Source organism: Triticum aestivum, chromosome 4D, assembly GCF_018294505.1.
Source record: "Triticum aestivum cultivar Chinese Spring chromosome 4D, IWGSC CS RefSeq v2.1, whole genome shotgun sequence".
Lineage (NCBI taxonomy): Eukaryota > Viridiplantae > Streptophyta > Magnoliopsida > Poales > Poaceae > Triticum > Triticum aestivum.
Genome location: NC_057805.1, coordinates 494,002,914 through 494,075,002, shown reverse-complemented (window position 1 = coordinate 494,075,002; position 72,089 = coordinate 494,002,914). Strand labels below are relative to the sequence as shown.

General features: G+C 46.4%; 1 protein-coding gene and 1 pseudogene across 1 annotated transcript; both read right to left on the bottom strand.

Annotated features, from left to right (window-relative positions):
* Positions 1–40,998: 40,998 nt before the first annotated feature.
* LOC123098958 (sugar transporter ERD6-like 4) lies at positions 40,999–48,332 on the bottom strand (annotated as a pseudogene).
* Positions 48,333–68,563: 20,231 nt separating this feature from the next.
* On the bottom strand, positions 68,564–71,526 carry LOC123098957 (60S ribosomal protein L23). The gene is made up of 3 exons (XM_044521048.1): positions 71,415–71,526; positions 71,032–71,316; positions 68,564–68,928 (listed from the first exon to the last, which is right to left on the bottom strand). The coding sequence occupies exons 1-3, from the start codon at positions 71,425–71,427 to the stop codon at positions 68,804–68,806; spliced, it is 423 nt and encodes a 140-aa protein (XP_044376983.1). The 5' UTR covers positions 71,428–71,526; the 3' UTR covers positions 68,564–68,803.
* Between the last annotated feature and the right edge of the window lie 563 nt (positions 71,527–72,089).

Genomic DNA, 72,089 nt, shown 5'->3' with positions numbered 1-72,089 from the left:
ACTAGGCGACGACATCGCTCCCATCGGGTATTTGATGCTTAGAACTTTTTGTCAAATCAATGATTTTTTTGTCAAATTCATGAATTTTTTAATTTGAATAAAACTTTATGAATTTGAAAAAAAGTTAACGAATTGGAAAAAGTTCATTAATATGAAATAAAAGTTCATGAAATTGAAAAGGTTTGTGAAACTAAAAAACATTCATTAATTTGAAAAAAAGTTCAAGGATTTTAAAAAAGTTAGCGAATTTAAGAAAATATTCATGGTTTAAAAAATAGTTTGTGAACTAGAAAAATTCCATGAATTTGAGAAAATGGAAAAGAAAGAGAAAATAAAAATAAAATAAATCCAAAGAAAAAATTCTAAACAAAACCTAAAAAGGGAGGAAAACCAGAGAGGGGAGGTGCACAACAAGAAGAAAAAAGAAAGTAACTACGCATACCTAGTGGGCTATTCTAGTTGGTTATAGCGTGTTGAAGTAAACCCAGAGGTTGTGAGTACGGCGTATACATTTCGGCGGGCGACCGACCATACGTACGAAAATGAGTACGATTTGCCAAAGGTGCATATTGCGATTTATACGTTTAGTGAGGGGGATTGTACCGAAGCAGGGCACTTACCTTTTCCCATTAAAACAAAGCAGCAAGCAAAAGCTTGCTCGAAATAAGTTTCACATGCAGTAGAATCAGTAGAACTAAGAGGTAAGAGCCCCGTGGGGGTCATGATGTTTTTGAAGACCTTTCAATTTCTGGCAAGGCATATAGTCTAGAAAATTGCAATAGCAACCATATTATATGATCTTCATTTCACCTATTCAAACTCCACACGAGGTGAAAGTGTCAACCGGTTAATCAGCCCAACTCAGTTGAGTGCCAACTGCCAAGCAAATTCAAAATTGTCTGGGTCTGGTTGCAGCGGATAAAAAAGTGTGAGGTGGTCTCACTTTCAACGCAGCAGAAAAGGCACAAGTCGTGGTCCTAGGTTTACTAGCAACCAAGTACGCAGTTCCCCTTTTTGGGAGCATAGCCATTCCAAATGGAGCGACTGGCCAGTTCCCGCATTCCTGCCTGGTTTGTAAAATCTTGATTCTCAACTGATGAAAACTTGCCTACAAGGTACAAACCCTCGGTGCTCTAATACATTTGTGGAAGTAGGCAGCCCTCGGTGCTCCTCCAATATAGAGAACCGGCAACACCTCTTCTTTGCTTCCAGTGCGAATCTCCGGGTCTGGTTAGCTATTCTCATTAGGGTGTCAAGCACTCGATTCGACGACATTTTGAAGACCGCGTGGGCCACAGCGCGGTACTCGGCTTTAGCAAACGAGCGGGAGACCGTAACCTGCCTTTTTGAAGACCAAGAAACCAAATTGTTACCAAGAAAAACACAAAATCCGGATGTGGACCGACGAGTATCTGGACAACCAGCCCAATCTGCATCAGAGTAAGCTGTCAAGGAGGTGGGAGAGGATTTGTTGATATGAAGACCTAAGTCTAGTGTGCCTTTGAGATATCGAAGAATACGTTTGACATGATTGTAGTGTGGAATACAAGGATCAAGCATGTATAAACAAGCTTGTTGGACAGCAAAAGAAATTTCAGGACGAGTGAGAGTAAGATACTGAAGTGCACCGGTAAGACTACGATAAAGAGAAGGATCAGAGAAAGGATCACCGTCGGCAGAGAGTTTGGAACCTGTATCAACAGGGGCACGAGAAGTTTGACAATCAAGCATACCAGCATGAGAAAGAAGATCCAGAGTGTACTGACGTTGAGACAAGAAAAGACCAGAGGAGTCATGGATAACAGCAATACCTAAGAAGTGGTGAAGAAGACCTAAATCTGTCATAGAGAATTCATGGCGAAGAAGAGAGATAATATGATCTAAAAATTATTGTGAGGAAGCTGTGAGGATAATATCATCAACATATAAAAGAAGGTAAGCAGTGTTGTTGTTGTGATGAAAGGTGAAGAGTGAAGTGTCAGAACAGGAAGGGGTAAAACCGATGGTTTGAGCATAAGTAGAAAAACGTTGGAACCAGGCACGTGGTGCTTGTTTAAGACCATAAAGAGATTTTTGAAGAAGACAAACATGATTAGGATAGGAGGAATGTTCGAAGCCAAGAGGTTGTTGACAATAGACTGTTTCTTGAAGACAGCCATGAAGGAAAGCATTTTTGACATCTAGTTGATGAATTGGCCAGGAAGAAGAGACGACGATGCTAAGGACAGTGCGAATAGTGCTGGGCTTGACAACTGAAGAGAAAGTCTCATCATAATCGATGCCGTGTTGCTGAGAGTAATCACGACATACCCATCGAGCCTTATAACGTGCAAGACTCCCATTAGAATTAAATTTATGGCGAAACACCTATTTGTCGGAAACGATAATTGTATTGGAAGGACGAGGAACGAACTGCCACGTGTTATTCTGCAGAAGGGCATCATATTCATCTTTCATAGCTGCGGCCCAATAAGGATCTAGGAGAGCTGATTTGTAAGATGTGGGTAGAGAGGAAGGAGATAAACATGCATGAAGATTGAGACGATCTTTTGCAGGTAAACGAAACCCGGACTTGGCACATGTGCGCATGGTATGATCGCTAGTAGGAGATAGAACGGTAATAGCATGAGCAGGAGGGGTGGGGGAAGATGTGGTGGACGCGTCCGGCTCTGCGGAGGAAGCGGACGCGGGGGATGGTGGTGAAGACTGCGGCTGCAGGAGGTCTGCCGCGTCAGAGTGTAATGTGTTTTCCTCTACCGAGACAGAGGTGATGACACAAGTGGTGGCGGTAGGATCTGCTACTGTGGCTGGTTTCGCTGGATTGGTCGGCGGGTGAAAGAAGGGAAGATGATTGCGACGAGAGGGACTAGTGGACGGCGCGGGTGAGTTGGAATCTAATTGTTGACGCTCGGAAAAGGGAAAAATGTTTTCAGCAAATGTTACATGACGAGACACATGAACACGACCACTAACAAGATCTAGACAATGATAACCCTTGTGCTCGTCAGAAAAACCTAGATGGACACACGGCATAGAGCGTGGGGAGAGTTTGTTAGGAGAAGTGGAGTAGGAGTTTGGAAAACAAAGACAACCTAAGACGCGAATGTCCGAGTAATTTGGATGAGACAGAAATAAAGAGAAGTAAGGAGTAGTTTGTGGGTTAACTTTAGACGGATGAATATTGAGTAAATATGTGGCCATGTGGAGTGCCTCTGCCCAGAACATCGACGACATAGAAGATTGAATAAGCATAGTGCGAATGATGTCATTAAGAGTACGAAGAGAACGCTCGACTTTGCCGTTTTGAGGGGAGGTATAAGGACAGGAGAAACGTAAGAGAGTTCGATATTGTAGAAAGAAATTTTGATTTTTAAAGTTGTCAAATTCACGACCATTATCACATTGTATGAATCTTATAGGGAGGAAAAAGTGGACCGAGACATAGCGCTGAAAGTTAAGGAATATATTATGAATGTCGGATTTGTTTCGTAAAGGAAAAGTCCAAACATAATGAGTAAAATCATCAAGAATCACGAGATAATACTTAAAACCAGATACACTTTCTATTGGTGATGTCCAGAGATCACAATGAAGTAATTCAAAAGGGAAAGTACTAGAGGATTGAGAGGAACAAAAGGGAAGGTGAACATGTTTGCCCAATTGACATGACTGACACATAGAAGAATTATGAGAATCTCTATTACAAGGTATTGAAAATTCACTAAGAAGTGTGGATAACACATTTTTATTGGGATGGCCGAGACGTTGGTGCCACAGATCAACAGAGGCCACCATAGATATTGAAGGAGCAGCGACCGGTGCACCATGGAGAGAATATAAATCACCGGAGCTATTGAATCAAGCGATCTCGGCCTTGGTCGGGTAGTCCTTCACAGACAAACCAAAGGGGTCAAACTCAACAGAAACATGATTATCAGTGGTGATTTGGCGAACAGAAATCAGATTTTTAATAAGAGCAGGAGCTACAAGAACATCACGAAGAAGCAAAGGCTTGGTTGGGGATTGGATTTGAGCCTGACCGACACAGTAAATAGGAATGGAGGATCCATCACCGAGAGTAATGGAGGGAAAAGGCGAAGGTGTGCAAGAAGAAAGCAAATTACTCGATGCAGACATATGACGAGAAGCACCAGAATCGAAAATCCAATCCGTACCTGAGTTCCCTTGTGCAGCAAAGTTGTTCATGGCTTGTAGAAAAGCAGCTTGGTCCCAGCTCGGAGTCGAAGTAGAGGCCGGTGTAGTCATGGGAGCTTGCAGGTGTGGTGGCGTCGGCAGTAGGGCCGACATCGGCGTAAAGAGAGAGGCACCATCATTGTACTGCTGCATGTAGGGGGACGATGGAGCGCCATAGGATGCATAAGGACTGGTGTTGTAGATCAGTGGCGCGTAGGCGGGAGCAGCGTGGTACGCGGACGTCGGCTGTCGAGGCGCGAGGATGGGCGTGCCGGTGTGAGGGTGAGCACCGGGCTGCCAGCCACTGGTATAGGCAGGCGGGGCACCATATGGCATAGGGGCGGACTAGGGCATAGGCCACACCTGGACTAGCCCTGTCCATGGATCAGGAGATGGGCGCCATCCGGGCGGCGGCGGCGGTGCAGTTGATGAAGCCGGGGGCGGTGGTGGTGCAGTTGGTGGAGCCGGGGGCGGAGCAAGAGCGGGCACCGTGCGGAACTGCGGTGGCCTAGGGTTTTTGCCCCAGTAGTTGGGACTTGGACGCCAGCCGGATGGTTGAGGAGGTGCTGTTGGTGGAGGTGGCGGTGGCGGCGTCGACGCAGGCGGGCGAGGAGAAGCAGTGAAGACCTGAGGACGGGAGTACTTCGTAGTTAGGGCACGATCGGCCCATTGGAGCATCGGGAGAACCTCGGCGAAGGAGGGACGCGGACGCATCATAGGGATGAAGGAGGCCTGCTTCTCGAACCGCTCGCTGAGGCCGACGAGGAGGACGTTGATGAGCTGGCGATCGTCGATCGGATCACCAAGTTCGCGGAGTTCATCCGCGATCGCCTTGAGGCGTTGGCAGTAGACGCCGACTGGTGAATCACCTTGCACCGTATTCTGAATCTCGGTGTGGAGATTGTTGGCGCGAGCGTCGACGTTGTCCCGGAAGAGCTGACGAAGGGCCGCCCATAGATCGGCGGCGGAGGCACCATCACAGTGGACGAGATTGAAGATCTCTGTGGAGACTCGCATGTAGATCCATTGAATAATGGCGAGATCATCCTTGACCCATTGCGGATCATGAAGTTGAGGAAGAGAGTCATCGGCAACGTGAGAGCGGAGATTGCATCGCCCAAGGTGGACGTCGAAGAGGTGACGCCAATGGTAGTAGTTGTGAGCAGCAAGGTCTAGGGTTATGGGGATGTAGGGTCTAATATCGGAGATGGTGTCGGTGAAGGAGATGAAAGGGGGTATTGGTGGGAGTAAAACTAGAGTAGAGGTAGAGGCGGAGGAGGCCGTGGCCGCGGCGACCTTGGCAGGGATGTGTTGGGCAACGTAGTAATTTCAAAAAAATTCCTACGCACACGCAAGATCATGGTGATGCATAGCAACGAGAGGGGAGAGTGTTGTCCACGTACCCTCGTAGACCGAAAGCGGAAGCGTTAACACAACGCGGTTGATGTAGTCGTACGTCTTCACGATTCGACCGATCAAGTACCGAACGCACGGCACCTCCGAGTTTAGCACACGTTCAGCTCGATGACGTCCCTCGAACTCCGATCCAGCCGAGTGTTGAGGGAGAGTTTCGTCAGCACGACGGCGTGGTGACGATGATGATGTTCTACCGACGCAGGGCTTCGCCTAAGCACCGCTACGATATTATCGAGGTGTAATATGGTGGAGGGGGGCACCGCACACGGCTAAGAGATCAATGATCAATTGTTGTGTCTATGGGGTGCCCCCTGCCCCCGTATATAAAGGAGCAAGGGGGAGGCGGCCGGCCTAGGAGGAGGGCGCGCCAAGGGGGGAGTCCTACTCCCACCGGGAGTAGGACTCCTCCTTTCCTTGTTGGAGTAGGAAAAGGGAAGGGAGAAGGAGAAAGAAGGAAGGGGGCGCCCCCCTCCCTAGTCCAATTCGGACTAGTCCATGGGGAGGGGTGCGGCCACCCTTTGGGGCCTTTCTCTCCTTTCCCGTATGGCCCATTAAGGCCCAATACGAATTCCCGTAACTCTCCGGTACTCCGAAAAATACCCGAATCACTCGGAACCTTTCCGATGTCCGAATATAGTCGTCCAATATATCGATCTTTACGTCTCGACCATTTCGAGACTCCTCGTCAAGTCCCTGATCTCATCCGGGACTCCGAACTCCTTCGGTACATCAAAACACATAAACTCATAATATAACCGTCATCTAACTTTAAGCGTGCGGACCCTACGGGTTCGAGAACTATGTAGACATGACCGAGACACGTCTCCGGTCAATAACCAATAGCGGAACCTGGATGCTCATATTGGCTCCCACATATTCTACGAAGATCTTTATCGGTCAGACCGCATAACAACATACGTTGTTCCCTTTGTCATCGGTATGTTACTTGCCCGAGATTCGATCGTCGGTATCTTAATACCTAGTTCAATCTCGTTACCGGCAAGTCTCTTTACTCGTTCCGTAATACATCATCCCGCAACTAACTCATTAGTTACAATGCTTGCAAGGCTTATAGTGATGTGCATTACTGAGTGGGCCCAGAGATACCTCTCCGACAATCGGAGTGACAAATCCTAATCTCGAAATACGCCAACCCAACAAGTACCTTTGGAAGCACCTGTAGAGCACCTTTATAATCACCCAGTTACGTTGTGACGTTTGGTAGCACACAAAGTGTTCCTCCGGTAAACGGGAGTTGCATAATCTCATAGTCATAGGAACATGTATAAGTCATGAAGAAAGCAATAGCAACATACTAAACGATCGAGTGCTAAGCTAACGGAATGGGTCAAGTCAATCACATCATTCTCCTAATGATGTGATCCCGTTAATCAAATGACAACTCATGTCTATGGCTAGGAAACATAACCATCTTTGATCAACGAGCTAGTCAAGTAGAGGCATACTAGTGACACTCTGTTTGTCTATGTATTCACACATGTATCAAGTTTCCAGTTAATACAATTCTAGCATGAATAATAAACATTTATCATGATATAAGGAAATAAATAATAACTTTATTATTGCCTCTAGGGCATATTTCCTTCAGTCTCCCACTTGCACTAGAGTCAATAATCTAGTTCACATCGCCATGTGATTTAACATCAATAGTTCACATCACCATGTGATTAACACCCATAGTTCACATCGTCATGTGACCAACACCCAAAGGGTTTACTAGAGTCAGTAATCTAGTTCACATCGCTTATGTGATTAACACCCAAAGAGTACTAAGGTGTGATCATGTTTTGCTTGTGAGATAATTTTAGTCAACGGGTCTGTCACATTCAGATCCGTAAGTATTTTGCAAATTTCTATGTCTACAATGCTCTGCACGGAGCTACTCTAGCTAATTGCTCCCTCTTTCAATATGTATCTAGACCGAGACTTAGAGTCATCTAGATTAGTGTCAAAACTTGCATCGACGTAACCCTTTACGACGAACCTTTTGTCACTTCCATAATCGAGAAACATATCCTTATTCCAGTAAGGATAATTTTGACCGCTGTCCAGTGATCTACTCCTAGATCACTATTGTACTCCCTTGCCAAAATCAGTGTAGGGTATACAATAGATCTGGTACACAGCATGGCATACTTTATAGAACCTATGGCCGAGGCATAGGGAATGACTTTCATTCTTTTTCTATCTTCTGCCGTGGTCGGGCTTTGAGTCTTACTCAATTTCACACCTTGTAACACAGGCAAGAAACTCTTTCTTTGACTGTTCCATTTTGAACTACTTCAAAATCTTGTTAAGGTATGTACTCATTGAAAAAACTTATCAAGCGTCTTGATCTATCTCTATAGATCTTGATGCTCAATATGTAAGCAGCTTCACCGAGGTCTTTCTTTGAAAAACTCCTTTCAAACACTCCTTTATGCTTTGCAGAATAATTCTACATTATTTCCGATCAACAATATGTCATTCACATATACTTATCAGAAATGCTGTAGTGCTCCCACTCACTTTCTTGTAAATACAGGCTTCACCGCAAGTCTGTATAAAACTATATGCTTTGATCAACTTATCAAAGCGTATATTCCAACTCCGAGATGCTTGCACCAGTCCATAGATGGATCGCTGGAGTTTGCATATTTTGTTAGCACCTTTAGGATTGACAAAACCTTCTGGTTGCATCATATACAACTCTTCTTTAATGAATCCATTAAGGAATGCAGTTTTGTTTATCCATTTGCCAGATTTCATAAAATGCGGCAATTGCTAACATGATTCGGACAGACTTAAGCATCGCTGCGAGTGAGAAAATCTCATCGTATTCAACACTTTGAACTTTGTCAAAAACCTTTTTCCGACAAGTCTAGCTTTGTAGATAGTAACACTACTATCAGCGTCCGTCTTCCTCTTGAAGATCCATTTATTTTTATGGCTCGCCGATCATTGGGCAAGTCAATCAAAGTCCATACTTTGTTCTCATACATGGATCCCATCTCAGATTTCATGGCCTCAAGCCATTTTGCGGAATCTGGGCTCACCATCGCTTCTTCATAGTTCGTAGGTTCGTCATGGTCTAGTAACATAACCTCCAGAACAGGATTACCGTACCACTCTGGTGCGGATCTTACTCTGGTTGACCTACGAGGTTCAGTAACAACTTGATCTGAAGTTTCATGATCATCATCATTAACTTCCTCACTAATTGGTGTAGGTGTCACAGGAACCGGTTTCTGTGATGAACTACTTTCCAATAAGCGATGAGGTACAGTTACCTCATCAAGTTCTACTTTCCTCCCACTCACTTCTTTCGAGAGAAACTCCTTCTCTAGAAAGGATCCATTCTTAGCAACGAATGTCTTGCCTTCGGATCTGTGATAGAAGGTGTACCCAACTGTCTCCTTTGGGTATCCTATGAAGACACATTTCTCCGATTTGGGTTTGAGCTTATCAGGATGAAACCTTTTCACATAAGCATCGCAACCCCAAACTTTAAGAAACGACAACTTTGGTTTCTTGCCAAACCACAGTTCATAAGATGTCGTCTCAACGGATTTAGATGGTACCCTATTTAACGTGAATGCAGCTGTCTCTAATGCATAACCCCAAAACGATAGTGGTAGATCGGTAAGAGACATCATATATCGCACCATATCTAATAAAGTACGGTTACGATGTTCGGACACACCATTACACCGTGGTGTTCCAGGTGGCGTGAGTAGTGAAACTATTTCACATTGTTTTAACTGAAGGCCAAACTCGTAACTCAAATACTCTTCTCCACGATCAGATCGTAGAAACTTTATTTTCTTGTTACGATGATTTTCCGCTTCACTCTGAAATTATATGAACTTTTCAAATGTTTCAGACTTCTGTTTCATTAAGTAGATATACCCATATCTGCTCAAATCATCTGTGAAGGTCAGAAAATAATGATACCTGCTACGAGCCTCAATATTCATCGGACCACATACATCTGTATGTATGATTTCCAACAAATCTGTTGCTCTCTCCATAGTTCCGGAGAACGGCGTTTTAGTCATCTTGCCCATGAGGCACGGTTCGCAAGCATCAAGTGATTCATAATCAAGTGATTCCAAAATCCCATCAGTATGGAGTTTCTTCATGCGCTTTACACCAATATGACCTAAACGGCAGTGCCACAAATAAGTTGCACTATCATTATTAACTTTGCATCTTTTGGCTTCATTATTATGAATATGTGTATCACTACGATCGAGATCCAACAAACCATTTTATTGGGTGTATGACCATAGAAGGTTTTATTCATGTAAACAGAACAACAATTATTCTCTAATTTAAATGAATAACCGTATTGCAACAAACATGATCAAATCATATTCATGCTCAACGCAAACACCAAATAACACTTATTTAGTTTCAACACTAATCCCGAAAGTATAGGGAGTGTGCGATGATGATCATATCAATCTTGGAACTACTTCCAACACACATCGTCACCTCGCCTTTTACTAGTCTCTGTTTATTCTGCAACTCCCGTTTCGAGTTACTACTCTTAGCAACTGAACCAGTATCAAATACCGAGGGGTTGCTATAAACACTAGTAAAGTACACATCAATAACATGTATATCCAATATACCTTTGTTCACTTTGCCATCCTTCTTATCCACCAAATAGTTGGGGTAGTTCCGCTTCCAGTGACCAGTCCCTTTGCAGTAGAAGCACTTAGTCTCAGGCTTAGGACCAGACTTAGGCTTCTTCACTTGAGCAGCAACTTGCTTGCCGTTCTTCTTGAAGTTCCCCTTCTTCCCTTTGCCCTTTTCTTGAAACTAGTGGTCTCGTCAACCATCAACACTTGATGTTTTTCTTGATTTCTACCTTCGTCGATTTCAGCATCACGAAGAGCTCGGGAATTACTTTCGTCATCCCTTGCATACTATAGTTCATCACGAAGTTCTACTAACTTGGTGATGGTGACTAGAGAATTCTGTCAATCACTATTTTATCTGGAAGATTAACTCCCACTTGATTCAAGCGATTGTAGTACCCAGACAATCTGAGCACATGCTCACTGCTTGAGCTATTCTCCTCCATCTTTTAGCTATAGAACTTGTTGGAGACTTCATATCTCTCAACTCGGGTATTTTCTTGAAATATTAACTTCAACTCCTGGAACATCTCATATGGTCCATGACGTTCAAAACGTCTTTGAAGTCCCGATTCTAAGCCGTTAAGCATGGTGCACTAAACTATCAAGTAGTCATCATATTGAGCTAGCCAAACGTTCATAACGTCTGCATCTGCTCCTGTAATAGGTCTGTCACCTAGCGGTGCATCAAGGACATAATTCTTCTGTGCAGCAATGAGGATAATCCTCAGATCACGGATCCAATCCGCATCTTTGCTACTAACATCTTTCAACATAATTTTTCTCTAGGAACATATCAAAAATAAACACAGGGAAGCAACAACGCGAGCTATTGATCTACAACATAATTTGCAAAATACTATCAGGACTAAGTTCATGATAAATTTAAGTTCAATTAATCATATTACTTAAGAACTCCCACTTAGATAGACATCCCTCTAATCCTCTAAGTGATCACGTGATCCATATCAACTAAACCATAACCGATCATCACGTGAAATGGAGTAGCTTTCAATGGTGAACATCACTATGTTGATCATATCTACTATATGATTCACGCTCGACCTTTCGGTCTCAGTGTTCCGAGGCCATATCTGCATATGCTAGGCTCGTCAAGTTTAACCTGAGTATTCTGCGTGTGCAAAACTGGCTTGCACCCGTTGTAGATGGAACGTAGAGCTTATCACACCCGATCATCACGTGGTGTCTGGGCACGACGAACTTTGGCAACGGTGCATACTCAGGGAGAACACTTTTATCTTGAAATTTAGTGAGAGATCATCTTATAATGCTACCGTCAATCAAAGCAAGATAAGATGCATAAAAGATAAACATCACATGCAATCAATATAAGTGATATGATATGGCCATCATCATCTTGTGCTTGTGATCTCCATCTCCGAAGCACCGTCATGATCACCATCGTCACCGGCGCGACACCTTGATCTCCATCGTAGCATCGTTGTCGTCTCGCCAACTATTGCTTCTACGACTATCGCTACCGCTTAGTGATAAAGTAAAACAATTACATGGCGATTGCATTGCATACAATAAAGCGACAACCATATGGCTCCTGCCAGTTGCCGATAACTCGGTTACAAAACATGATCATCTCATACAATAAAATTCAGCATCATGTCTTGACCATATCACATCACAACATGCCCTGCAAAAACAAGTTAGACGTCCTCTACTTTGTTGTTGCAAGTTTTACGTGGCTGCTACGGGCTTAGCAAGAACCGTTCTTACCTACGCATCAAAACCACAACGATAGTTTGTCAAGTTGGTGCTGTTTTAACCTTCGCAAGGACCGGGCGTAGCCACACTCGGTTCAACTAAAGTGAGAGAGACAGACACCCGCCAGTCACCTTAAGCAACGAGTGCTCGCAACGGTGAAACCAGTCTCGCGTAAGCGTACGCGTAATGTCGGTCCGGGCCGCTTCATCTCACAATACCGCTGAACCAAAGTATGACATGCTGGTAAGCAGTATGACTTATATCGCCCACAACTCACTTGTGTTCTACTCGTGCATAGCATCAACGCATAAAACCAGGCTCGGATGCCACTGTTGGGGAACGTAGTAATTTCAAAAAAAATTCCTACGCACACGCAAGATCATGGTGATGCATAGCAACGAGAGGGGAGAGTGTTGTCCACGTACCCTCGTAGACCGAAAGCGGAAGCGTTAACACAACGCGGTTGATGTAGTCGTACGTCTTCACGATTCGACCGATCAAGTACCGAACGCACGGCACCTCCGAGTTCAGCACACGTTCAGCTCGATGACGTCCCTCGAACTCCGATCCAGCCGAGTGTTGAGGGAGAGTTTCGTCAGCACGACGGCGTGGTGACGATGATGATGTTCTACCGACGCAGGGCTTCGCCTAAGCACCGCTACGATATTATCGAGGTGTAATATGGTGGAGGGGGGCACCGCACACGGCTAAGAGATCAATGATCAATTGTTGTGTCTATGGGGTGCCCCCTGCCCCCGTATATAAAGGAGCAAGGGGGGAGGCGGCCGGCCTAGGAGGAGGGCGCGCCAAGGGGGGAGTCTTACTCCCACCGGGAGTAGGACTCCTCCTTTCCTTGTTGGAGTAGGAAAAGGGAAGGGAGAAGGAGAAAGAAGGAAGGGGGCGCCCCCCCTCCCTAGTCCAATTTGGACTAGTCCATGGGGAGGGGTGCGGCCACCCTTTGGGGCCTTTCTCTCCTTTCCCGTATGGCCCATTAAGGCCCAATACGAATTCCCGTAACTCTCCGGTACTCCGAAAAATACCCGAATCACTCGGAACCTTTCTGATGTCCGAACATAGTCGTCCAATATATCGATCTTTACGTCTCGACCATTTCGAGACTCCTCGTCAAGTCCCTGATCTCATCCGGGACTCCGAACTCCTTCGGTACATCAAAACACATAAACTCATAATATAACCGTCATCTAACTTTAAGCGTGCGGACCCTACGGGTTCGAGAACTATGTAGACATGACCGAGACACGTCTCCGGTCAATAACCAATAGCGGAACCTGGATGCTCATATTGGCTTCCACATATTCTACGAAGATCTTTATCAGTCAAACCGCATAACAACATACGTTGTTCCCTTTGTCATCAGAATGTTACTTGCCCGAGATTCGATCGTCGGTATCTTAATACCTAGTTCAATCTCGTTACCGGCAAGTCTCTTTACTCGTTCCGTAATACATCATCCCGCAACTAACTTATTAGTTACAATGCTTGCAAGGCTTATAGTGATGTGCATTACTGAGTGGGCCCAGAGATACCTCTCCGACAATCGGAGTGACAAATCCTAATCTTGAAATACGCCAACCCAACAAGTACCTTTGGAAGCACCTGTAGAGCACCTTTATAATCACCCAGTTACGTTGTGATGTTTGGTAGCACACAAAGTGTTCCTTCGGTAAACGGGAGTTGCATAATCTCATAGTCATAGGAACATGTATAAGTCATGAAGAAAGCAATAGCAACATACTAAACGATCGAGTGCTAAGCTAACGGAATGGGTCAAGTCAATCACATCATTCTCCTAATGATGTGATCCCGTTAATCAAATGACAACTCATGTCTATGGCTAGGAAACATAACCATCTTTGATCAACGAGCTAGTCAAGTAGAGGCATACTAGTGACACTCTGTTTGTCTATGTATTCACACATGTATCACGTTTCCAGTTAATACAATTCTAGCATGAATAATAAACATTTATCATGATATAAGGAAATAAATAATAACTTTATTATTGCCTCTAGGGCATATTTCCTTCACGATGATGGCGGCGCGCCGCTCGAAGTAGCTGGGCGGCGGCGGCGGTGGCGGGGCTGGCGGGTTAGCCATACCCTAGGATCGAAAGTCTGATACCATGTAGAATTGTATTGAATAATTGTTTATGCAATATTGTGCCAGTACAAGAGGTATATATAAGAGCCAAGCTGCACCTGACCTAGCCCTATTACAAACTGAGTAGGAGTCCTAATCCTATTACAAGTTGTATTCTAACACCGGTCCCCGGCCCGTGGGCATGATGTACGATACGTCAGACCAGCTCAGGGCGCCGCCCAACAAGGGCGCCGAGGTCGTAGCCGGGTCAAGCTTCCGACGGTGTGGGAGACCTTGAGGAAGGGCGTGTCATCGATGCTGATGTAGCGGACTAGGATTTCGTCGGCGCCGGTGCTGGTACCGAGGAGTAGCCGCGGCGGGTCGCGACTGTGCTCGCAGGTGAGGTTGAAACCCGGGAGGTAGCAGGTCGCGTCCGGGCCTATGCCGAACGGGTAAGGGCGTAAGGCACCTCCACGGCCCCGCAGGAGGTGTCGAAGTTGGGCATTCGGATCTCATAAGCCGCTCCCGACAGTAGCAGCGTCGCTACCACTAGGACTACTAGGACCGCCGCGGACATGGTTATTTCGGCAGCCATTGATGTATGGATCAACTCCGGACAGATCTAGAGATATATCGTCGGTCTTACATGATGGATGGACTGAAGAGATGGATGTATCTAGACGTATTTTAGTTATTGCAGCAAAAATCATACTCCCTCCCTCATCGATAAAAAGTAAATAAAAATGAAGATAACATGAAGAGTGTCCAGTACTAATCTTTAGCCATTTGATAAGTATATATATTCTCTGTAAGTAAACTTTTTTTTTGAACCAAAAGGGGTTTCCCCCCGCCCCAACTTTTTATAAAGCCAAAGCAAAGTCACACAACATAAACTGTTAACAGCGCTCGGCGGCAACCGGAGAGTAGCTGCCACAGAAGAAAGTCAGGTTTAAACTGCCCTATTACACAGTTTTAGGCAGATCTAGACATGATACATAGCCAGGTAGGCAAACATGCCAGCTCACAAATAGAACAAAGCAAAGATGTGCAAACTAGCAGGACACAACCCAGCGATGCTCCGAGGATACATTAGTGCCACGCAATCCTAAGCAACTCCCCTCTTCGGTGGTCCAACAGCCTTAAGCACCGGAGAAGAAGCACACCCTGAGCCTCTGAACACAGTATTTTCCATTGCCTGATCGTTGCACCCAACAGATCCAAAACACAGCGTATACTTCGCCATCTTCGCCCCTAGAAAACAAAATCATTTCGCAAACGCCGTAAGCTCCACAAGGCAGTAGTAACAATGTTCAAAGCTTCAAAATGTTTTCTCCTCTTCCAGAAGGAAGATAGCAAAGCAAAAGAACCGGGCGTAACAACATTAAAACTATCAGCTACCAGATCCCTAACCTGCCTAGCAACAATGCAATTAAAGAGAAGATGTTGGATAGTTTCAGGCTCATTACAGAAGACACAGGACATATCATCTACATGCCTGCGCTTGGCAAGATTATCTCTAGTTAAGCTCTTATTATAGTAGATCAGCCACAGAAAGACATGAATATTGGGTGGAACTTTGATTTTCCAGATATCATCTTTAATCTCAGTAGACCCCCCCCCCCAAAGTTGATGAACTTATAAAAGGATTTGACAGAGTATTTGCTAGAAGATTCCAGCATCCAAATAGGTTGATCTGGAGAATCAGATAATGTCACTAGCTTAACTAGCTTACTGAGTTCATTCCACCTAGCTATAGTCCTTTCTTCAACACATCTCCTGAAAGTAAGGTGAAGTTCACCACTCACCCAGACCTGTGCAAGAGTAGATTCTTGCTGATGACAGTATCATACAGGTCCCAAAATGCAGTTTTAAGAGAGCAATCCCCAGTCCAGATATCATGCCAGAAGGCAATACTCTTGACATCCCCAGGGGCCCATCTATAGAAATTTTTGGAAGCTGCAAGGGCCCAAGATAAGCTTTTCATAATGGGAGACCCCAGGTTAACCCTAGTGTTAAAAAAATTAGGGCTAGTAGTGTTATATTTGTGAGTCAGAATCTTTTTCCAATCACTATGCCTATTATCATAAAATCACTTACCCCAAGAAGCCAAAAGGGCCATGTTAAAATCTCTAAGGTTGGGCACCCCCATACCACCAAACTCTTTCCTCCTGGAGATCAACCCCCAATTAGCAAGGTGAGATTTATGATTATCACCCACATTACCCCAAAAGAAGTGAGACATTTGAGAAGTGATTATATCAATAGCCCATTTGGGAAATTTAATAGTAGACATTAGATAGGCAGGAATGCTAGCAATGCAAGTAGTAAGAAGGATCAATTTGCCCCTATAGGAGAGAAATCTCCCCAACTAGCCAGATATGTTCTTCATAATTCTATCAATGATGGGTTGAAGATCCTCCCTTCTAAGCTTTTTGAAATGAAGAGGGACTCCTAAATATTTAAAGGGGGAATCCCCAAGCTGGCAGCAGAACACCTGAGCAAAATCTTTATATAGCTACTCAGATATACTAATGGCATGCAGATCACTTTTATGAAAATTAATCTTCAATTCAGAAAGATTTTCCAAACAGGAGAGGATCCATTTCAAGTTCTTGGCACACTCTAGAGAGCTATCAAGGAATAATATGGTATCATCAGCATACTGTAAGCTGACCACCCCACCAGGGAAGGCATGAGGCAACGACCCACAAATTAAACCTCTACTAGTAGCCTTATAAAGCATTTTAGAAAAAACATCAGCTACCAAATTAAACAGCAGGGGTGAATGAGGGTCACCCTGCTTCAAGCCTTTTCCCCCAGTAAACTGGGGACCATTGGAATCATTAATTCTAACCTGAAAAGTCCCTTGGTAAATAGTAGACATAACCCACCCTACCCATTTACTGCCGAAGCCTCTAGAAAGAAGCATTTCCTTCAAAAAATCCCAACTAACTCTATCATATGCTTTCTCATAATCAAGTTTAAGAATCAAGCCAGCAGACCCAGACCTATGAACTTCATGAATGACCTCATGAGCCATCACCACACTTTCCAGAATGAATCCGCCCTTAATAAATGCAGTCTGGTTGGAAGAAATAAGCTTGTCGCATAAGAGAGAAACCCTAGTAGTCATAGCTTTAGAAAAAAATTTGACAGCACAATTACTAAGACTGATAGGCCTATAGTTTTTCATATCTCTACCCATAGGAACTTTAGGAATGAGAGTAATAATGGCATAGTTCAGCTTATATATATCAAGGTTACCATTCTCAAAATCTCTAACCCTCCACATAAAGTCTTTTTTAATCAGATCCCAAAAGGTTTGATAAAATAAAAAGGACAGGCCATCAGGCCATCAGGCTAGGGGCACCACTAGCATAGGAGCTCATAATAGCCTGTTTAATTTCCTCTTCAGAAAAAGGTTTCTCTAGTAGTTCTCTCTCCTCATTACTAACCATTTCATCAATAGACCAAAAGTCATCATCCAAATGGATGTCAGGTTTAGGTTCAAAAGGAAACAAATCTTTGTAAAAAGAGGTAGCCACCTCAAGCATCTCCTTGGTCGAAGTGACCACACCATTGGGACTATTTAGTTTAGTAAGATAATTTTTCCTATGCCTGTGGTTAGCAAGGGCCTGGAAGTAGGCATTATTCCTATCTCCCTCTAAAATCTTTCTGTCCCTAGATCTCTGCCATAAAGCAGTTTCCTCTTTCTTCCACACATCATCCAGTTCTTTCTTAATCTCCTTCATTCTGTCATAATCAGAAACACGTAGTTGCTGAGTTTCAGACATGATATCAAGGATGTCAAACTCCAGAAGGAGTGCCTTTTTCTTGTTTTCCAAAGCTGCCTCTTTATCAATACTCCACCCTTTAGTCTTCTTTCTGAGGACCATAGTCTTAATCATCCAGTTATCAGCTGAGGATTTGGATGAGGACACAGAATTCCAGGCTTCTGTGACCATTTGATGGAAACCTGGCCAGGAGAGCCACCATTTCTCAAACCTAAAAGGTTTGGGATTGGATGGGGCTCTAGCACCAGTATCCAGGACTAGAGGAGTATGATCACTCCCCACCCTGGGAAGTGCTGACAAGGTAGAGAAAGGAAAATGTGCATCCCAGTCCACAGAAATGAACACTCTATCGAGAACAGCAAACACAGGGGAAATTTGATTGTTAGACCAAGTAAACACTCTATTAGAGATAGAAATCTCCATCAGGGCCCATCTGTTGATCCAATCATTAAATAAAAAGGTAGTCTGTTGATTAATCAAACCACTACTTTTTTCAGTTTCATTCCTAACCAGATTAAAGTCTCCACAAATCGTAATAAGGTAAGAAGCATTGGTTAAGGTATAATGCAATTCAGCCACAAAATCCATTTTAAATTCAGGATATGCAGATCCATACACTAACACCATCTGCCAGACAAAGTTATCAGACTTATTCTTAACAGTAGCAACAATAGAGAATCTTTGGTTAATAGAACCAACCACCTCAAATATCATTTTCTTAAATCCTAAAAGGATCCCCCCAGCAGTATTATCAGCTGGCAAGAAATGCCACACAAAATTGTCATATCTATCAATAGCTTTGAGGAAACCCTCAGAAATAATTTATTTTTTAGTTTCTTGAAAGCCAATAAAGTCAGGATCAGATTTAGCAATAGTATCACACAGGCACTGAATCTTCCCATGTTGTCCAAGACCCCTAATATTCCAAACAAGACCTACCTGTCTCTGTAAGTAAACTTGTTTTGTGAAACTCTATAAGTAAACTGTATGGTTTATTAAAAAAAGGTAAACACAGTAACCAGTTGGTTAGTCCATGCCCCACCCGGTGTCTGTCCCCTCCGTCGTTCCAGGTAGAGTACACGTCTTAGCAGTGCCCGTGCTTTGTCAGAAGGTCGTGTCCCGACTATCCCGGAGAAGGAAGCTTTGCGGGCGGTTGCCGGTGTCAAAACCGGCGGATCTCGGGTAGGGGGTCCCGAACTGTGCGTCCAAGGTCGATGGTAACAGGAGACGGGGGACACAATGTTTACCCAGGTTCGGGCCCTCTTGATGGAGGTAATACCCTACTTCCTGCTTGATTGATCTTGATGAATATGAGGATTACAAGAGTTGATCTACCACGAGATCATAATGGCTAAACCCTAGATGTCTAGCATGTATGATTGTGATTGCCTCTACGGACTAAACCCTCCGGTTTATATAGACACCGGAGGGGACTAGGGTTGTACAAAGTCGGTTTATATAGGAAGGAATCCACATATCCGAACGCCAAGCTTGCCATCCACGCAAAGGAGAGTACCATCCGGACAAGGGAGGAAGTCTTCTATCTTGTACCTTCATGGCCCATCAGTTCGGCCCACGTCACATAGGCCGGACGCCCGAGGACCCCTTAATCCAGGACTCTCTCACTAGCCCCCGAACCAGGCTTCAATGATGATACGTCTCCAACGTATCTATAATTTTTGATTGTTCGATGCTATTATATTATCTGTTTTGGATGTTTAATGGGCTTTATTATGCACTTTTATATTATTTTTTGCGACAAACCTACTAACCGGAGGCCCAATGCAAATTACTGTTTTTTTGCCTATTTCAGTGTTTCGCAGAAAAGGAATATCAAACGGAGTCCAAACGGAATGAAACCTTTGCGAGGATCATTTTTGGAACAAACGCAATCTAGGAGACTTTGAGTGGACGTCAAGGAAGCAACGAGGCGTCCACGAGATAGGGAGGCGCGCCCAGGGGGTAGACGCACCCCCACCCTCGTGGGCCCCTCGTGGCTCCGCCGACCTACTTCCTTCGCCTATATATATACTCTTATACCCTGAAAACATCCAAGAGCACCACGAAACCCTATTTCCACCGCCGCAACCTTCTGTACCCGTGAGATCCCATCTTGGGGCCTTTTCCGGCGCTCCGCCGGAGGTGGAATCGATCACGGAGGGCTTCTACATTAACACCATAGCCTCTCCGGTGATGTGTGAGTAGTTTACCACAAACCTTCGGGTCCATAGTTATTAGCTAGATGGCTTCTTCTCTCTCTTTGGATCTCAATACAAAGTTCTCCACAATTCTCTTGGAGATCTATTCGATGTAATACTTTTTGCGGTGTGTTTGTCGAGATCCGATGAATTGTGGGTTTATGATCAAGATTATCTATGAACAATATTTGATTATTCTCTGAATTCTTATATGTATGATTTGATATCTTTGCAAGTCTCTTCGAATTATCAGTTTGGTTTGGCCTACTAGATTGATCTTTCTTGCAATGGGAGAAGTGCTTAGCTTTGGGTTCAATCTTGCGGTGTCCTTTCCCAGTGACAGCAGGGGCAGCAAGGCACGTATTGTATTGTATTGTTGCCATCGAGGATAAAAAGATGGGGTTTATATCATATTGCTTGAGTTTATCCCTCTACATCATGTCATCTTGCTTAATGCGTTACTCTGTTCCTATGAACTTAATACTCTAGATGCATGCTGGATAGCGGTCGATGTGTGGAGTAATAGTAGTAGATGCAGAATCGTTTCGGTCTACTTGTCATGGACGTGATGCCTATATACATGATCATGCCTAGATATTCTCATAACTATGCGCTTTTCTATCAATTGCTCGACAGTAATTTGTTCACCCACCGTAGAATTTGCTATCTTGAGAGAAGCCACTAGTGAAACCTATGGCCCCTGGGTCTATTTTCCATCATATAAGTTTCCGATCTATTTTATTTTGCAATCTTTACTTTTCAATCTACACCAAAAATATTTATCTTATTATCTCTATCAGATCTCACTTTTGCAAGTGGACGTGTAGGGATTGACAACCCCTTTATCGCGTTGGTTGCAAGGTTCTTAATTGTTTGTGCAGGTACGAGGGATTTGCGTGTAGTCTCCTGCTGGATTGATACCTTGGTTCTCAAAAACTGAGGGAAATACTTACGCTACTTTGCTGCATCACCCTTTCCTCTTCAAGGGAAAACCAACGCATGCTCAAGAGGTAGCAAGAAGGATTTCTGGGGCCGTTGCCGGGGAGATCTATTCAAAAGTCAAGACATACCAAGTACCCATCACAAACTCTTATCCCTCGCATTACATTATTTGCCATTTGCCTCTCATTTTCCTCTCCCCCACTTCACCCTTGAAGTTTTATTCGCCCTCCTTCTGTTCGATCTTGTGTTACCATGTGCCTTCCTTTTGCTTGCATCTTCGCTTGCTAAAAGTTTATGGATCCTCATCCCCTCGCTAATCTTTTTAAGAGATCCAATTATGATTAACCAATTTCTAGTGATTTGAGTGCACTAGATTATCTTTATGAGGTTTTGCTTGAAATTCGTGAATCTGAAAATTGTGATGAATAAATTTATGAAGAGATTCACGATAGCTCCTTGAATAAAAAGCATGATTGCAATGATTTTACTATAAATTCTCTTGATGTCAATTGTGCTAATAATATGTAAAACCCTAAGCTTGGGGATGCTAGTTTTGCTTTCTCTACTACTTGTTGCAATGATCATGATTGGGGTGATAATGTTTCTTATGATTTCGAAAATTTATTTAAGCCCCATGATGAATATGAGATTGATAATAATGGTTGCAATAATATTGAAAGTGGGTTTGGAAGAGTGTCACCTTTAGATCCCACATATTTGGAGAATGTTCAATCTTATGAAGTTTTTGATAAAAGTGGGTTTGGAGAGGTCATGACTTTAGTTAATGTTAATCCCACTATTTTGGAAGAATGTCAACTTTGCATACATGTGGATCGTGTTAAGAATATGTTTTGTGATAGCTATATTGTTGAATTTTCTTATGATCCTACATGTAATTATTATGAGAGAGGAAAATATGGTTGTAGAAATTTTCATGTTACTAAATTACCTCTCGTTATGTTGAGATTGCTATTGTTTCTTTCCGCTTCCTTGCATATGCTAGTTTTTGCTTGCCTTGATAATTTGTTTGCTTATAAGATGCCTATGCATAGGAAGTATGTTAGACTTAGATGTGTTTGTCACATGTTTTATGATGCTCTCTTTGTGCTTCAATTCTTGTCTTTCATGTGAGCATCATTGAAATCTCTTTGTCTAGCTAGGGGCGTTAAACGATAGCGCTTGTTGGGAGGCAACCCAATTTTATTTTTTATTCCTTGTTTTTTGTTCCTGTTTAGTAATAAATAATTCATCTAGCCTCTGGTTAGATGTGGTTTTATGTTTTAATTAGTGTTTGTGCCAACTAAAACCTATATGATCTTCTTTGATGATAATTATTTGATCTTGCTGAAAAAGGCAGAAACTTTCTGCTCACGAAAACAATTGTTAAAAATCACCAGAAAGCGAGAAAATACTGATTCCAATTGCAGTAGATCAATAATAAAATTATTTAGGTCGTCCTATTTTGGTAGATTTTTCTGACTTACAGAAGTTTTCGTTTGATACAGATTACTACAGACTGTTCTGTTTTTGACAGTTTCTGTTTTTCGTGTGTTGTTTGCTTATTTTGATGAATCTATGGCTAGTATCGGGGGGTATGAACCATATAGAAGTTGGAATACAGTAGGTTTAACACCAATATAAATAAATAATGAGTTCATTACAGTACCTTAAAGTGGTGGTTTGTTTTATTTCGCACACGGAGCTCATGAGATTTTTTGTTGAGTTTTGTGTTGTGAAGTTTTCAAGTTTTTGGGTAAAGATTTGATGGATTTTGGAACAACGAGTGGCAAGAGCCTAAACATGGGGATGCCCAAGGCACCCCAAGGTAAAATTCAAAGACAACCAAAAGCCTTAGCTTGGGGATGCCCCGGAAGGCATCCCCTCTTTCGTCTTCGTTTATCGGTAACTTTACTTGATGCTATATTTTTATTCACCACATGATGTGTGTTTTGCTTGGAGCGTCTTGTATGATTTGAGTCTTTGCTTTTTAGTTTGCCACAGTCATCCTTGCTGTACACACCTTTGGAGAGACACACATGAATCAGAATTTATTAGAATACTCTATGTGCTTCACTTATATCTTTTGAGCTAGATAATTTTGCTATTATGCTTCGCTTATATCTTTTTAGAGCACGGTGGTGGTTTATTTTATAGAAATTATTGATCTCTCATGCTTCACTTATATTATTTTGAGAGTCTTTTAGAACAGCATGGTAATTTTCTTTGGTTAAAATTTTAGTCCTAAAGTGATGAGCATCCAAGACAGGTATAATAAAATCTATCATATAAAGTGCATTGAATACTATGAGAAGTTTGATTCTTTATGATTGTTTTGAGATATGAAGATGGTGATATTAGAGTCATGCTAGTTGAGTAGTTGTGAATTTGAGAAATACTTGTGCTAAAGTTTGTGATTCCCGTAGCATGCACGTATGGTGAACCGTTATGTGATGAAGTCGGAGCATGATTTATTTATTGATTGTCTTCCTTATGAGTGGCGATCGGGGACGAGCGATGGTCTTTTCCTACCAATCTATCCCCCTAGGAGCATGCGCGTCATACTTCGTTTGGATAACTAATAGATTTTTGCAATAAGTATGTGATTTGTTTATGACTAATGTTGAGTCCATGGATTATACGCACTCTCACCCTTCCACCATTGCTAGCCTCTCTAATACCGCGCACCTTTCGCCGGTATCATACACCCACCATATACCTTCCTCAAAACAGCCACCATACCTACCTATTATGGCATTTCCATAGCCATTCTGAGATATATTGCCATGCAACTTTCCACCGTTCTGTTTATTATGACACGCTTCATCATTGTCATATTGCTTTGCATGATCATGTAGTTGACATCGTATTTGTCGCAAAGCCACCATTCATGATTTTCATACATGTCACTCTTGATTCATTGCATATCCCGGTACACCGTCGGAGGCATTCACATAGAGTCATGAGTTGTAAGTAAATAAAAGTGTGATGATCATCATTATTAGAGCATTGTCCCAAGTGAGGAAAGGATGATGGAGACTATGATTCCCCCACAAGTCGGGATGAGACTCCGGACTAAAAAAAGAAAAGAGGCCATAAAAAAAGAGAAAGGCCCAAAAAACAAAAAAAAAGAAAAAAAGAGAGAAAAAGAGAGAAGGGACAATGTTACTATCCCTTTACCACACTTGTGCTTCAAAGTAGCACCATGATCTTCATGATAGAGAGTCTCCTATGTTGTCACTTTCATATACTAGTGGGAATTTTACATTATAGAACTTGGTTGTATATTGCAATGATGGGCTTCCTCAAAATGCCCTAGGTCTTCGTGAGCAAGCGAGTTGGATGCACACCCACTTAGTTTCTTTTGTTGAGCTTTCATACACTTATAGCTCTAGTGCATCTGTTGCATGGCAATCCCTACTCACTCACATTGATATCTATTGATGGGCATCTCCATAGCCCATTGATACGCCTAGTTGATGTGAGACTATCTTCTTCTTTATTTTGTCTTCTCCACAACCACCATTCTATTCCACATATAGTGCTATGTCCATGGCTCACGCTCATGTATTGCGTGAAGATTGAAGAAGTTTGAGAACATCAAAAGTATGAAACTATTGATTGGCTTGTCATCGGGGTTGTGCACGATTTAAATATTTTGTGTGATGAAGATAGAGCATAGCCAGACTGCTATATGATTTTGTAGGGATAATTTTCTTTGGCCATGTTATTTTGAGAAGACATGATTGCTTTATTAGTATGCTTGAAGTATTATTGTTTTTATGTCAATATTAAACTTTTGTCTTGAATCTTTCGGATCTGAACATTCATGCCACAATAAAGAAAATTACATTGAAAATTATGCTAGGTAACATTCCACATAAAAAATTCTGTTTTTATCATTTACCTACTCGAGGACGAGCAGGAATTAAGCTTGGGGATGCTTGATACATCTCCAACGTATCTATAATTTTTGATTGTTCCATGCTATTATATTATCTGTTTTGGATGATTAATGGGCTTTATTATGCACTTTTATATTATTTTTGGGACTAACCTACTAACTAGAGGCCCAGTGCAAATTGCTATTTTTTGCCTATTTCAGTGTTTCGAAGAAAAGGAATATCAAACGGAGTCCAAACAGAATGAAACCTTCGCGAGGATCGTTTTTGGAACAAACGCAGTCCAGGAGACTTGGAGTGGACGTCAAGGAAGCAACAAGGCGTCCACGAGATAGGGAGGCGCGCCCAGGGGGTAGGCGCGCCCCCCATCCTCGTGATCCATCGACCTACTTCCTTCGCCTATATATACTCTTATACCCTGAAAACATCCAAGAGCACCACGAAACCCTATTTCCACCGCCGCAACCTTCTGTACCCGTGAGATCCCATCTTGGGGCCTTTTCCGGTGCACCGCCGGAGGGGGAATCGATCACGGAGGGCTTCTACATCAACACCATAGCCTCTCCGGTGATGTGTGAGTAGTTTACCACAGACCTTCGGGTCCATAGTTATTAGCTAGATGGCTTCTTCTCTCTCTTTGGATCTCAATACAAAGTTCTCCTCGATTCTCTTGGAGATCTATTCGATGTAATACTTTTTGTGGTGTGTTTGTCGAGATCCGATGAATTGTGGGTTTATGATCAAGATTATCTATGAACAATATTTGATTATTCTCTGAATTCTTATATGTATGATTTGATATCTTTGCAAGTCTCTTCGAATTATCAGTTTGGTTTGGCCTACTAGATCTTTCTTGCAATGGGAGAAGTGCTTAGCTTTGGGTTCAATCTTGCGGTGTCCTTTCCCAGTGACGGCAGGGGCAGCAAGGCACGTATTGTATTGTTGCCATCGAGGATAAAAAGATGGGGTTTATATCATATTGCTTGAGTTTATCCCTCTACATCATGTCATCTTGCTTAATGCGTTACTCTGTTCTTATGAACTTAATACTCCAGATGCATGCTGGATAGCGGTCGATGTGTGGAGTAATAGTAGTAGATGCAGAATCGTTTCGGTCTACTTGTCACGGACGTGATGCCTATATACATGATCATGCCTAGATATTCTCATAACTATGCGCTTTTCTATCAATTGCTCGACAGTAATTTGTTCACCCACCGTAGAATTTGCTATCTTGAGAGAAGCCACTAGTGAAACCTATGGCCCCCGGGTCTATTTTCCATCATATAAGTTTCCGATCTATTTTATTTTGCAATCTTTACTTTTCAATCTACACCAAAAATATTTATCTTATTATCTCTATCAGATCTCACTTTTGCAAGTGGCCGTGAAGGGATTGACAACCCCTTTACCGCGTTGGTTGCAAGGTTCTTAATTTGTTGTGCAGGTATACTTACGCTACTTTGCTGCATCACCCTTTCCTCTTCAAGGGAAAACCAACGCATGCTCAAGAGGTAGCAAATGACGATGTGTCCGGCGCGCAGATTGTCTTCGGCATTGCAAGGCGGGTTCCTCCTCCGAACACTTCAAAACGTCTGATCCGAAGAGTTACACTCGGCTTTCCATTTAATGTTGTACCCCTTGGCTTCTGCGCCTCCATTACTTCGGCTTCCACGTGTCGAGCGAACACGAAAGGTCAGAGTATTTTTGCGCATAACACCTTGGCCATGTAAGAAAGGCGTATATTTAAGTAGATTGGATCTCAGATGCCATCTCACACCAGGCGGAAAATCCTTAGAGCTTGCTAGGAGAAACCATTCCAGCATGGATAGCGTTCCCAGTTCTTCCTCCCGCCCTCATGGCTCCAAAAAAGGCGATTGGGAGAAGTGTTCAGTATCCCACGACCAGCTGAGTAAGCTTCAAACGCAGGTCAAACGCAGGGATTCCTCCCCCCCCCCCCCCCGGCGGATCTAGTCCCCGTCCGGGCTGGATTAACCACTTTTACAGGTGAAGCTCTGGTGGAAAATTTCCCCAATCCAACTAGGGGGGAGCGAGTGTGCTTCATATCCTTCTTAATAAGAGGCGTCGGGTTTCCAATCCACCCTTTCCTCTGAGGTCTTCTGGAGTACTACGGCCTCCAACTGCACAACCTTACTCCAGCCTCCATCCTGCATATCGCGGGGTTTGTTGCTCTTTGTGAGCTATTTCTGGGCTGCAAGGCCCACTTTGAGCTATGGAGGAAACTTTTCTGCCTCATCCCTCGTACCCAAAAGGGATCCGTATTCGAGGTGGGTGGCGCCGAGATATGGCGCATAGCCGGGACCGGATACTTGTCCGGCATGCCGAAGAAGGCGTCCGAAGACTGGCCCTCAGAGTGGTTTTACATTGAAGACGTCGCTCTCCCCGACCCAGTCTGAATGGGCCTCCCCGAATTTTCCATCGCTCCGCTGGAGAAACGCCACAGCTGGCGTCCTCGGACCTCGAGGAGGAAGACAGCGCAGAAGTCCGGCAATTGATGGGCAAGATTAGGACCGAGGTGATGGAAACTTCCATAGCGCGAGGTGTTCAGCCGCTCCAATTCAGGGGGATCCCCATGTGGCACTACAATGCGGAAGATGACGCCTCACGCTGCGGATGAAAGGGTCCGGATTCCCTCACCTCCCTGGCCACCATACTGGCCGATCTGTATAAAGGGGAGAAAGAGGAATTCACTCGTCATACGCGCCGAGAGGGATTTTCCATGTACAATCCTCCTAGCTGGGTGAGTTTTAATTCCACCACTTTATTCAATCCTCTCCCCGAGTCATGTTAAACTGACATTGACCCGTCCGTTAATAGGAATGGCGGAGGGTTACCGCGGGGATCCATAGCCCCGCTCCACAGCCGGAGAACCAGAACCGAGATCTCGATCCAGGATTGGAAGAAGATCCGGACATATTTGTAGAACTCAAAGAGGGAGTCTTCTACCAGGCGAGCTATGATGGCACAGAAGTGGCCATCATGGCCGACTATCCTGGCCTCCTTCCTGCCTCACATGTAAGTAATCAGGAGACATCTCCTCCGAAAGAGTTTCCACATTCTGCCTCACCCACCGCACTATCTCGTGCTCCAAAGGGAAGGCGCTCGGCGCGCCATGCTACACCAAAGGTGACTCACAAGAGAGCGGTGCCCGCGCCGGGCAAGCCTTTGAAGAGGAAGGCAAATGAAAACACAGCTGAGCCTTCATCAAAGAGGTATGGCTTTTTAAATACGCCCCTTGGCAGTCACATCGAACTGTGACATTATCCGTTGTGTCTTGTCAGGAAGGGCGTTCGCCGGACTATGTCCTGGGATCTTGCCGGTCGTGCCTCCACCAACCAGGTTCCGGACCCCGCCTTACAGACGGGGGCTGATACATGAGTGACGCCGGACTATCCTCCTACAGAGGATTCGGATGATGTATCCGTCACGAACTCTGAAGTGGAGAGCGCCATGAATCATCGGCGCCGGAGGGCCGCTCTTCGCGATCCTGGCTTTACAAAAGAGGCATTTAATGCCTTCAGCTCGGCTGATGCATACATCCGAGCTGCTCGAGATGGGCTTACCAGAGCCACAGACCAGCATTTGAAAGATATGCGGGTAAGTACGCATTGTACAGATATGATAATCATATACCGGTAGCCCCCGAGACTTGAAGCAGTTGAGACAACTGATTTAAGGATCATTGTATAACCACATGCTCACGGAGAAGAACAACCTGTTGTCTCAAGAGCTGGAACAGTGTCGGACCCAGCTAGCTGCTGCTACCGCCGAACTAGAGAAATCCAAGGAGGCATCGCCTGGTAATGTTCCCCTCCATCGACAAAAATATAATCATATACCAGCAATATTAATACTATTGCGTTTTCGATGACAGGATCAGCAGATCAACTGAAAGGGGAACTGAAAGTCGCGCAGGCGGGTGAACAAGAGGCCAAAAGGCAACTGGCCGCAGGCGAACGTGTGCTGACACGGGTCAGGGATGAAAAGAACAAGCTGCAGGATTCCAACACCCTGCTGGGCGAAGAACTAGAAGATGTGCGAGCCCAGCTAGCTGACGCCTTCAAGGAGAATAGGAGGCTATGAGGCGGCATATTCAATATGCTTTTGAACTTACCTTCATGTAATTCAGCGAAGAAATAATCTAACAGATTTATGTCTGTAGGTATGCTGACTGGTCGTCCCGAAGAGGAAATGTCAGTCTCTCAAGGTGACCTGCGGCAAGAGCTGTCCCAACTGCACGAGCGAGCTCGGCAAGCAATGCGGATGTCGAAGCTTTGTGGCCATCCGCCTGTCCTCCAGGAAGTATGGAGGAGCTTGTGAAGCTATTCCAGGGAGCTCGGCGGCGCTTCCGATTATGGAAGATATCGGCCTGCCGAGAAGGTGCGCGAGAGGCCTGGGCCATGGTAAAAACACGGTACACCAAGCTTGATCCGAATCATATGGCCCGGGTCGGACCTCGACGGTCAGATGGAAAAGAAATTCCAGTTAGTTTGGTATATGACCAAGTAAAGATAGCCGCCAAGTATTCCCAACAGGATTGTAAGCTAGATAGCCTGTTAGATGGCATAGAGGAAGAAGTTTTTGAGTCCAAGTGACTATGTACTTCAATGGACAAATTTATCCCTAGCCGGATTGTAAAACGATTGTCATGGCAGACCTTTTCGCTTCGACCTCTGGACCCGAAGGTGCGGAGTGTTTCCGAATACCAGTGCGGCAATATAGACCGGGGTATGCATGGAAACCAGGCGTAGGGGTCATAGTTGCTTGAACAGACAAGTTGTATCCAGCTAGCTATGTTATATTACATTGTGATTGTAAGAAACATCTTCCAGGGAGAATAGTTCCGTCAAAGGTTCCTTTCCCTGGGTGAACATGCGTTAGTTTGCATGCCCGAACTGTGATTGAAAAATCGCAGTATATGTAACATCTGGGGGTTCATAGTGTAATGAGTGTAAAACGTCTTTAGTCCGCCGACCGAATATTCCCTTAAGAACGCTAGCTTTCGGCTTCACCCAGTCTGAGGTGCATGTCCGGATGACCCGGCTGTAACAATCGCAGAGGTGCTCCCTTTATGCCCTAGCCGAACAACGGGAACGTAGGGCATAGGCACAAGAGCCAGGCAACCCGGCTTGGCCAAAACTTAAGTCATATCGATGCATATAATGGTGAAGAAAAGGTACATATGAGGAAAGACACGTATGTGGTGAGCTTGATGCTCGGTAAATAATAATAAGCTTTTGTACAAGAAGCCCCCAGGTATTATGGGCGTACATATTTAAGGATGTGTACGTCATAGGTGCGCGATTTAGCCGCACAAGAGCTTAAAGCTATATAAAAAATTGAAGAGAGGAGAAAATGGAGACAAAGGGAGAAGAAAACGAACAAAGAGTCCGGCTCTAGGCGTAGAATCTTCGGAGTCTGGCGGTGTTCCACGGGTTCGGCTCTAGGCGATTGTCCGATGCATCGCGCAGGCGGTACACTCCTCCAGTGAGAACTTCATCTATGATGAAGGGACCCTCCCACTTGGGCTTGAGTTTGTCCTTTTTCTTTTCTGGCAAGCGCAGAACGAGTTCACCAACATTATAAGTCTTGGCCCGCACTTCTCTGCTTTGATATCTGCGAGCCTGTTGTTGATAAAATGCAGAACGGGCTTTTGCAACGTCGAGCTCCTCCTCCAGGGCATCTAAGTTGTCCTGCCGATCAAGCTCGACCTCTCTTTCTTCATACATGCGCACTCGAGATGAGTCATGAATAATGTCGCAGGGCAACACGACCTCTGCGCCGTACACCATGAAGAAAGGTGTGTATCCGATAGTGCGATTGGGCGTGGTCCGCAGCCCCCAGAGTACAGAGTCGAGCTCCTCAACCCAGTGCTTGTCTGATTCTTTCAAAGACCGCACTAGTCTAGGATTAATGCCGCTCATAATAAGACCATTAGCTCGTTCGACTTGACCGTTTGTTTGTGGGTGCTAGACGGAGGCGTAATCGAGTTTAATGCCCAGGTTAGCACACCAGGTTTTTACTTCATCGGCTGTAAAATTCAAGCCGTTATCGGTGATGATACTATGTGGGACACCATAACGGTGCACGACACCGGATATAAAATCGATCATTGGTCCGGCTTCCGTCGTTTTAACTGGTTTGGCCTCTATCCACTCGGTGAATTTATCTATCATGACCAGCAGATACTTTTTCTTATGGCTTCCCCCTTTAAGGGATCCGACCATATCGAGCCCCCAGACCGCAAAAGGCCAAGTAATGGGGATTGTTTGTAGAGCGGTGGGCGGCATATGGCTTTGATTGGCGAAAAGCTGGCATCCGACACAGCATTGGACAAGGTCCTGTGCATTTGCTCGGGCCGTCGGCCAAAAGAAGCCTGTACGGAAGGCTTTGCTTACAAGTGCCCGAGCCGCGGCATGGTGACCGTCGAGACCAGCATGGATTTCAGCCAGGAGCTGCCGCCCCTCTTCTTCGGAGATGCATCTTTGAAGGACTCCAGTAGCGCTTTTCTTGTAGAGCTCTCCTTCATGGACCTTGTAGGCTTTCGAGCACCGGACAATGCAGCGAGCCTCATTCTGATCCTCAGGGAGCTCACGCCTATTAAGGTAGGCCAAGAAGGGTTCGGTCCATGGGGCAATTACTGCCATTATAAGATGGGACGATGGTGTTATTTCGGTGGCTGAGCCCCCGATGATATCGGCATTGTGTTCGGAATCTGGGGGTATAATCGGATCCGGACCGGTGTTGCCGCTCTCCCCTTGCCACACCATGGATGGCTTGAAGAGCCTTTCCAGAAAGATGTTAGGTGGGACGGGGTCACGCTTGGCGCCAATGCGAGCAAGGACATCTGCCGCCTGATTACTTTCTCGAGCCACATGATGAAACTCAAGTCCCTCGAACCGAGCTGAAGTTTTAAGTATGGCATTACGATAGGCCGCCATCTTCGGATCTTTGGCGTCGAAGTCTCCATTTATTTGGGATATTGTGAGGTTTGAAACCCCGCGCACCTCCAGGTGTTGTATGCCCATGGAGGCAGCCATCCAAAGACCGTGCAATAAGGCCTCGTATTCGGCTGCATTGTTGGAGTCTGTGTATAATATTTGGAGTACGTACTGGACTGTGTCTCCAGTGGGGGACGTTAAGATAACGCCTGCTCCTAAGCCGGCCAGCATTTTCGAGCCGTCGAAGTGCATGACCCAGTTGGAATATGTGTCGTACTCTTTAGGAAGTTCGGCCTCTGTCCATTCGGCAACGAAGTTGGCCAATACTTGGGATTTAATGGCTCAGTGCGGTTGTTGGAAATATGCCCTAGAGGCAATAATAAAATGGTTATTATTATATTTCCTTGTTCATGATAATTGTCTATTGTTCATGCTATAATTGTGTTATCCGGAAATCGTAATACATGTGTGAATACATAGACCACAACATGTCCCTAGTGAGCCTCTAGTTGACTAGCTCGTTGGTCAACAGATAGTCATGGTTTCCTGACTATGGACATTGGATGTCATTTATAACGGGATCACATCATTAGGAGAATGATGTGATGGACAAGACCCAATCCTAAGCATAGCACAAGATCGTGTAGTTCGTTTGCTAGAGCTTTTCCAAATGTCAAGTATCATTTCCTTAGACCATGAGATTGTGCAACTCCCGAATACCATAGGAGTTCTTTGGGTGTGCCAAACGTCACAACGTAACTGGGTGGCTATAAAGGTGCACTACGGGTATCTCCGAAAGTGTCTGTTGGGTTGGCACGAATCGAGACTGGGATTTGTCACTCCGTATGACGGAGAGGTATCTCTGGGCCCACTCGGTAATGCATCATCATAATGAGCTCAATGTGACCAAGTGTTTGGTCACGGGATCAAGCATTACGGTACGAGTAAAGTGACTTGCCGGTAACGAGATTGAACAAGGTATTGGGATACCGACGATCGAATCTCGGGCAAGTAACGTACCGATTGACAAAGGGAATTGTATACGGGATTGATTGAATCCTCGACATCGTGGTTCATCCGATGAGATCATCGTGGAACATGTGGGAGCCAACATGGGTATCCAGATCCCGCTGTTGGTTATTGACCGGAGAGTCGTCTCGGTCATGTCTGCATGTCTCCCGAACCCGTAGGGTCTACACACTTAAGGTTCGATGACGCTAGGGTTATAGAGATATTAGTATGCGGAAATCCGAAAGTTGTTCGGAGTCCCGGATGAGATCCCGGACGTCACGAGGAGTTCCGGAATGGTCCGGAGGTGAAGAATTGTATATAGGAAGTCCAGTTTCGGCCACCGGGAAAGTTTCGGGGGTCACTGGTATTATACCGGGACCACCGGAAGGGTCCCGGGGGGTCCACCGGGTGGGGCCACCTATCCCGGAGGGCCCCATGGGCTGAAGTGGGATGGGAACCAGCCCCTGTTGGGCTGGTGCGCCCCCCTTGGGCCTCCCCCTGCGCCTAGGGTTGGAAACCCTAGGGGTGGGGGGCGCCCCACTTGGCTTGGGGGGCAAGCCACCCCCTTGGCCGCCGCCCCCCCTTGGAGATTGGATCTCCTAGGGCCGGCGCCCCCCCCCCCAGGGGCCCTATATAAAGAGGGGGGAGGGAGGGCAGCCGCACCCAAGCCCCTGGCGCCTCCCTCTCCCTCCCGTGACACCTCTCCCTCTCGCTGAGCTTGGCGAAGCCCTGCCGAGATCCCCGCTGCTTCCACCACCACGCCGTCGTGCTGCTGGATCTCCATCAACCTCTCCCTCCCCTTGCTGGATCAAGAAGGAGGAGACATCTTCCCCAACCGTACGTGTGTCGAACGCGGAGGTGCCGTCCGTTCGGCGCTCGGTCTTCGGTGATTTGGATCACGACGAGTACGACTCCATCAACCCCGTTCACTTGAACGCTTCCGCTCGCGATCTACAAGGGTATGTAGATGCACTCTTTTCCCTCTCGTTGCTAGAAGACTCCATAGATTGTTCTTGGTGATGCGTAGAAAATTTTAATTTCTGCAACGATCTCCAACAGCGGTTTGTATGTTATGTCGAATGGAAGGGGCTCAATGGTCCACTTAGCAATCCGGCCCGTAGCGTCGCAGTTGTTTATTATGTCATTGAGTGGTACTTCGGAAGCCACCGTAATAGAGCACTCTTGGAAGTAGTGGCGTAGCTTCCGGGATGCCATGAAGACCGCATATGCTATCTTTTGGTAATGGGGGTACCGGGATTTGCATGGTGTGAGGATAGTGGATACGTAGTATACCGGCTTCTCGAGTGGGAATTTGTGTCCGTCCTCCTCTTGTTCAACGACGAGTACTGCGCTCACCACCTGGTGTGTTGTCGAGATGTATAATAACAGGAGTTCGCCGACGTTCAGCGTGGCCAGGATTGGGTTGCTCACTAAAAGAGCTTTTATTTGTTCCAGTCCGGCCGTTGCCGCATCCGTCCACTCAAAGTGGTCGGTGCGTTGGAGAAGGCGATAAAGTGGCAATGCTTTTTCTCCTAGTCTAGAGATAAAGCGGCTTGAAGCTGCCACGCATCCGGGTAGTTTTTGGACCTGTTTAAGATCTGTTGGTATAGCCAATTGTGACAAAGCCCGGATTTTGGCTGGATTTGCCTCAATTCCTCTATTGGAAACAATGAAGCCCAGCAGTTTTTAGCGGGAACGCCGAAAACACACTTTTCCGGATTGAGCTTGATGTCATATGTGCGGAGGTTGTCGAATGTGAGACATAGGTCGTCTATTAATGACTCGACGTGCCTAGTCTTGATGACTACGTCATCCACATATGCTTCAACTGTCTTGCCGATTTGTTTCTCCAGGCATGTTTGAATCATGTGTTGGTAGGTGGCGTCGGCGTTTTTGAGCCCGAAGGGCATAGTGTTGAAGCAGAAAGGCCCGTATGGGGTAATGAATGCCATTGCGGCTTGATCGGACTCCTTCATTTTGATTTGATGGTATCCGGAGTATGCGTTGAGGAAGCACAGTGAATCGTGTCCTGCGGTAGCATCAATAATCTGATCGATGCGAGGGAGGGGGAGGGATCCTTAGGGAAAGCCTTGTTGAGGTCTTTGAAATCGATGCACAGGCGCCAGGATTTATCCTTCTTTGGCACCATCACCAGGTTTGCTAGCCAGTCCGGGTGTTTTGTTTCTCTGATGAATCCGGCATCGGTTAGCTTGGCTAGCTCCTCCCCCATAGCTTGTCATTTGGGTTCCGAAAAGTGCCGCAGTGTTTGCTTGACCGGCTTATATAGCTTCAATATATTGAGGCTGTGTTCGGCCAACCTGTGTGGGATTCCTGGCATATCAGAAGGGTGCCAGGCGAATATGTCCCAGTTCTCGCGCAGGAACTCTCGTAATGCGGCGTCAACCATTGGGTCCAACTGTGCCCCGATGGAAGTTGTCTTCTTGGGGTCCGTAGGGTGGACTTGAAATTTGACTATTTCGTCTGCTGGTTTAAAGGAGGTGGATTTGGGTCGCTTATCCAGGATTACGTCGTCCTATCCATCGTGGAGCGTAGTGCGATTAACTCTTCGGCCGCGAGGGCTTCAGACAGTGCCTCGAGGGCCAGAGTGCTATGTCCGGATCACCGGCGAGAGTGATAATAACATTGGGCCCGGGAATCTTGAGCATCATATACCCGTAATGGGGTATGGTTTGAAAGCGTGTGAATGCATCTCGCCCCAACAGGGCGTGATATCCACTGTTGAAAGGGGCCACCTGGAAGGTTATCTCTTCGAACCGATAGTTCTCCGGCGTGCCGAATACCACGTCGAGCGTGATATTCCCCGCACATCGCGCCTCCCGGCTGGGAATAATCCCTCGGAAGTTCGTATTGCTTTGCTCGATGCGGCTCCTATCTATTTCCATTTTGTTGAGTGTATCCTCGTAGATGAGGTTTAGTCCGCTGCCGCCGTCCATGAGCACTTTAGTGAGCCGAAAGCCGTCCACGGTTGGATGGAGGACCAAGGCGGCTGGTGCCCGGACTGTCCTGAATTTTGGTTCGTCACAGCATTGAAAGTTATGGCCGTGTCATTCCAGGGGTTTATTGCTGCGACTTGGCAGACTTCGGCGAGGTTGCAGAGTGCCCTCTTGCGCCGATTGTTTGAAGCGAAAGTCTAGAAGACCGTCAATACTCTGAGGTCGTTGTCTTCCGGGGGGTGTTGCTCTAGGGTGTTTTTGGTGAGGATATCCTCGCCACTCTTGGCCACCTGCCAGAGTATCCGACATGCTCTAAGGCTATGGGTTGGTACGGTATCCGGTGTCGTGTGTATTTTGCATGGCCTGTCAAGCCATCCCTCCAGAACTGTTCCGCGTCCCGTAATGGGCTTAGTTTTCTTTACTATGGGGTCGGGCGCCCCGCGAGGGTGCATCCTTTTTGCCCGCCCAAGGGGTTGAGTGGAAACCGGTGGTTCCCAGCAATCCGTCTGAGTTTTCCAGGCGCTTTCCATTGCGCAGTAATTCTGTACTATGGTTGCCAAGTCAGCGAAGTGTAATACGCGACGGCAGTTGATGGCATTGAGGATTCTCCATCCGTGCAATTATTGCAGAATACTGAAATCGCGTCCTCGTCGCGGCAATCTTTAATCTTGTTTCTGACAAGGAGGAATCTGGCCCAAAAGTGATGGACTATTTCTTGAGACTGCTGTCGTACGTACATGAGGTCGCATATATCCGGAGGTCCGGAATTGTTTGGCGAATATTGCTTGTGGTGGGTGGGTGGCTTTAAATCCAAACCCTGACCCAATTTGGGGTCCGGAGTCTGAAAAGCTTCCGAGCTTAATGGCTCGGGCTCCGGGATGTCAACTGATTTTTCAGGCCCAACGTCCGATTCTAGGTTCAGAGGACAGGGCGTGTCGTTCCGCAGACAGGTATCCGGCTCTTCGAGCTCAGAAATCCGAACATAGTTCATCCTCAACATCGAGGAAGATTTATTGTTTTGCTCCTCTACTATCGTTATCTGATGGGTGATCGGCGGAGATTTGATTTCTCTCTGATCGGGTTTAAGCCCAATCCGATCGTAGTCTGTAGCGACCCCAATGGTGGCGATGCGATCTGGGAGTTCGTTTAAAGACGACAACTCCGCCGGATCCATCCATTTGGAGTATTCGGAGTCGATACGGAGACAATTTTCGATGACTTGAGAAGTCATCGTCGGCTTGACGGCCGAACGGGCGGTCATGGTAAAGCCGCCCAGCCGGAGGGTTTGGCCTGAGGCCAGGGCTCCTCCGGTGGTGATACTGTCCTTGATGACAAGGCGAGCATCAACCCTATCTTCGACGTCACAGTGGAACTCTCAATGAAAGCACCAATGTCGGTGTCAAAACCGGCGGATCTCGGGTAGGGGGTCCCGAACTATGCGTCCAAGGTCGATGGTAACAGGAGACGGGGGACACGATGTTTACCCAGGTTCGGGCCCTCTTGATGGAGGTAATACCCTACTTCCTGCTTGATTGATCTTGATGAATATGAGGATTACAAGAGTTGATCTACCACGAGATCGTAATGGCTAAACCCTAGATGTCTAGCCTGTATGATTGTGATTGCCTCTACGGACTAAACCCTCCGGTTTATATAGACACCGGAGGGGACTAGGGTTGTACAAAGTCGGTTTACAGAGGAAGGAATCTACATATCCGAACGCCAAGCTTGCCATCCACGCAAAGGAGTGTCCCGTCCGGACAAGGGAGGAAGTCTTCTATCTTGTATCTTCATGGCCCATCAGTCTGGCCCACGTCACATAGGCCGGACGCCCGAGGACCCCTTAATCCAGGACTCCCTCAGCAGTCACTCACGACCATGTGCCAGGTATTTCCCCATCTGATTTTGTTTCGTCTTGTTTTGATTCAATATTTGTGATTCTTGATTTGGCTCCACTAGGGCACTTGAACGATGTAGCCACGGATTGTGGTAATTATCTTCCGAGACGAGAAGGGTCCTTGCCTCGATCAGATTCCAGCCATTTGTGCGAAGGAGTGGTTGGATGGGGCTCTCGCGGCGGCGCGTGCTCGGGTAGCACGAGCAGTTGAACGCCCCGGTGAAAGGATCGCTATGGTCAACTAGAGAGGGGGTAATTCCTATCTGACAAACTAAGCAAGTAACAAGTGTTGAGTATATTGATTATTAGGAAAGACGAGATATATTAGGATTTGTTCTGACTTGTCTTGTCCTTCAAGTTGATCATTGTACTTCTATATATATGCTCACGAGGCTGAAGCAATACAACAAACTATTTCACTAAATCTCTCTCCCCTTCTAACATGGTATCAGCCTAATCGATCCAAACCTAGCCCCCCCCCCCCCGACACTTCCGCTCCGCGCGCCGTCCCAGGGGCAGTCGGCCTTCATTACCGCCGTTGGGGGCCGCGCCGCCCGTACCTAGGGTTCGTCCGCCGGTCATGTTTACCAGCTACCCTAGAGAGTCTTTTTCCCGAGCCCTTGCTCCGGGTTTTCTCTCTCTCTCTCTCTCTCTCTCTCTCTCTCATTGGTCGCTTTGATCGGCGTTTTCTTTTTGGTTTTCTGATCTAAGCTTGATCGGTTTGCGTCATCTGCCGCCGCCGCCGATCCCCGAGCGCATCTACTCCGACACCGGCGCGACCGGCAGACTTCTCCATCGACCCGGCGGCCTCGCGTGATAGGCGCCCCCTCACAGCCGTCGTCCGTGCACCGCTCCCCTTGTCGATCTACGCCAGCCGTCACCACCCTCTTCGACCGGGACACCTGCATTACATCGACCCGGCAGGCCTCGCGCCATGCGGCGGCCCATCATAGCCGTCGTTCGCGCGCCAGCCCGCCCTCCGATCTACGCCGCGCGTGTATGGCCGCCCCGCGGACCATCGTCGCCGGCTTCATCTCGGACTCCGCCTCCACCAAGCGACATCCCCGACCTCACGCGCAATCGGATTGATCACCCGCCCGCCACCGCGATCCGCCTCATCTATGCCGTCCGACTGACCTGGCCCGCTGGTTGTGCGCGCCTTCGCAGGCCCCGTGGAGACCGTCCCGAGTTCAGTGCGCCCCTCCACCGATCGAGCAACGGGCTGCCGCTGCATCGCCCCGTCGGGCCGCAACGCCGCCGCCCCGTGGTTCTTCTACTGGCTGCACCGACCCGCGTCACCCCTTCGGGTCGTAGTGTCGCGTCCCGCGGTCCACCGCCACCTCAAGGCCGACCGCTCTAGGTCGTCCCTGTGACTGCACCGACCCTCGCGCCGCCGCTGCGTCGCCCCATCGCATAGCGAGCGTGGCACATGGTCCATGCCGCCGTCCCGAGACCGTTCCCGCGGTTGCACCGCCCCGGATTCCACCGCTGCGCCGCCCCTTCGGGCCGTCGCTTCGTGGCCCGCGGCCCCCGCAACCGCCCCGAGGTCTTCCGCCGTCGCCCAAACCTGCCTGCCGCCGCTGTGTCGCCCCTTCGGGACGTAGCGCCGTGGCCCGCGGTCCCCTCTGCCGTCACCACGCGTCGACCGCCCATGGTATGCGTCGTGACGTCTTCCTCGGCGCGGGAACGCCATCGTTCGCACCGGTCTTCATCACATTGTCGGGTTCTTCGCCCCCTTCGAGCACCGCCGCCGCGCTCCTAACCTAGTCGCCGCTGCCGTCAGGTCGCCGCTGTCGCTCTTCTTCGGTCGCCGCTGCTGCTACCCCCATAGCCGCCGCCGCTGCCCGTCCACCTCCTTCGTCTTCGTCCAGCACTAGCCCGTCGCCAGCGTCACCGTCATCTACCCCGACCACTTCGTCTACTACGACAACCGCGGGCGACATCGGCCCCGCGTCGATTGGCGCCGCAAACGTCGTCGAGTCCTTCTCTGCTGGCCTCTTTGACTTCTCCGACATGGCGTACAGCTCGTGTAGGTCCCAGTCTATGCATGCCCAGTGCTGGCAACACTGATGCGTGCCTTCATCCACGAGGTGTCCTCGGGCCTGGCAAGCCTAGTCGGCGCTTCATCAACTTCGTCTTCGTTCGTCTATGCATGCCTGGTGCTGGCAATACCGATGCGTGCCTTCGTCCACGATGTGTCCCGGGGCTTGGCAAACCCGCCGCGACGCGTCGTCAACACCGTCTTCCTCCCCGCGCACCACTACTTCGACACCACTGCGTCGATACTAACTCGGCGCCTCCTTGCGCCCGCGGCTCCACGGCGACTCCCTCGACACCGGCTACCCCGATTCGACATCGACCACGGCGTTCTTCACACGGCTACACCACCTACGCTCTCGGCTACTTAGACAAACGGCACAAAGGGCTACCGCCTTGCTTGAGCAATCTTGTTGGTTTCCACTCCAGCCACGACTTCCGCGATGCATCGACCGTTACGACTGTGGGGGGGTGTTTGTGGGCTTGCCTTCGGATTCTTCTCCAGTCTCGCCATCTGCGTCGTTGCCGTTGTGACTGCGGGGGGATGTTGAATATATTGATTATTAGGAAAGACGAGATAGACTAGGATTTGTTCTGGCTTGTCTTGTACTCCAAGTTGATCATTGTACTCCTATATATATGCCCACGAGGCTCAAGCAATACAACAAACTATTCCACCAAATCTCTCTCTCCCTTCTAACAACAAGTGCAAGCAAGAGTAAAACACAATATATAAACTAGCACAAGTAAAGGACCGAAATAATCGCAAGTGGCGTCAATGGAGACAAAGATGTGTTTTCGAAGTTCCCTCCTTTGGGGGAGACACGTCTCCGTTGGAGGGTTGTGGAGGCACAATGCTCCCCAAGCGTCCTAATGACTCACCCTATTCTCCTCACGCCCTCGCACAATGCAAGATGTCGTGAAGGTACTTATCATTGGTTGTAGTCCAAAGCTCCTACTGGTTTGACAAAGATTAAGGTCATCCAATTTGAAGAAAAATCATTGCTTGCTACAAACCCTTAGACTTGGCGGGCAACACCTTGCTAACAGAGAGGAAGCACCAGCTACACAGACACAGAACCCAGATAAATTGAGGTGATACAACCGCATCGGAAGAATGCCCGGCCTCTGCATAGAGAGATGCACACAGCCAACAAGTCCAATAGACCCAAAAATAAACATCGTTTTATGGAACCCAGATAAACATAACAAAGCACAACAATCACATGCCCTCTATACAAAGTCAACTGAAACAATGATGTACAGGAATATACAGACAATAACGTTGTATATGAGCAATCGGACTTGTAAAATGTGGATGATGCCCAACTCAAAGAAAAATTCCAACTTACGATGAAAATCTACCGAGCTCAGCGGAATGACCATTGTATCTCCTCGAGAGTTCTTCCCTTGGTCTCCGGAACCCAGAGGATGATGAACACAAGCGTGAAAGCGCTCACGAGCATGTAGCACACAAAGGTACCTGTTTGAGATCGTAAACAAGCAGAAATGATCTCTGTTAGGTCCATAATCCTACTCGAGGGAAGGGTGGAATATAGTGTGAACCTCCAGCACTCCAGCTGAGCAGCAAGTTTGCTGTCATTGTCATCCCAAAGGAGGTTAGCCAGTTGGCGAGCGTCGCGAAGCTTCCCGCCAGGCTCTTGATGCTAACCGGCAGGATCTACAGACACATAGCAAGTACAGAGGTATGGTTATGTGAATGCTCCTGTGACATGCCTAAACCACATTACTTATGAGCTATGGTGCTATATACAGTATGTGGATTCACTATATTACCTCAGACATTATGACCCATGGAATGGCGCCCATACCGAAGGAGTAGGTGATTACACAAGCCTGAACAAATGTCAGGTTAGTATTTTGGGAGCAACTCATGGATTTGCCATGTAAATATTCAGACCAAACAATCTAGTTTGCGGATCGACATACCAAGATAGCAAACAAGGAGACCATGCTTAATATATAATACATGTCAGAATCTTGTGGAACATTGTCCTGGAAAAAATAAATCATAATAATATAAGAGAAATATTCGGCAGAATAGACCCAGAGATAATATCACCAATCAAAAAATAAAATCCCTGATCCACGTAATAGACTACTATAAGGGTGTGGTGTATGTATTCTATATTTTATTTATGCCGGTACCCTATACTAAATATACCTGAACATACCTTGAGAAAAAATATGACGGCAATTGCAAGAAGACTTACGGTCATTCCGGCAGAAGAGATCTGGAAGTTGAAGTGAGAGCTAAATTATAGTTATAGACAACTACAGTAACAAACTGGTTTCAAAGAGAGGAGGAAGTTACAATAAGTAGGATCCGTCGGCCAGCTCTGTCTAGTAACCAGGTTGTAACTCCAGTGGCAAGAAGCTGGTGATAAATGATGTTAGCACCTTAACGTGAACTACTAAGAGACAAGAAAGATCTATCAAGTTACACACCGCAATAGCTCCAACTCCACATGCGGCCAAATTGCTGTTTGTAAGACCTGAAGAGCTTTTCATGTTGAATATAGAAGCTGAAATCGACTATAATATAACACTATAGTAATGCACTGAAGGAAATCGAATAAGCCAAATTGTACAACTTGCCTGCAGTTTTGAAGATGCTACCTGCATAAAAAAGTATAGCATTGATCCCACTTAGTTGTTGTAGTACAAGCAGGCCAATTCCTAGCTGCCAAGTTGTACCACAATCACGATTACAAAATGTAATTATGAATTTTGGTATGAAATAAACCAGCATGTCAGGGAAGTTACTATCAGGGGCATGCGGAATTTCTTTTGGTTTAACTCTTGGAAACGGATTGCCGTCCTTTTGTTTGCTGATGCTACCGCTGTCTGCATCATGTGCAGAATGTTAAAGCAAACATTGGTGGCTAGCTGAAAGTACGTCACATAGATATATTTGTAGTTAGTCAGTCTTGAAGAAAAAAAAGGGAAGGTGCTTGCCTTTATAACATTCACTTCTGAGGTTATATCGGTCTCAGATCCTCTCAAAACTTGTAGAGAGGCTTCAAAATCATGCATCTTGTTCATCTTTGCCTAGAGATTGATGCACAAGAGTGGTTAATAAAATTTCAGAATGATGCAGCACTTTGTATACATTTGCGTATACAAACCAGCCATCTTGGAGATTCTGGAATGAAGAATAGGCCAGGTATCAATATTGTGCATGGCAAGGTTCCTAGAAGAATCACAACCCAGAGATTTGAATCAGAAATAGTCAGAGGTTCAGACACTAGACGCGTCCACATTCGCTTAAGCCCATAACGTACTAGCGAGATCAGCATAGATTACTGACACGGTAAATTTTCCTTCAAAAGCTTAAATGGAAATATTTGCCATTCTAGTCATATTTTTTGACATGGCATTTACTGTTACTGATCTTTTGAACTCAAATATCAGAGGTTAAGTGAAAACTGACAGTGAAAACAACACAGTTGAATAACGCATCAACACTTTGTCATGTTACCTATCATCGCAAGCATCCTCCAAGTAACAAGCATGCCGACCACATAGGCCAACACCGTCCCAATTGTTATAGACAACTGTGGAATGAACAATCGCATAATGAGCCCAGCATATAAACAAAGCTAATAGGTCGTTGCTTGACAAGAAAACAAGATGCTTGGGAGGATAGGCCTACCGGGTTCACAGAGCCTAGAGTGCCCCTCTTGTTCTGAGGAGAAATCTCTGCTATGTAAACGGGCACCTGTTATCACATAACTCACAGATCAAGACTAAGTATTTTAACTAGTGCAAGATTCTTATCATCTTATGACAACAAATAAACTTCACAGTGGGATTGTCAACTTGTCCCCACAATACTGACATCCTGTTGATCTTCTTTTCTGAACAACTTAACCAGATAGACGTATGCATAGATCCCACTACGGTAGGAGTAAAAGGTGTCTTCTTTCACTCCTAGCCTGACATCAGCCATGGAGTCTGGTTCAACGTTTCCGCAGTAGGAGGCACTGAAGCCTACGTCTCCAGCCAGTCCCGGTGGACTAGGGAGATACAACCCCATGGCTACCGACGACCCTCGTCGAGCAGGCTCACACAACGCCATGTCTGAGGTCTTCGACACCGATCTGCCCGATAGAGTAATGGGGTCCCGACCACCACCTACCACCGCACCCGCGAGAAGAGGGATCTCAGCTCGTGGGAACTACTCGGATCAAACCCAATCTCACCTACCCGGTGCAACCGCACCGACCTGCCTCGGGTCCAAATTTGGCCCACCCAAGCGCGAGCCCTAGGAGAAAGACATCGTCGTCGCGCATGCGGCAAGCTCAGCCCGCAACCGACAACCGTCCAGCCCTGCGCGCCACCGGCTCGGTGCCAGGAGAACGGAGAGATCCGTCGGAACCATGCACCGCCTACCATAGCCCTACCGCCAGATCTGCGACACACCGCCACCATGACACCGTTGCCGAGTACCGGCATGCCGCCGCGCTGCGGTGCCCCTCGCCAGCGTCGCATCCCAGCAAGGCCATTGTGCCCCGCACCATGGCACCCATGCGAGGAGCCAAGAAAGCCTCGCCACCACCGGCGGCGACGAGGGAGGAGCAAGGAGAGGAAGGAAGCTCCCGACGATGGTGGCGCCTAGGGTTCTCCTGTGACGCGCGCGCGGGGCCCGTCTGAGGAGCATGGAGCAGTGTTTTTTAGGATTATGTACTCTATCTCTCCTCCCCCCCCCCTTCGGCTGCGATGCAACTTTAGATTTGGTTGGAACGGTATGTCTTATGAAAACTGAAAATTGGTGGGACTACATCTTTTCTTTTCGATAAAGGGTGGATTTTATTGACTCGAAATGAAGCATCAAAGGGAAACAAACACAATGAGCACACACCAGGCCTCTACATAACTAGGATGCACACAACCAACACTAATGCACACACACAAAAGAAAAACTACGCTGGCAAAAAGCAAAGTCATACAAGACCCAATCTATGCCTAAGCCGAAAAGAAAAATCTGAAATGATCAGCGGCGACGAGGGAGGAGCAAGGAGAGGAAGGAAGCTCCCAATGACGGTGGTGCCTAGGGTTCTCCTGTGACACGCGCGTGCGGCCCATCTCAGGAGCAGGGAGGAGCGTTTTTTAGGATTATGTACCCTATCTCCCCCCCCCCCCCCGGCCGCCTCCTTCGGCTACGGTGCAACTTTAGATTCGGTCAGAACGGTATGTCTTATGAAAACTGAAAATTTGTGGGACTATCTTTTCTTTTCGATAAATAGTGGATTTTATTGACTCAAAGTGAAGCATCAAAGTGATACAAACACAATGAGCACACACCCGGCCTCTGCATAACTAGGATGCACACAGCCACACTAACGCACACACACAAAAGAAAAACTAAGCTGGACAAAAGCGAAGTCATACAAGATCCAATCTATGCCTAAGCCAAAAAGAAAAGTCTAAAACGATCAAAACAACGGTCGATAATCTACGACAATGACCATATCCGCATCAACCATCTCTTGACACTACAAGGACAATGAGAAAGATTCTTCAACAGCAACGCCTTCAGGAAGGAAACAACGCTCAAACATCGTCATCACTAGATCCAACCATTAAAGGCCAGGCTCTAGGTTTTCACCCTCAAGAAACAAGTCTGAGTACATATGAACAATGCCCTCAATAAGGTAACGAGGCAAAAATATCGCCATTGCCGGGTTCAGGTCAGACCATAGGTTTTCACCCCGGAACTCGAGACCGGGTACTTGAGAAGCACCACCAAATCAATGTCATCATGTGTTATCGCCACCACTTTCCGCATTCCCAGCTGCTACAAGTGTGCTTCGTGATTGGACGAACTACCTAGTGGTCAAGCACCAAGCATCGGCATGCCAACCTGAGACCTGAGGCGCCACCACCGACCACCCGTCACCTTGTGATCTGCCGGGGAGGTCTCCATAGGACACAGTGCATCAGAGAAGGTGGACGACCCTTATCACCAACGCCATTGTGCTCAACGCTTGGATAGCTAGAGTAGCAGTGCACCAGACTCCAAACCTGTAGGACCTTAACTACACAGGCTGTTGAGCCCCCACGAAACGAACATGGAGGATAGATGGTCATCTGCACTCAGACCATTGCCAAGGCGTGACCATGCCGCGTCTAGAACGCCGCCCAGTCGCTGCACGGAGATCGCTTGAGCTGCCCGCCACTACATGAAGATCGTTGCTGATTCGTCATTCGCCCTCGCGCGCGCCTTGCATCAAAGCCGTCGCCTGGAGCCCCGTTGCTGCCGTCAGACGCACGGGCTTTGCCCGGCAATGTCGTCTGATGGCGGCAAGGGAAGCGGGAGAGGTGGGGAGGTCATGGAGAGATTGGATCGAAAGCTGCTCGTGCCGCCCGTCCGGACGACGCGCGGACTATCTTTTCTATCGCTTGCTTTTCACTCTCTATAGATAATACAAAGACCAATAGCCGTTTCTCTAGTACTCCCCCCATTTCAAAATAAGTGTCGTGGTTTTGGTTCATTTTGAAACGGAGAGAGTAGTTTCTTCCTATTCAACTCACTGTATCATACTGTTTATGTTTCCATCAATATTATGTGAAATTGTTTACCAAGAATTAAATTTAAGCATTACGATCAGCCTAACTATATACTTTTCCTTCACCCACTTCACTATTGATGTTGTTGCAGTGGCTCATTATGACGATATAGGCTTCCCCCCTCTCTCTCTGTCTCTCTCTCCTCTCCGTGCTGCAGTGCAACTCCGCCAGCGGTGGCCAAATTTGGTGTTTTGACCCTTTTGCGAAAGTTTAGCGGGATCTAACCCTGGTTTGAAATTTTTTCGGGATCTGACATTTTTCCTACCGCCAAGGCGCATGGTGGTAGGCAATTTATCCACGCCAGTGCAGTGATACCCTATAACCAAACAGGCTGATGGTAGCCTGTGTACCCCTACCGCCGAGGTGTCCGGCGCTAGGAACTTATCCACGTCAGCGCAGTGCTACCCTACCACCAAACAGGCTGGCGGTAGCTTGTGTACCCCTACCGTCGAGGTGTTCGGTAGTACACGCACTTTATTTGATACTTCAAAATTATTGCGGTAGGGCATGCACCCCTATTGCCAAGGGCCTCGTTGGTAGACTGGTATATCCTACCGCCATCGACCCTGACGGTAGGAAAAGGATCAGATCTCAAAAAAAAAATCAAACTAAGGTCAGATCTCGCTAAACTTTCGTAAAATGGTCAAAACACCCAAATCGGCCGCCAGCGGTGGTCCATTGGCCCATGTCCCCCGGCCCGTCTCTATATTGTGGTACACCGTGGTCTCCCGGCAAGCAACCTGTGGACCCACAGTTTTCATGGTCCATATAAACAGCCTCAACAATAATTCATTTTTGGTTTTGCGGGGCTGAGCAATAATTCATTGACGCTGCACCAACCGATCCACCTACTATTGCAACACACTGTGTAGGATCAATTGTAGGCTGGGTAGTTGGTAACATGCTGCAGCAGTACGTGTTGCCCATGGATGCCACACTTCTTTTTCTAGCGAAGCAGGTGGTCGACTGTGATGCGAGAAGAAGAAAGTCTCGAAGTAAAACCATGACATATTTCGGAATGGAGGGAGTATCGTCTTGGACCGCGTCCATCTACTATTACATGAGATATGTGATGGTTGGCTGTCTGATTCATTTGTGTTGATAATAACATAATTAAGTTTAGAATGATAAAATCATATATATTTGCTTCTGTTTTATTTGCTTTAAATGGTAAAAATAGATGGATTGCCTAGAAGATTGCATTGCTATTTAATTTGTTGGATGCGATGGGACTATCGATCAGCAAAAGGACTGACATTGACCCTTCTTAAGTACAACAGGTAACAAACCGGTCGACCTCGCAATGGCATGGTAGAGGAAGACAAGCAGCAGGCTAAGGGGGGGAAATCTCACCCCTTTGTGGCCAACGTGCTCCACCATCTGGCCGCTGACGATTGCCCCGACCATGGCGCCGATGTTGGAGAGCGAGCCGAACACCGAGAACTGCGGCACGCCATGCACAGCCACAGCCTCGTCAGTGACTGAGATCCTGGGCCAAGCCAAGCCAGCGAGGCGGCCGCAACAGAGGTAACACAGTAAACAAAGACGGGCTATGGAAGAGGATGGTGGTGACCTCGGAGATGGAGAGGCTGAGGTCGCGGGTGATGGCGTCCTGCGTCGGCGATGAGAAGCCGCCGGTGAAGCCGAACTGGATGGGGCCGAGCGCCACGATGAGCGTGCAGAGCAAGGCGGACGTGGGACTCGCCCATGATGGCCATGGACGATGATGCGGTGAGGCTCGACCCCATCCTGTACCAGCTCCCTGTGTTCACCAGCAGCGGCTTCCGCATGTCGTCGTGGTTGCTTCCGCCGCTCTCGTGCCCTCCGCCGTCTCCGGCGTTACCGTTCATGGCGCCTGCAGGCCCTCGCTTGCTGATGGACAAGAGGGAAAGGGGGGAAGGGGGGAAGAAGAGGATGTCGACTTTGAGATGGGGAGAGGCCGTGGGATGGGGCTCGTCTCTTGCCTGTAGACGTACCTATATATGCTTCGCTTCCACAAGGCGCGACCGAGTATATAAAAGCCTACGGTCACAACAAGGTCTTCTTATTCAGTTGGACCTTATTCTCTCGTAGTGCTATGTATGTACTGCCCTAGCACTACCTATGTATACTCCCTCCATTAAGAATGAAGGGAGTGTAAGACATTTTAGATCACTACAGAGGAACTACCGTTTTGCAGGCTGCGACTTTAGGGCGTGTTTGGTTGCCTCCATGAGGCCCGGCTTGGCTCGCGCGGGACGCAAATTGGCTGATTGGTTGCCTGCTTTTACTGTTGGGCCTGCATGGCACGATGTTTAAAGCACTCATGGGTCTGGTTCCCTGGAAACGCTCGAATCGGCAGTTTCTCCAGGGCCAGGCCCGAGCGGTGTACGTGGGCAGCGGCGGCTGCACGCGCACGGCCACGCTCGAGAAGCCGCGTTGCTTCCCGAAGCGCCGGCAGTTATTAGCCTCACCGCCCCTCACCGCTCCCTCTCCCCACTCTCCCAACTCTCACCGGCGGCGGCGGATCGGAGGAGAGCAAGAAGACCACCGGACTCCATCGCCGGCAAGCGGATCATCACTTGGCCCACGGCAATGGCGGTAAGCATTTTTCTGTTCGTCATGCACTTCTTTTTCGTGTTTTATCCGGAGGTAGATTCGATCCACGGCGGAGAGGGGAATGGGGAATAGAGGTAGATAAGCATGGCAGTTCATACTAGTTCATGCAAGATCCGAATAGAGGTAGATGTGGATGGAGTAGAAGGGGGATTGGGGGATTGGGGGTACACAACAGACACTGGCTAGCCGCGGCGGCCGTTGAGGCGTGCGGAGCGGCAGGTCGAGTGGCTGGCCTTCATCTTCTTGTCCATCGCCGTGCGGGGCGGCGGGTTGTCGTCGTCCTCGCCGGAGTCGAGGTCGATTTGCCACGTAGGACGGCCTGGCTCTGGGGCCCTCACTGGCATCTGCACCGGTTCTTCCTCCTCCTTAGGCTCCCCACCAATGTCCACCGGCGGCACGATTGTCGTCTCCCAGTAAACTGTGGCACGGCAGTCATTAGGAGCCCAGTAGTTCTTGTACTTGGACCACCTCTTCCTCTGTTTAGCATCGTCGGAGATGGCCTGATTCATGGCCCAGCGAATGATGTCGACTGCCATCGCGCCCTTCGCTGGGTTAGGAATCAGCATCTTCAACTCTTGTGCAGTGGCCCTCATGAGCACTGCATCAGATTCCTTCTGCATGTCAGGCATGGAGTCGAAGTTCGAGCACACCTCCATGGTGTTCTCGAACTTGGTGCGGTCACCAGCCGACCACCCGAGGAAGAAGGCCCTCCAGCCAATACCCCAAGGGAAGGGGTTGGCATTGGAGCTGGAGCTCATGGCGATGGAGAGGAGGAAGGTTAATAGTGAGAGAAGAGAGGGGGTGGGTAAAGTAGTGGTGGTCAGAGTGAGTAAATATAGGCGCGATGGAGAGGAGGAGGAAGAGTGACAATCATGCCGTTTTAACTAAATGCTCTTCAATAAGCCATGAACTCGGTGTTGTGCCTGACTCCATGAATTGTGTGCAGATCGAGGAGAGCAATGAGATGGGCACGGAGGTACTCCCGGCCGTTGACAACAAGGGCAAGCAGTCGGTTCATCCAATGCCCGAGGTGGTGCTGCCGCCCACCGCCGAGGAAGAACCGAAGACGCCAACGGTTGGCGACGACGAGCGCATGGAGGATCCCCCCAGCAGCAAGCGCCACAACTACGGCCACTACCATGAGGAGGGTGTCCCAAATCACTTCTGCAAGGTCATCCTTGCACCGAAGCTTGAGTGCATCCCCATGCCCCTGGACTTCACCAAGCACTTCGTCGCGGTGCCAACGGAGTTCAAGCTGAGGAACAACATCGGCTGCTCCTGGAGGGTGACAGTGAAGCTGATGAACGGTAGGGTGACCCTGGATCGGGGTTGGGCCACCTACGCCGCCGTTCATCGGATCAAGATCGACTACATGGTGCGTTCAAGCTCCTGACTCCCGACACCCTCAAGGTCATCATCTTCGACGATGATGGCATTGAGGCGGTCAACAAGTGCGGGAAGCACAACGAAGCCTTCGCCGCCAGGGACTAGGGCCGGGGCACCTCCTTCCTAAGTACTATCGAGTCTGCTTTATGGTTTATGCGTTGAACTGTTTGAACTATCGTTATGATGTGTGGTACTATGTTATCTGAACTATGTTGTTAAGTAGTTGATGCTCTGTTTATGCTATGCGCTGCTTATGATGTGTGCTACATGGTTGTGCCGAAGTGTGATGGTAACCTCACCAACTAACCAAAGAGGTTACCACACACCAGGTGTTGCATACAACCAAACACCATACCTTGGGTTTGTCCACTAACATGCAGGCAACCAAACACCAGGCAGTGTGGTTCAGCCCATGCAGGCAAGAGGGCATGCAGGCAACCAAACAACTTGCACATGGTGCGTTTGAGGCTGCATTTGCATAGCCAGGCTGAGTTGAGAAGGCTATACAATGCAGCCACTGTAACCTACGGCAACCAAACACGCCCTTAGTGTTTGCGCAATTTCTCCTTCAGTCGGGTCCACCCCCTCTCGATGGGACAATTGCAGAGTATAACGATCATATCCCTCCTTCCTTGTAGTACAACACATCTTTCAAGTACTACTGGATTTACTTTCTACAATCTTAGGAAAACTCCAACACTAATCACCAAATCTCCCCTAAACGTCTGAACTAGGTCTGTCTGAACGTATTTTGTTATCCAACGTCGTCCCTTAAACGTTAGCAGACATACCTGGACGTTTGAAATCCCACAAACTAGCATCAAAGTCAGGGGACGTTTGCGGGTGTCCGGACTCATGTCAAGTTTGAGTCCGACAACACAGGCCCACCCAAAACCTTCCTACACCTTACGCTCCAGAAACCTCGTCGCGCATTTATGCCGCTCAGAGCACCGTCTACCCGCATTGATGTTGGGTAGACAGACGTGACCGGAGGGTTGACCGCGCCAGCATTCACACCGATGCGATGACCTAGAAACCTACTCCCGCATGCTACGCCACATTGAAGTGGTGTTGGTCTGCCTACCCCAACTATTTAAGCAGGCCAACTGCACCTGCCAACCCCATACGCTCTCCTCTCGTCGACTATTTATGGTACCGTGAACCCTCCGACAGAACAGATCCCGTAAACCCGTCCTGCAAATGTTTTGAGGGACATGTTTACGGGATATGTTCCGCGCTAGAGGGCTCACGGTACTGCAAAATAAATCATAGGATAAATATTGACAAGTGCTTACATATGAATACACGAAATTTATTATATATATACATCGCTAGTTCATCATCATACTAGTTTATCACATCCAAAATCATGGGCAACATACAAGGTAGCAAGTTTAGCCTTACAAATGCGCGATCAAGCAAAACAAAAGATGCTCAAATGACCATTGGCCATAAATAAAGCAATATCCTCATTATCGCGAAGACCGTCGCCGCCACCACCGGCCCTAGCACCTCCATCGCCATCATCCACACTGACCGAAGAGTGAGCATCACCATCTTCATGAACTTGGGCCGGAGAATGAGCACCACCATCTTCATGAACTTGGACAGGAGAATGAGCACCACCAGCACCATCCACATGGTTTGCCGAAGCATGAACGCCACCTCCACCACCATTGCCAAACCCACCACCACCCCCAATGACAAACCCTCCACCACCTCCAAACCCAACACCACTACTGGCCATAAGATTTTGAAGCTCCGTCTTTCTCTGGCACATGATCTCCATTATTTTTCCAAAAATTCTATTGTCATTGCATCCATGCCCTCCGGATTCATCATCATGAACCAGTCCTCCTTAGCGGTCTTCTCGTCCTTCCTCTATTGCTCCTCTTGGGAGATTTTGCGCTCCGTGAAGGCACACCTCTTCTCCCACTTCTCCTCCTTGTGCTTCTCTTTCTTCTTGGGCATGGCCACTTTAGCATCCGAATATTTCGGTAACATGGTCTCTTTCATCTTCGCCATCCCACAATTTGATCTCTCAAAGTGATTTCCTCGACCGTCCTCTTCACTCTTGCTTTCTCCTTCTTGTTTTCATATAGTTTGCCCTTGTTTCTTCATACTCTTGGTGCATCATCATTATCATCATTCTCATCTTCCAATTTGACGAAGGCACCTCTCTTTGGGGGAGCTTCATTGTCCCTCACCCTCTACTTCTCACTATCCCAGAGCAAGCGCCAACAATGATGAAGAGTGAATGACCGGCCCGTGGATTGCTTGAAATCACATACATATGGGGGCAAGTCTGAGCCCAAATTATTCAATCAACTCAGCCAAAGCCAAGAAGATGAAGAAATACTCACATAATCATCAATATTAATTCCACTTGGAGGTGCACTCCACACTTGCTCCAAGCACCCACTCCAACGGACACAAGTTTTGTTGATGATGTCCCGACGGCCTTGAAGTGATTTCAAGGTCCGACTAGAAGGGAACAGCATAATTTGGTGGTATTTATCCTCGATCGTGCCAATAATTTCCATAGTTTTGATCCTTTCCGACCACAGTGTCAAGTGAGACACTCTCCCATGCTTGAATCAAACACAGATCATTTGTCTCCATGTAATTGCCGGTCCTCCCTACCCTAACATTGTAGTCGGCCTCCTCGATCATTCGCACTTCATCACCACCGTCATTCGCTTGATCCACCTCCATCTCGACCTCCACGTGAGGAGCATCAAAATCGTCCAATGGGGCACTCAAATCCACCTCACTCTCAGCCAACATTTCGGTATATGTGGAGAGCACACTTTGGCGAAAAAAATTAACGGCCAAAGCTTAACAAGAGTTCCACACGGGTGAAGCAAAGATCACTGGAGCAAATCAAGCGAAAGGAAAAAATTTGTACCTCCAAGTCGTTTCATCGAACACGTGGTAGGCGTGATGTCGCCGTGAATGGGGAGGCTGTGGCCGGCCGGAGGCGGAGGAGGAGCTCGACCTCTTGATGTGATCACCTGCTTCCTCGGGGGCTTCGCCCAGGCACCGACCGGGCCGGTAGAGGCGGTCTTCCTCATCCCGTCGGTGACCTTGTCGGGAGGAACCGGAGCGGGGCCGAAAGAGGGTGGTGTCGCGTCGGCTGCACCCACTTGGACGAGGTGGTTCCCCTGCAGCTTCCTCTTCATGGCGTCGGGAGGAGGTGTTGCAGTAGCGTCGGCGTGAACAGCCGAGGGAAGTGTGGGCAGATGGAGCAGTGGTATTGGAAGTGGCGGCGCATGATATGGGGCACCCGACGGCTGCGGGTACTCCATCCGGTCGGTTTCTGGCGCCGCGAGGCCGGACGGCGAGATCGGAGGCAATATTGGAGGCGGCATGTTGGAAATATGCCCTAGAGGCAATAATATTGTATTATTATATTTCCATGTTTATAATTAAGAGTTTATATTCTATGATATAACTGCTGTGATTTTTTAATATATGATTCAATGGAAAACTCATACGCACGTATGGAATAATAAACGGTAAAATATGATTCCTGGTCTCGTTTCTAAGACTAGCTCAAGTGTTGTTGATGATCATGTTTTTGGATCTTAAGATATCGTTAAATATAACGATAGTCTTAAAACAATATGATCACTCATGGCTTGGTGCTTTCTCACCAGAGAGGAGAGGGGGGAGGAGAGACCCCGTGTGTTCTTTCAGAGATGCACAAGTTGCCTGCCCCTAGACGCCGCCATGCCGCAACGGCTTTGTTGGCCAGTGATGGACAACGACGGCATGTCAGGACCGCACTAGGATCTACTGTAGAATTAAGGAATTTGTGTCCGAGAATTGTAGTGTCTCTCTCTTCAGATCCCATTTTGTATTGATAAGTGTATGAACTATAAGAGTATAATAGAAGCCATCGAGGCAATCTTCTGGAATGGAATAGAATGAGCACGATAGCCACACCCCGGATGTATTTATAGGGACAGCCGTTTCACTAGAAAGATAGTGAAGGTAAACAGTAACTACTGGAATTAGTAAGGTAAATGATCTAATGGCCCGCGACGAAGCTCAGGTGAGGAGTGGTCCTGGTCGTTGGTTTCTGACAAAGTGTTATCTGAACTTCAACAGTTAACTGAAGATAATCTGCATCTCTGTGCCTCACATTGCCCCCTTCTTGAGTTATGACGAGTCCTCACGTCGTTTTCGTTGCCTCCCGCCATGTTTGGGTGGTTGTTTTGAAGAATTCTGGGAAAGAATACTTGATAAAATCTGCGTCTTCCCATCTACCCTCTTCCGCCAACATGTTTTGCCATTGAATCAACCACTGGGAGATTGTTGCGTGGAATTTGCCTGACTTGGAGTACTGTTGTCGGTCCCATCTTGATTGTTCAATAACTGTTAACCATCGGTAGTGTTGGACTGGGAATTGCCTTGGTGCCTATGTGCTTTTAAGCTGACTGACATGAAAGACGGGGTGGATCTACACGTGCTGAGGAAATTGTAGCTTGTATGCAGAGTTTCCCACTTTTTGAATGATGAAAAATGGACCATAGTACTTGTTCTGAAGCTTAAGAGCACATCTGAACCCAAAGGCAGCCAATCTGTAAGGGGCCATTTTTAGATGAATCATATCTCCCACTTGGAAAGTTCTCTCCACTCTCTTGAGATCTCCATATCTCTTCATTCTGTCTTGAGATTTGCACAAGTTTTCCTTCAAGTGATCCATCATTTTTTGTTTGGAAGAAAGAAAATCTTGTGCCTCCACATCATCAGGGCCGGGGATTGCCAATTCTGAGATAAGTGGTGGAGGGAAACTATACAATGCTTGGAATGGGGACATTTTCAGAGCAGTATGATAAGTAGAATTATAGCAGTATTCAGCTAGGGAAAGCCAGGATAACCACTTCTGGGGTTGATTAGTAGTCATACACCTCAAATATGTTTCTAGACACTGATTAACTCTCTATTTGGCCATCAGTTCGAGGGTGGTAAGCTATAATGTACCTCAATTCCACTTTTAATGCAGCAAAGATATCTTTCCACAGTTTACTTGTGAAAATCCTATCTCTGTCAGATATAATCAACTTGGGAGGGCCATGTAATTTAATTACATTGTCCACAAATACCCGTGCCACTGAAAGAACTGAGTAGGGGTGGGACAAGGGAACAAAGTGACTGTCACTACTGCAGGATGCTGCTAACGCGACACTACGATCAGAGACCCTTTCACGAAACTATGTGCGATGCATTAATCACAAACGGGGATGTAAAAAAACCATCAAAAAAGATGCAAAATGTTTGCGATGGAGGATGTATCAAACACGGTTCAGATTTTAGTTGCGTGTGCGATCCAGGGCATACGATTCAGTCTAATGAACTGTTTGCGATGAGGCGGAACAAAAGAAACGGGCAGCCTGATGAAGGCGTGTGCGATATAGAGCATACGGTTCACTCGGATGAACTGTTTGGGATTAGGCAACACAAAAGAAATGGGCAGCCAGATGAAGGTGTGTGAGATATACAGCATACGGTTCACTCGGATGAACTGTTTGTGATTAGGCAACACAAAATAAACGGTCAGCCAGATCAAGGTGTGTGTGATTGAGGGCATACGCTTCAGAAGGATTAATTGTTTGCGATTAGGCAGCTAAACCGAAACGGGTAAGCCAGATCAAAGTGTCTGCAATTTATGGCATACACTTCACATGGATGAACAGTTTGCGATTAGCCATAACAAACTAAAACAGTTAGTTAGATCAACGTGTGTGCGCTAGATGGGCACACCCATTCTAATTAAAAGAAGCATGTGTGATGGTAATAACGAGCGCGCACGGTTGTTGGAACAAGACGTGTGCTGACATTGCCTATTACGGTGCACCCTATGGTGCAAACGCCACGTACGCGGCCGAGAAGGCGTACGTGCCCACGTTACGCCCTCCGGGAATAGTGCACTTATAACCGTCAGTAAATTTTGAGCATGCGTCCCGTCACAATTTTTTTAGAAGAACAAGGAGGCCGCGTCCCGTCACATTCCAAATTGCAAACCTGTTCACACCGATCAAAACCTAAATTGTTTGCCACTTAGGAGTGTATTACTACGCGGTTATAAATACTACTACTCCAAGATGACCGCACATTCCTCCTCAACTCCTCATCCATAAAAAGTGAAAAACAAACAAGTCATTCATGTCCCGCCGCACGGCCGTAGCAGCAGAGAGGTCCCACCGCGCCGCCGAAGCAGCACGGAGGACCCGCCACGCCGTCGATGCAGCTGACTGGTCCGGCCGCGCCGCGGAAGCAGAAGAGATGTCCTCCCGCGCCGCAGCGGCCTGGGAAAATGCCTCGCGGGCAGGCGAGGAGTCTTACAGGCGCATGCGTGCCCTCGTCCTTAGGCAGATGGATCAGATCTCCAGGTGGGTGAGGTTGCAGGATGACCTGAAAGCCTTGTTTGAACAGTCTACCGACGTCATCCGGCAACTAAATGAGAGCAATGCGAAGCTCCGGGCCGAGCGCGACCTGCTGAGGGCGAAGATCGTCGGAAGTGCGGAGCAGCATGAGCAGAACACTGCCTTGTTGAAGAGGACCGGCGTCATCGTCGAGAAACTTATGGACGAGAATGCCATGCTGTGCATGGAGCGTAGAAGGCTGGTGGAGGAATCCGTGTATGCTCTCAACCAGCATCTTGAGGAAAAGAAAGAGCTCATCGCCGCTCGCCGCGGAGACTAGTTCCCGCAGCCTGCAGCAACGCATCAAGAAAGTAGAGATCAGCGAGCCAGAATGTTGTCTTCCTTTTTCTTTTGCCCTTGTGTATTTCGGGCGTTGCCGCATGTGGCTTTTTTTAATTATGTTTCTAAATATGTAAGACAATTATTATCCACTGTCATCGTCCTTATATTCATCATGCTTGCTATAAGTTGCAGTCGATGCTATATAGGTCCGTCGGATCTTACATCAAGATCCATGCAAAACTTTCTTTTCAGATTTTCATTTTTCTCTCTTAAATCTCAGTCCAGTGAGACAATATAGCCACGCCGTAGAACAGGTGCTCGGGCGCCATTAATGAACACGTTGGGAGGGAGGTGCGCGGCGGGTGGCGGTCAAAGGGCTCTCCTGCCGATGAGCACGCGCAGGGGTCTGATCGCACGCCTCCCGTACTCAAATAGCTACCCCGCACGGCACCTCCTAGCCAATAAAAAAAGGGACGCGTGGCAGCACGTAATTGGTAAGTCGAACGCCCACGGTTTCAATAATACTTGTGTTTCCGATTTCTAACGTGACTGCACTTGTTCCAAAATGACTTTGTTGATTGTTAATGTGTGCGCCTTCATAAATCGGACAGAAAAATTACCACAGCATGTTGGTGCCATGTCATGAGACCATGCCAAGTTTCATGATTTTCAGGCGTGTTTTGGAATTACAGGAATTAAAAAACCAAGTTTCTCAATCTTTCCGGTCGAGCCACGATGCCCAGATATTTGAATTTCACTCTCATCTCTTGCATGGGACCTAGAAATTCACCCAAGGACACACATGTGATTTTTCAAACAACTTTGGTGCACTGGAGCATGTGCTTGTAGTTTAAATTTGAATTATCCACATTAAATGCCCAGAAACTCAATTAATGTATAAAAAAGGCCAAACGAACCCGGAATAATTCCAAAATTAGCACGGTACTTCTATTTGGTCTAATCTAGCTGTGTAAAAAAATTAAGGCGGGAGAAGGCAGTGTACGTATGTCGTTTCACACACGGAGGTGACACGTTCCCTTTCGGAACCACAAGCCTTCTTGAGGGAAACTCCGGTTTGCAAAAAGCTTACACCAAAGCTTGTCCCAATTTGACCAAAAAAATACCGCATCATGTTGGTGCCATGTCATGACACCATGCCAAGTTCCATGATTTTCAGGCGTGTTTTGGAATTACAGGAATTAAAAAAACCAAGTTTCTCAATCTTTCCGGCCGAGCCACGACGCCTAGATGTTTGAATTTCACTCTCATCTTTTGCATGGGACCTAGAAATTCATCCAAGGACACACATGTGATTTTTCAAACAACTTTGGTGCACTGGAGCATGTGCTTGTAGTTCAAATTTGAATTATGGACATTAAATGCTCAAAAACTCAATTAATGTATAAAAAGGCCAAACGAACCCGGAATAATTCCAAAATTTAGCTCCGTACTTCTATTTGGTCTAATCTGGCTGAGTAAAAAGATTAAGGCGGGAGAAGTCAGTGTACGTATGTCGTTTCGCACATGGAGGTGACACGTTCCCTCTCGGAACCACGAGCCTTCTTGAGGGAATCTCCGGTTTGCAAGAAGCTTACACAAAAGCTTGTCCCAATTCGGCCAAAAAAATTACCGCAGCATGTTGGTGCCATGTCATGACACCATGCCAAGTTTCATGATTTTCAAGCGTATTTTGGAATTACAGGAATTAAAAAACCAAGTTTCTCAATCTTTCCGGCCGAGCCACGACGCCCAGATGTTTGAATTTCAGTCTCATCTCTTGCATGGGACCTAGAAATTCACCCAAGGACACACATGTGATTTTTCAAACAACTTTGGTGCACTGGAGCCTGTGCTTGTAGTTCAAATTTGAATTATGCATGCTAAATGCCCAGAAACTCAATTAATGTATAAAAAGGGCGAAATGAGCCCGGAATAATTCCAAAATTTAGAACGGTACTTCTATTTGGTCTAATCTGGCTGTGTAAAAAAATTAAGGCGGGAGAAAGCAGTGTACGTATGTCGTTTTGCACACGGAGGTGACACGTTCCCTCTCGGAACCACAAGCCTTTTTGAGGGAATCTCCGATTTGCAAGAAGCTTACACCAAAGCTTGTCCCAATTCGGCCAAAAAAAATACCGCAGCATGTTGGTGCCATGTCATGACACCATGCCAAGTTTCATGATTTTCAGGCGTGTTTTGGAATTACAGAAATTAAAAAACCAAGTATCTCAATCTTTCCGGCCGAGCCACGACACCCAGATGTTTGAATTTCACTCCCATTTCTTGCATTGGACCTAGAAATTCACCCAAGGACACACATGTGATTTTTGAAACAACTTTGGTGCACTGGAGCCTGTGCTTGTAGTTCAAATTTGAATTATGCACACTAAATGCTCAAAAACTCAATTAATGTATAAAAAAGGTGAAATGAGCCGGAATAATTCCAAAATTTAGATCGGTACTTCTATTTGGTCTAATCTGGCTGTGTAAAATAATTAAGGCGGGAGAAGGCAGTGTGTGTATGTCGTTTCGCACACGGAGGTGACACGTTCCCTCTCGGAACCACGAGCCTTCTTGAGGGAAGCTCCGGTTTGCAAGAAGCTTACACCAAAGCTTGTGCCAATTCGGCCAAAAAAATTACCGCAGCATGTTGGTGCCATGTCATGAGACCATACCTAGTTTCATGATTTTCAGCCGTGTTTTGGAATTACAGGAATTAAAAAACCAAGTTTCTCAATCTTTCCGGCCGAGCCACGACGCCCGGATGATTGAATTTCAGTCTCATCTCTTGCATGGGACCTAGAAATTCATCCAAGGACACACATGTGATTTTTCAAACAACTTTGGTGCACTGGAGCTTGTGCTTGTACTTCAAATTTGAATTATGCACATTAAATGTCCAGAAACTCAATTAATGTATAAAAAATGCCAATCGAACCCGGAATAATTCCAAAATTTAGCACGGTACTTCTATTTGGTCTAATCTGCCTGTGTAAAAAAATTAAGGCGGGAGAAGGCAGTGTGCGTATGTCGTTTCGCACACGGAGGTGACACGTTCCCTCTCGGAACCACGAGCCTTCTTGAGGGAACCTCCGGTTTGCAAGAAGCCTACACCAAAGCTTGTCCCAATTCCGCCAAAAAATTTACCACAGCATGTTGGTGCCATGTCATGAGACCATGCCAAGTTTCATGATTTTCAGGCGTGTTTTAGAATTACAGGAATTAAAAAACCAAGTTTCTCAATTTTTCCGGCCGAGCCACGATGCCCAGATGTTTGAATTTCACTCCCATCTCTTGCATGGGACATAGAAATTCACCCAAGCACATGTGATTTTTCAAACAACTTTGGTGCACTGGAGCACGTGCTTGTAGTTCAAATTTGAATTATACACATTAAATGCGTAGAAACTCAATTAATGTATAAAAAAGGCCAGAAAACACGAAATAAATTCAAAATTTAGCATGATACTTCTATTTGGTCTAATCTTCCTGTGTAAAAAAATTAAGGCGGGAGAAGGCAGTGTACGTGTGTCGTTTCACGGAGGTGACACGTTCCCTCTCGGAACCAGGAGCCTTCTTGAGGGAAGCTCCGGTTTGCAAGAAGCTTACACCAAAGCTTGTCCCAATTGGGCCAAAAAAATTACTGCAGCATGTTGGTGCCATGTCATGATATCATGCCAAGTTTCATGATTTTCAGCCGTGTTTTGGATTTACAGGAATTAAAAAACCAAGTTTCTCAATCATTCCGGCCGAGCCACGACACCCAAATGTTTGAATTTTATTACCATTTCTTGCATGGGACCTATAAATTCACCCAAAGACACACATGTGATTTTTCAGCAAACTTTGGTGCATTGGAGCATGTGCTTGTAGTTCAAATTTGAATTATGCACATTAAATGCCCAGAAACTCGATTAATGCATAAAAATGTCAAACGAACCCGGAATAATTCCAAATTTAAACACGGCACTCATGTACTAGTTGCGTGTTCATTGTACGTAAATGTTCTAGCAATTCAAACACCATCCTTTCCCTCTGTAACACCATTTTGTCTTTAAAAACATAATGAAAAAATCAGGTATACCACAAACAGTTTACTAGAAAGAATCGTGTGGGATGCGATATAAAATATCTTGGCGCACCGTCTTGTCTGGCTTATGCAGGAAGCTTCGTCGTCTACAGTCCACCGCCCCCGCTTGAACCACACTTGCGCACTAGTTTCTCGCGGCACCGAGCGAAATTTTTTTGCCACCGCGGAAATATCGATCTCCCCGCCCCCTTCCTCCTACCAAAAGCCACATTTCCATTGTTCCTCCTTGCTTTCCAAGTTCAAATCTTCACTGCTGCTTACTGGCAGCTCGGCCTCCTCCCCGACGACCCTTCTTCTTGCAGCGCCACCTCCTCGTCGGCTACCCTTCTTCTTGCAGCGCCGCCTCCTCGCCGGTGACCCTTCTTCTTGCTGCGCGGCCTCCTCGCCGCCGACCCTTCTTCTTGCTGCACGGCCTCGTCGATATGGTCAGGTAATCCACACCCCACCCACACCATCCTCCTCCTTTCCCGTCCCACATGCCCCGACTGATGGAGCGACACCTTCCACCGAAATCACTGCCTCCCTCCTCCAATTAAGTGCCGCCCACAGCCATTTTACACGCAGTATAACGTGGAGCTGAGTAGCATGCGGTCGCACGTGCGAACGAGGTCGCTATGGCTGACATGCGCGTCGGCCGCCAGATCTTGGAGGAGCACCTCGTCTTTGAGGCCACCGTCAACACCGCCGCGCGGTTGTCTACTTTAAAATACAGTTCATCATGTTTTCTCGAGGCCACCGCTAGTGCCTTCTAGTGATTTGTCCTCGGTAATGTTAATATGCAATCTGATGTTCAGTTAACAGTTTGGTCCTCTGAAATATAATGTTCAGTTAACACTTTGGTCCAACAATTGCTACATTTCGTAGTACTGTTCTCAAGCATTCTTTGTTTTGTTAATTGTCTTATCTTCTAGTACATGTTTCTATTCTACAATGTCGTGCTTAGTTAACTATTTTGGTTCATTTGGTCTGCTGTCCATTTAACTGTTTGGTTCAGTTCTGCAATTTGATTTTCATTTGTTGTGGGTACAATTTTGTATTGTTATGCATGTGACACCAATCGAATTTGGTTGTACTCAATATATATTCTACTGATAGTATGGCAACTCTCAGTTAACTTGATCAAGATCTTCCTTATGTGTGTTGCAGGAAAACAATGGGAGACACTGCGGTTTACCATCGAGGTTTGTTCAAGCAGGGTCCTTTGGCTAATAGCACATTATTGTGCAGTTGCAGGAATCATTCTAATATTTAGGTTTCTTACAATTTGGTCTTGCACATGTAGGTCCTGCTGTCAGAGGCTTAGACCCACTGTTCGACCCATTTTGCATATGGGGAAATGAGATGTCCATGAATATCAGTCAAGTCAAGAAACTCAGAAAGATTGTTAGGATGAAGAAACTTGCGACGAATAACAACAAGATCTTTGTTTGCACAATGAAGAAGACATCAGTCAACTATAGGATGGTACCAACTCTTTTACCTTCTTTTTACCCCTTGCGCCACAATAGCGATTTATGCATAGCTTTGTTTTCAGTACTTTTCAAATCAGTTCATCGATGATTACCTCTCAAACCACCTGCATGGTCAAGAGGCGAGGAAGGTATTCATGTGAAACTTGGTGTTGTTGTGTAATGGCGTAACTGAGTGCCGAAGCTATCTGATGTAATTCGATTATGAAATCCTGGTTGCTTTTATACGGATATGAAATATCTGGCGTGTTTTATAAGAAATATCAGTTTGATTAGTACATGGATTATCAATAATAGGCTAATTACCCTGCTTATTGGGGTTTTCTATTGCAAATGGTTACTCAGACAGCACCGTGGGCGATGAACTCAAACAACCCGCACGGTTTCTAGAAAGTAGGCGTGTTCAATCAACTAACAATCACACACGGCTTCCGGCAGCGAATTGTTTGCGTTAGGCCACCTTGCACAAACGTTTCCACACAAAGTAGGCGTGTGGGATGTACATACCTACGGAAATGATTTTCTGGGATTCACCGTGTGGGATGTATATACCTACGGAAATAATTTCTGGGATCCACCGTGTGGGATGTACATACCTACGGAAATGATTTCTGGGATTCACCATGTGGGATGTACATACCTACGGAAATGATTTCTGGGATTCACCGTGTGGGATGTACATACCTAGGGAAATGATTGGGTTTCCATGCCTCGCCCGATCGCACACGGCCCCAGCCTGGGTCCCACGGGGGCCTATCCCCGATGATTTCTGGGTCGTGTGGGAAGGACCCCCCTATCGCCCACACTCACTTGGCGACGGTTCCAAATGCCGTTGCGGAAAGGGGTTTTAAACCGTTTGTTTAGGACGTCGTTGTACCAGTGTGTATTTTGTAAATTTGTCCACTACTACCATAATCACATCCTTGCCATTGGACTTGGGGAGCCCTTCCACAAAATCCATAGATATGTGTTGCCATGCCATGTCTGCCACAGGAAAGGGATCTAGCATCCCAGGTTGCAAACATGTTTCATGCTTTGCTCTCTGACAGATAGGACAAGCTACAATAAAATTCTCTACATCTGCTTTCAAGCCCTGCCAATAGAAAATGCTTTTTACCCTATGGTCTGTGGGTCTCCTTCCTGAATGTCATCCTACAGGGGAGTTGTGAAGTGCTGTTATTAACTTGTTCTTGAGCTCTGTGGACTTTCCCACTAACAGCTTTCCTTTGTATCTGATGACACCAGCATGAAGTGTATATTCGGAACTTGTATCATGTTTCTGCGCCAATAGTTGCTCCAACAGTTGTTTGGTGTGTTGGTCTTGGTGATAGCTTGCTATTAACTCTTCAACCCATATATGAGTAACAGCAGATATGGCAAAACACCTGGGAATAATTCTTGAAAGAGCATCAGCCACTTTGTTTTCAACTCCTTTCTTATATTGGATTGTAAAATTGAATTCCAACAGCTTCATCATCAACTTATGTTGCACCCCTTCTGTTTATTTTCTGATCTGTGATAAACTTTAGTGATTGTTGGTTCGTCTTGTTCACCACTTCATTGCCCAACAGATAGTGTCTCCATCTCTTGAGTGCTTCTAGAATAGCTAAGGCCTCTTTCTCATAAGTGGAGAGGGTTGCATTTCTAGGACAGAGAGCTGAGTTGTAATATGAAAGGGGCCTGCCATTTTGCATTAATACTGCTCCAATGCCCTTCCCGGATGCATCAGTTTCTAACACAAAAGGTTTACTGAAATTAGATAATGCCAGCCCAGGGGCTATAGTTAAGGCATGTTGGAGTTGAGAAAAAGCCTGGTCATGAACTTGTGTCCACTGAAATTGCCCTTTTTCAATAGGTCATGCAGTGGTCTGCAAATGAGGCCATAGCCCTTGATGAACCTCCAATAATACCCAGCTAACCCTAGAAAACTTCTCAACTTAGTGATTGTGTAAGGTTTAGGCCATTCTGCAATAGCAGTAATTTTCTGTGGGTCAGTTGCAACTCCTTCCTCGGAAATTACATGTCCCAGATATTCCACTTGTTGCAGTGCAAAAACACATTTGGACAGCTTAGCAGAGAGTTTGTTGTCTCTTAACACTTACGTGACAACCTTTATATTTTCCAAATGCTCCTTTAGATTTCTATTGTATATCAGAATGTCATCAAAGAAAACTAACACAAATTTCCTGAAATAAGGCCCAAAAATAGTGTTCATCAATTCTTAAAAAGTGCCAGGAGCATTAGAAAGCCCAAAAGGCATTACTAAGTACTCAAAATGACCCAAGAAAGTCCTGAAAGTTGTTTTGTGGATGTCCTCTGGATGCATCCTGATTTGTTGATAACCAGATCTTAAATCTAGCTTGGAAAAATATTTAGCACCATGTAATTCATCTAGCAAATGTTCTATGACTGGTATGGGAAATTTGTTCTTGATTGTCAATGAGTTTAATTTCCTGAAATCAGTGCATAGCCTCGTGGAACTGTCCTTTTTAACTAGTAACACAGGGGCAGCATAGGGACTTTGGCTGTGTCTGATAAGGGGAGCAGCTAACAGTTTTTTATCTGCTCTTCCATTTCCTACTTTTGGTGTTGGGGCACTTTGTAAGGTCTCATATGAGGAGGATTGGCTCTAGGAACAAGTGGAATTTTGTGGTCCAAAGCTCTATGAGGTGGAATAGAAGTAGGCTCCTCAAACATATCAGCATATTCCATTACTAGCTTCTGTATCTGAGGAGGTGTTTTAGCTCCTTCAAGAGCTTCCATTAATATATAGTGTACTTGCAGTAAGAAAACTTCTGCTCCTTTTTCCATCTGCTTGTGCACTCTTTCTACTGGTATTTCCTTTGTAGTTTTAGGATTGGTATAAATAGTAGTAGTCACAATTTTCTGCCCTTGCTGTGTAAAACTAAAAGTCTGCTTTGGAATGTCAAAAGAAACTGGGCTGATAGCAGTAAACCAGTCATATCCCAAGATAACATCATGGCTGGCAACTCTAGTGTTCTGAAATTATGAGATAATTTGAGTTTTGCTATCTGAAACTCACAATTGGGAATTACAGCAATAGATAGCAACTTTCCTCCCCCAGCTACTGCAATGGCTCTGAGTTTAACTGGAATCATGTGGCAGTTGGCTTTAGCTGCAAAATGTGCATTAACAATAGAAGTTGTACAGCCAGAGTCCAGCAGAGCAATTGCTCTTTTCCCATTGATGTAAATAACAATGGTAGGAGTAGGAACTGCTAATTGTTGCCCCATAGCATGAGCTGAAATAAACATTACTTGCTCTTCTTGTTCAACTCCCTCTACTTGCTCTTGTTGAGATCTATCTTCAATTCCTCTGGTTGTTGTTCCTCATTCTCTTGTTGCAACAAGTGAACATTGGGAATTAGCTTACATTTGTGGCCATGCATCCATTTATCACCACATCTCCAGCATTCTCCCACTTTTCTAATCTTCTATGGGTTGTTGACAGACACTTCAACTTGTCTTGTTGGTAGTTGTTGTGGATGGACAGGAGTGCTCTGTTTTGCTTGAGCAGTCCAGCTTGATTTCTGATAGAAGTTGTTAAAGGTTGTTCCCTTTTTCTTAGGTACTGCAGCTATATGGGGATGACAAGGTTCTATATCTTTGGCCAAACAATAAGCATGTGTTAGGGTTTGTGGACGAAGGGGTCTAAGTTGGTACTTGATACCTTCTCTCAGTCCATTAACATAACATCTGACAAAACCACATTTCCCCTAATTCAGGGTTTTCTTCTTGTACATCTGCCATTAGGTCCTCAAACACCTTGGTGTATTCAGACACTGTACTGTGAAACCGCTTTACTGAATTAAAATTTTCAGTTAGGTCATAAGAGCCCTTGTCAGAAAATCTTTTAACCACTTCAGCCCCAAACCATTTGCAAGTCAACTGCTTCTTTAGTAATCCATATCTTCTAAGCCACTATCAGCTTCATCAGTGACATACATTTGAGCTAAAGAAACCTTATACTCTTCTGGAGCTCCAGACATCTGAAAGTACTTGTTGCATTGCCTCAACCAGCCTACAGGATCATCACCAGAAAACCTAGGGAAATCGAGTTTAATTAGGGCCTTTTGTCAACGCTTTCATGAATTGTGCTTGCATATCTTGCTCATATGTCTTGTAATATCGTTGCCAAAGTTGTATGTCTCTGTTTTGCTGATAATATTGATTGAAGGCTGGAGTATGAACATTATCTCTTGCAGTCAGTGGAGTACTAATGTTGTATATTGTTTCTGTTCTGATGGTATTTGCATACCCTGGAGGCACTTGGACTCTGCCTGTCCTGATGGGTGGTAAGTGTTGTAGTTGCTTTTCTATTTGCTTTGATTTCTCTTTCTCTACTTTTAGCTGCTTTCTCAATTACTCTGTTCTGTTCTGCTCAACTGGTCCTATATATTCTCCTGCTGTAGGGTTGGGGATTTAGGAGCTTGATTAGAACTAAATGGTATATCACTATGCGGATTAGTAGTTGTAGCTTTCACCAGAGAATGCAGTACTGTACTCATTGCAGATAATTATTTGCTAAGGTCCAGAACCACCTGTTCCACACTACCAACTTGCTTTGAAATTTCTCCTTGCTTATCACTCATGGACAGCATTTCCTCTTGTAACTTGAACATCTCAGAGCGCATCTATGCATTATCTTGGTGCAGAACACCAAAATCATCACATAGGGCGAGAACCTCTTGCAGATGAGCATCATCGATTGCTTTTGCACGACCCATCGCCTTGATCAGAGACTTAGGTGAGGAATTTTACCACTGGTTACTCCCAGCAACCCTGCCTTTACCTCTGATCCTGCCACCACCACGATCCACGCCGCCGTAGCACACGGATCTGCGCACGAACTCGGAATTTTACCAATCAAACAATGTGCTCGAACAACCGATTTGGCTCGACGGATCTGTGCCCGAATTTCACCGCCCGCAGCGCCTCCACATCGCCGCCAACAACCACAACCCCGCCGCCAACGCTGCCCACAGGACATCGTCGCCGATCACAAAGAAGGGTGGGAATCGCCGATCTGAGAGAAAATTTCTCCCCCGAAACACGCCTCCGCCAAGGATCGATGGCTCATGAGACCAATTTGTCAGGACCTAGTGAGGATCTACTATAGAATCAAGGAATTTGTATGCGAGAATTGTAGTGGTCTCTGTCTTCAGATCCCCTTTTGTATTGATAAGTGTATGAACTATAAGAGTATAATAGAAGCCATCAAGGCAATCTTCTGGAATGGAATAGAATGAGCACGACAGCCACACCCCGGCTGTATTTATAGGTACAGCCGTTTCACCAGCAGGCAAGACAATGAAGGTAAACAGTAACTACTGAGAACAGTAGGGTAAATGATCTAACGGCCCGCGACGAAGCTCGGGTGAGGAGCAATCCTGGTCGTTGGTTTCTAAAGAAGCGTTATCTAAACCTCAACAGTTAACAGAAGATACTCTGCATCCCTATGCCTGACAGGGCGGGCGTTTGTTTGCAGCAATCGGCATGCAGATTTGCTGGAACCACTGAGTATTTCTGGAAACGTCTAGTCAACGACGGAATTTGCTAGAGCTTTTGCTGGAACCGGTCAAAGTCAGTACCGATTTTATATGCTTCATCCGGCATTGTTGTTGTTTTTTGGCTGCTTCTGCGACGATTTTATCTGCTTCATCCGCGCAAACTTGTTTTCCTACCGCCGGTGTTTGCAGTTGCTGTAACGTTGCTACATCTAAAGCTTCGTGGTAAACAACGTCTTGCTGCTGGAAGCGCGGTGTTCTTCGATCTACAGGCAAGCCGACTACTGTTATGTAACGGAAGGACAGACCACTTATACTGAAAATTGAAAGAGGGGTTGAAAACAACGCACATAAATCAGAGGTAATGCACATAAACATTGTTATGTGATGCAAGGCTTCTGTATGAATACTCCCCATAAACTCATCATGCCAAACCAAAACAGAGATACGCAAAGTTCACCATTTTCTCTGGCAACGAAGTTACAGTTGTTAAACTAAGCAGACAGGCAGGCTTCTGTTCACTAAGAAACTGAGATGCCAAACAAAACAGAGCAACGCAGAGTTCCACTATTTCCCAGGCAAAACAGCTGCAACCCACACTGGCATTATATAAGCAGTCTCACAACTTGAAACAGGCTCTCAAACGATGGCATTGGCGTTGCTGGCGATCCTGGGCCAAAGGTCAGCACACTCCTTTCCCACAGGTCCGGTGATGGCAGATCCTTTCATCTCACCCTTGGGGTTCACGATCACTCCAGCATTGTCTGCAAAACAAACCCACAGCCATTGTTCAGTTGAGTTTAAAATGACATTCATTAAACATCAAATAGTCCTTGAAGTTAGGCAAAGATGTCTACATCCAAAGGCATAATCAAAATCCACACAAAGAAAGAAAAAGGGATCAGACACAAACAAACAACTGACATTCAGATTAATGAATGGAACATAAAGCTGATTTTTGCCTCATGGCAAGTCCCAAAGTTTCAATGCAGCAACGCTGCTACCAAGGGTGATGGGAGATGAGACAACCTTCGGAAGGAGAAACATCAAAAGGGTTAGTCTGCGATGTTAGCCTAGGAATATACAAACATGGGAGAGTTTGCTCCATGTAAAAGACTACCATCACAGAAAAAAGATTTTGTACAACAATGTGAAAACCAAAAAGGATGTGTTTGAAATAGAATGCTGACAAGAACTGGTGTGCGTCTCATGGCAATTCCCAAAGTTTAAATGCAGCAACGCTGCTATCAAGGGTGATGGAATATGAGACTGCCTTCTAATGGAGAAATCCCAGGAGGGAAACCTCAACAACAAAAGGATCACTTTGTGATGTTTGCTAAGGACTATACAAACATGGAGTATTTGCTCCACAAAAGCAAGAGGACTCGGATGTCCTCCCATCACATAACAGTAATTTTCATGATAAATAAGCACACATTGTATAGAACAGTAGGTATAAGCATATTTGAAATAATATTTGGACAATAAAAGATGTAAGTCGCATGGCAATTCCCAAAGTTTAAATGCAGCAACGCTGCTATCAAGGGCGATGGAATATGAGACTGCCTTCCAATGGAGAAATCCCTGGAGGGAAACCTCAACAACAGAAGGCTCACTTTGTGATGTTTGCTAAGGAATATACAAACATGTATTGTTTGCTCCAAAATAGCAGAAGGACTCGGATGTCCTCCCATCACATAACAATACTTTTCGTAAACAAATAAAGACACATTGTATAGAACAGTAGATATAAGCATATTTGAAATAAAATTTGGGGAATAAAAGATGTAAGTATCATGGCAATTCCCAAAGTTTAAATGCAGCAACGCTGCTATCAAGGGCGATGGAATATGAGACTGCCTTCTAATGGAGAAATCCCTGGAGGGAAACCTCAACAACAAAAGGATCACTTTGTGATGTTTGCTAAGGACTATACAAACATGGAGTATTTGCTCCACGAAAGCAAGAGGACTCGGATGTCCTCCCATCACATTACAATAAATTTCATGATAAATAAGCGCACACTGTATAGAACAGAAGATATAAGCATATTTTAAGTAAAATTTGGGCAATAACAGATGTCAGTCTCATGGCAATTCCCAAAGTTTAAATGCAGCAATGCTGCTATCAAGGGCGATGGAATATGAGACTGCCTTCTAATGGAGAAATCCCAAGGGATAGCTCGACATCAAAAGGATCACTTTGTGACGTTTGCCAAGGAATATACAAACATGGATATTGTTTGCTCCAAAATAGCAAAAGGACTCGGATGTCCTCCCGTCAAACAAAAACATAGATACTGAAATGTACAACATGTGCTTAAAGAAACGAGACAAATTAAATTTAATGAATAGAGGTTACTGATTGTATCATGGCAAGTCCCAAAGTTTAACTGCAGCAACGCCGCTATCAAGGGCAATGGAATATGAGACCGCCTCTGCATGGAGCAATTCCAGGGGAATCTCAACATACAGAGGCTTGATTTGTGACGTTCACCAAGGAATATACAAACACAAAGAGTTTGCTCCTTATCAGGCAGAAGGACTCGGATGTCCCCCCGTCACACCATAAGATGAAAAACCCAATGTCTGACGCCAGGCAAATAATCTACCAGAATAAAATGCACAACTACAGCAGCGTTCAAAACTACAAACCGAGGGGGACACACAAATCAAAATTCTACACTGGGCGTGGCACAGCAGGCATCAATGTAAAATTTCAGACAAGATGGTACTGTAAGTACTATTGTAAATCAGATTATCTAGGCAATGAACTACTGTAAGTACTATTCATAATCAAGATTCATCGTAGATTGCCATCACAGTGATCGCCCGAGGGGTCGTACGAGTAGGGAGATGTGACAGTACCTTCGAAGTACATGAAGACGCCGTCCTTGCGGCGCCAGGGCTTGCGTTGGCGGATGATGACGGCGGGCATGACCTTCTTCCGGAGGTCGGGCTTGCCCTTCTTGACGGTGGCCATGACCATGTCGCCGACGCAGGCGGACGGGAGGCGGTTGAGGCGGCCCTTGATGCCCTTGACGGAGATGATGTAGAGGTTCTTGGCGCCCGTGTTGTCGGCGCAGTTCACCGTCGCCGCCACAGGCAGCCCCAGCGACATCCGGAACTTGTTCCCCGCGGAGCCTCCCCTCCCTGGACCGGATCAAACAGCACCAAGAAGAACAAGATCAGAGATGAGATTCCGACGAGGCGGACGGAGGATCGATCGGGGGAAGGGGGAGAAGGTTCACCTCGCTTCGACATGGCGGCGGCTGCGGCTGGACCGACTGGTAGGGTTTCTCCTGGCTCGCTAGTTATAGATCGGCGGGCTAGGGTTTTGGCTGCGTATAGTACGAAAATGCCCTCGGGCTGGTTTGGTCGCCGCGGGTCGAGGGAGGGGTAAACAGGTCTTTTTCTGACGTGCCAGGCACGGGAGCTTAACGGCGGCGGCGGGCATGGGTTTTCGTGGGCCGTAGTGAGAAATGAAGCGGGTGTTTTCGGCCCGTGAGCTCGGGGATGCCGGGCAAAGGCCCGTTTAGGGAGATAAGGGCTTAAATGAACGAAGATTCTTAAATAAAAGAGATGAAGGGCTTGTGTCCGGGACTCCCTATTCGCGCGCTAGAAAGCGAGCTCACCAATTGTTCATGATTTTTGAAAAAAAATGTTCGGTATTTCTAATTGTTCGTGAATTTAAAAATAGTCCATGATTTTGAAATGTTCATGAATTCAAAAAGTATTCATGATTTGTAAAAAAATGTTCACCGATTTGAAAAAAACGCGGTTTTGAAAAATGTTCATGCATTTTAAAATAAAAAACCAAAAAGGAAATGCAAAATAATCCCTCTGTACCACAATACTTGTCACTGGGGGAACTTGTGCTGGTTTCCCCCAGTGACAAGTATTGTTGTACAGAGGGAGTAGAAAAA

Bases quoted from the DNA above. Each gene is read 5' to 3' on its own strand.
- LOC123098957 (XM_044521048.1), bottom strand. The intron at 68,929-71,031 runs GTACTGTCACAT...TTTGTTTTGCAG, and splicing joins CGTCTTCATGTACTTCGAAG to ACAATGCTGGAGTGATCGTG.